At 37.9% G+C, this 71,904-nt stretch overlaps 4 protein-coding genes, 1 long non-coding RNA gene and 1 pseudogene across 9 annotated transcripts; 4 read left to right on the top strand and 2 right to left on the bottom strand.

Annotated features, from left to right (window-relative positions):
- Positions 1–11,132: 11,132 nt before the first annotated feature.
- Positions 11,133–13,823, top strand: LOC113293858. The gene is made up of 3 exons (XR_003332621.1): positions 11,133–11,183; positions 13,041–13,104; positions 13,182–13,823. It is a non-coding gene; the product is annotated as an uncharacterized LOC113293858 (long non-coding RNA).
- A 14,309-nt stretch (positions 13,824–28,132) lies between these two features.
- Positions 28,133–29,367, top strand: LOC113294172 (annotated as a pseudogene).
- Positions 29,368–29,601: 234 nt separating this feature from the next.
- Positions 29,602–36,345, bottom strand: LOC113295939 (plasma membrane ATPase 4-like). 2 transcript variants are annotated; one of them, XM_026544268.1, is made up of 15 exons: positions 36,177–36,345; positions 35,750–35,869; positions 35,417–35,659; positions 34,435–35,316; positions 33,513–33,617; positions 33,275–33,419; positions 32,288–32,449; positions 31,408–31,646; positions 31,288–31,320; positions 31,109–31,190; positions 30,860–31,020; positions 30,602–30,775; positions 30,301–30,483; positions 30,041–30,210; positions 29,602–29,928 (listed from the first exon to the last, which is right to left on the bottom strand). In XM_026544268.1, exons 1-15 carry the CDS (start codon positions 36,213–36,215, stop codon positions 29,829–29,831), a joined length of 2,838 nt encoding a protein of 945 aa, XP_026400053.1. In that variant the 5' UTR covers positions 36,216–36,345; the 3' UTR covers positions 29,602–29,828. The 2 variants fall into 2 exon arrangements, with proteins under 2 accessions (XP_026400053.1, XP_026400052.1); XM_026544267.1 differs by having other exon boundaries at positions 30,602–31,020.
- An 8,714-nt stretch (positions 36,346–45,059) lies between these two features.
- On the top strand, positions 45,060–48,404 carry LOC113295940 (vacuolar protein sorting-associated protein 32 homolog 2-like). 3 transcript variants are annotated; one of them, XM_026544270.1, is made up of 8 exons: positions 45,060–45,247; positions 45,339–45,427; positions 46,365–46,464; positions 46,655–46,740; positions 46,840–46,931; positions 47,064–47,178; positions 47,266–47,461; positions 47,932–48,404. In XM_026544270.1, exons 2-7 carry the CDS (start codon positions 45,356–45,358, stop codon positions 47,455–47,457), a joined length of 657 nt encoding a protein of 218 aa, XP_026400055.1. In that variant the 5' UTR covers positions 45,060–45,247; positions 45,339–45,355; the 3' UTR covers positions 47,458–47,461; positions 47,932–48,404. The 3 variants fall into 3 exon arrangements, with proteins under 3 accessions (XP_026400055.1, XP_026400056.1, XP_026400054.1); XM_026544271.1 differs by having other exon boundaries at positions 45,061–45,247; positions 45,342–45,427; positions 47,935–48,404; XM_026544269.1 differs by having other exon boundaries at positions 45,062–45,247; positions 47,935–48,326.
- Positions 48,405–50,136: 1,732 nt separating this feature from the next.
- Positions 50,137–51,533, top strand: LOC113300633 (transcription factor MYB87-like). Its single transcript, XM_026549838.1, has 3 exons — positions 50,137–50,334; positions 50,518–50,647; positions 50,766–51,533. Exons 1-3 carry the CDS (start codon positions 50,199–50,201, stop codon positions 51,454–51,456), a joined length of 957 nt encoding a protein of 318 aa, XP_026405623.1. The 5' UTR covers positions 50,137–50,198; the 3' UTR covers positions 51,457–51,533.
- A 2,369-nt stretch (positions 51,534–53,902) lies between these two features.
- LOC113300526 (meiotic nuclear division protein 1 homolog) lies at positions 53,903–56,773 on the bottom strand. Of its 2 annotated transcripts, XM_026549731.1 has the most exons (10): positions 56,729–56,773; positions 56,330–56,410; positions 55,988–56,104; positions 55,823–55,861; positions 55,603–55,710; positions 55,436–55,498; positions 55,289–55,340; positions 55,088–55,132; positions 54,900–54,979; positions 53,903–54,254 (listed from the first exon to the last, which is right to left on the bottom strand). In XM_026549731.1, exons 1-10 carry the CDS (start codon positions 56,729–56,731, stop codon positions 54,192–54,194), a joined length of 651 nt encoding a protein of 216 aa, XP_026405516.1. In that variant the 5' UTR covers positions 56,732–56,773; the 3' UTR covers positions 53,903–54,191. The 2 variants fall into 2 exon arrangements, with proteins under 2 accessions (XP_026405516.1, XP_026405517.1); XM_026549732.1 differs by lacking the exon at positions 55,988–56,104.
- Between the last annotated feature and the right edge of the window lie 15,131 nt (positions 56,774–71,904).

Here is a 71,904-nt window from a genome sequence, read left to right as displayed (position 1 = left end):
CCATACCCTACATACATCTCTAGCCACCTATTTTACCCATTTCCCCTCTAATTTTCCCTTGAAACCCTAGGTGGGAAATTAGTAAAATAGGTGAGGCTATAAGACTGAATTGGAGCAGGAGAAGGACTGAGAGAAGGCAAAGAAGGATGGGTCGACGTCAATTTGAAGATTAGGTGAGTAATTTTAGGATTTTCAAAACCCTAATTTCAAAATTAGGGTTCATAAAAATTGGGTAGTTTCTGCTATAAATAGAGAGTGAGGTGTGTGTATGGAGGGGGATGCTGGGTTAGCCAGCTTCACTCTTGTAGAGAACTGGACTAGACAGTTTCTCATTTGTTTTATGTTTACACTGTTGGTTCATATGTTTATCATGTTTTTGTATTTGCTCACCATATGTGTGTTGTTTGAATTGCCTTGTATGATATTTATTATTGTTTACAAGATTAGCATGAGCTAAGTTGCATTGCTGAGGCTCAGATGATGCTTTAGTGCACTGTTAGGTAGTGGAATGCTAGGTTAGAGCCTTAGGATGCATTGTTTTGATTGAGCAATGGGAGAAATTAGTGCTCATAGCAAGCTAATTCTCTTTCCATTCCATTTGTATGCTTAGGATGCATTGTTTTGATTGAGCAATGGGAGAAATTAGTGCTCATAGCAAGCTAATTCTCTTTCCATTCCTTTTGTATGCTTAAGATCCTAATGTCAACCTAGAATTGCATTGTTTGGCTAGGTCACAAGGGTGGATTCAATTGCCTTAGTAACTTCTCACATTGCTTCCTGATCAGTTATTTCCTTCACTGTTTTTGCACTTCACATCTTGCTGTGCACTGAAATCAGTGCACTGCCTTCCCTGCCCTTGGCTCATAGCCTTGGTTCCTTGTTGTTTTACCATCTCTGTTTCACTATCACTGCAACCTTGTGACCTTGCATTTAGTTTTGCATCAATTAACAGCATAGTGAAACTTCAACTATACACCCCAAGTCCCTGTGGAGATGACCTGTTCTTGCACATACACACTACAATGACAACTGTGCACTTGCAGTTTAACATGTAGGCCTTCTTATCCTCTGTCTTATTTTCTTACATTTTTAAAAGCCCACCAAAGATCGACCAATACTGCGGAATATACAAGGATTCATTTTATCTTTCATCACTATTTGCATAATGACATATAGTAGACTTCATCCTTGTGAACAAAAGTTATATCCTTTCTTTCATCAAACTAATGACATAAAAGGCTTTAATTTTTGTTTGTCAAAAGTTCATTCTATCTTTTATCAATACATTCATATCAACATAATAGAGATAACTTTTGAAAAAGTATGGGACAATCATAGTTCACGGACGTAAACACACATATCCCATAACAATTTCCAATATATAAAATTATAAATATTAAAATTGCAAACATCATCTTTCAAATAACTTAGAATTTAAATTAATAAATCTAAAAAAATGAAGATGAAAAAACGTTTGGAACTAGCTATGTGTAATAACAATAATGGCTATTCCAAACCCTAGTTATTCTTCTAAACAAAAACAAGAATAAAAATTCTCATAAGAATATTTACTAGACAAAAAAAGCAACTCTAAAAATCAAAAACACTTCTCAGGAAGAGATTAGAATTCAGGTACGGAGGCTTCACTGGTACCTAGACTTTCAAGTTTTGACGGACAGAGTTGACAGCATCTTCAGACACGGCATTGAGGCAATCCTTAAGTCGTGTCCTCATAAGAGCAATTTCAGAGTTGACATATATCAGCTCGGTTCTTAACACATCAAGATCTTTGAGAGTGTTAACAAGTAACTGCTTTGTATCATTAAACTGATCAATAAAGTTTCAAACAACTTCATTAGAAATCTCTTCATCATTCGCAAAATCAAAGAAGTTATCAGGAGATTGAGAAGATGTGTCATCAACTTCCACTAGAGAATTTTCCTTCTTGTCTTCGAGACCAAAACCCTTATCAAAAAATCCTCATGTAAAATTACAATTTCCCGACGGAGAAGCCATTCTTGATGAAAACGCATCCTAAGTATGTGTGCTTCTTAAACAGGTTTGGTATTTAAAAGGTTTCACAGGAACCAGGAGATTTGGGTTTCTAAAGTCGGTTCATAACATGTAACAAGGATACCCGTACGAACACAAACTTGGCCCATTCTCCATAAACAGCTCAAGAAGAGAAAGACTCAATTAAAAGTACCTTTCAACAAAGAATGTTTGCCTATGTGAGAAATCTCACAGGTCTTAACTCAATAAATTTTGTATACTCATATGAGAGAAAACTTAGAGCGTAAGAGTAGCAGTTTTTGATATACAACATTTCAAAAAGAAATTAAGAAATCAAAAGCTTGATAATACAAACACAAATACTGATGAAAAAATGTTTGTGATTGATAATCCAACTAAGAGCGATAAGGAAATAGCTAGATAGTCAGAAAACATTTTGCCATCAAGTATACCTGACTATATCTCACTCAACCAAGATTTTTTGTGAGTGAGATTTCAAACTTGTAATTAATTACCACAAGTATGAACCTTGAGCTCATCAAATAACCGTTGTTTACGGTTAAATCTCTTTCTTCTGATCTTTGAGGAAAAACCGGGACGATGTGAAAAGTTATCATAAAATTTTTTATCATCAAAATACGATGCATAGTTTTTATTCTTACCTGAAGAAGTTTGACAGGAGCGAGTTAACAACCTGTTAATGATCTCATTATATCCTTGAATTATCATTTTTAGATCGTCTTTCTGTTCGCCATTTTTGCTTCCTTCTTTTGGTTCCTTTTCCACATCGAGAACAATATACTCTCCCTTTTTAATCGAAGAAGATCCTTGAGAACTTTTCGAACGAAAGGTGTTGGGGAGTTTGTAAAGTTTTTGAACATTTGAAGAGCATCTTGAACTGACTTTCCTGGTAGGATACACAGGGTGAGTACTAAAACCAATTGGCTTAGACATATGAATGCCAGTTAGACCTTTGAGAATTAAATCTAAGGTGTGTTGAAGACGAATAACTTATTTGTCATTCAATCTAGATTTCTTCCTCAGTTCAACATGATCTTTTGAATTACAAAAGAGACATATATTTTGATCACCTGAGTGACTAGACAGAACAAACTCCACACCATCATTGGGAGGTTTCTTCCTTCCATGTGATGTGGACACTCCTTGATTAGAGGAACTCACAGGCACATCTTTCTCAACAGGAAGTGATTTTAATTTTGTTTCCGAACCAGAAATTTTTCGAGTTATGTCAGAAACAGTTGGTATATCGGACTCTTTGGAACATTCAGTTTCCAAATCATCCTCTATGAATTTTTCCTCACGAGAGTCCTGTGAAAGACAGACAGAGGAGTTTTCCTCACAAAGGATTTTTAGAAGAGAGTCACGCTCATTTACCATACCAACAAGGATATTGACTTTGTGTTTCAAACGATTGACATTGTCAGCTTGGATTCTAACAAGTTTCAGAATCACTGCACTCTCCTTGTCTGTATTCCTTTCAACTTCAGTTTCAGACTCGTCAGTAAGGTAGTCATGGTAACACTTGTAGATGTATGTATATTTCCTTGGAAAACAAGGTTCTTCTATATTCGAGATTGACAAATCTTTCTCTTTAATAGACTTTATGGAAACATAATTTTTCTTTCTGGCGATGCGTTTATCAGAGACAATGTCGTCCATCCTCAGATCGAACAAACACAGACTTATAAGGTCTTTAACATGTTTGTCTGGTCTGATACCAATTGAAAATGCGAGGTCTAACAACCACACCCAACAATTCGTTTGGCAATCTGAGAGGACTTACTCCAATATACTTTCTAGAGAATCAACTAGACTGTCAGACTCAATCTATAATAAAGTATATCAAAGAGTGTAATATCTCTAACTCTTAATTCAATCTGCAATCAGCAAATAGATATCTGCGATCCCGATTGGATATAAGAGGAGTTCACTTGAACGGTACCAAAGACCAATGTTCAAGTGTCAATCAATGTAAATCAACAACCAAAGTTGGATATTCTAATTGACTGATCTTAACGCACAACCTGTGATATTTCAATTATATAAAAAATATAATGCGGAAAATAAATAACACAGACACCAGAGTTTTGTTAACGGAGAAACCGCAAATGCAGAAAAACTCCGGGACCTAGTCAGGTTTGAACATCACATTATATTAAGCCGCTACAGACACTAGCCTACCAATTAACTTTGGACTGGACTGTAGTTAAACCCTAATCAACCTCACACTGATTCAAGGTATAGTTGCGCTCTTTACATCTCTGATCCCAGCAGGATACTACGCACTTGATTCCCTTATCTGATCTCACCCACAACCAAGAGTTGCTACGACCCAAAGTCGAAGACTTGATAAACAAATCTGTCTCACACAGAAAAGTCTATAGGATTGAATAAATCTGTCTCCCACAGAAATACCCAAGAGTTTTTGTTCCGTCTTTTGATAAATCAAGGTGAACAAGAACCTATTGATAAACCGGACTTATATTCCCGAAGAACAACCTAGTATTATCAATCACCTCACAATAATCTTAATCGACTAGTGAAATAAGGTATTGTGGAATCACAAATGATGAGATGAAGATGTTTGTGACTACTTTTCTATCTTGCCTATCGGAGAAATAAATCTCAAGCCAATTTTACAATTGTAATCGTACGATAGAAACAACAAGGTCAGATCACACAATTACAAGAGAAGCAGTATCGGTCTGGCTTCACAATCCCAATGAAGTCTTCAAGTTGTTAACCTACAGGGTCTCGAGAAGAAATCTAAGGTTAAAGGAGAATCGACTCTAGGAATACAACTAATATCACACAAGAGGTGTGGGGATTAGGTTTCCCAGTTTTTAGATTTCTCCTTTATATAGTTTTCAAATCAGGGTTTGCAATCCAAGTTACCTTGGAATAAAGCATTCAATAATCACTGTTAGATAAAAACGTGATTCAACTAAGCTAATATCTTTCAACCGTTAGATCGAACTTAGCTTGTTACACACAAAAAAATGTACCCTCATTTAGGTTTATGTAACCGTACCCAAACATGTACACTCATGTTGGCTCATCAAATAGTTAACCGAGGTTAGCCATATGGTTACTCTTATATGGACCTTATTCATCTTATCCATAACTAGTTTAAATGATCAAATGAAACTAGATAAATAGTTGTTCAATTGCATAGAAGACACAATTGAAATCAAATCGGTTTGATTCACTTGAATCAATCATGAACATTATAGCCACGGTTTTCAAAGATTGCATTGCTTAAGATTTAAATGTTTAATTTCATGAACAGACCGATTTAATAAAATAACCATCTTAAATATGCGTGGGGGTATGCATTCTTAAGCAACCGGATTTGAGTTTGTCAAGTTTCCAAACTCATCAGAAATTTTCGATTTGAAAACTTTCGCCAGTATGCGTACGGGTACGCATACTTAAGGTGACTAGTTTAGGAGCTTGTAATTCCCAAACTCATCCGATATTTTCGGTTCGAAGACGCCCTTCAGTATGCGTACGGGTATGCATACTTAAGGTGACTAGTTTAGGAATTTGTAATTCCTAAACACAACAGATATTTTCGGTTCGAAAACTTCTACCAGCATGCGTACGGGTACGCATACTTATGTTGTCTCTTTCACCAATTTTGTGTACATACATATGCATACACTTGGTTCCCGGTTTATGAATTTATACACTAATGTGCGAACACACTATATATGCTTATATCCAAAGATGGTTATATCATCAACTCTTAATTTAAATCATTGAAACTTTCTTAGAGGACATTATATAGTTGTTGTTCACAAACTATTTTTCGTCAAAACGATTTTCAAGTTATTTAAATTATCGTAATAAAACATTCCAAGGCTACACTAAATGATTGTATCACACAAACCATGTTGATGTAACTCGGAAATGTTCATATGATCTTTTTCGGACTTTCGTCACGAAGGTAAGATGCATATGTCTAAAGCGAAAGCTTGCCAACACATATTTAGAGAAATATATAAGCGAGATAAACTCAGCTTCAAATTTCAAATGTGTATAATAGAAAACTATATCGTAACACGACTTATGTCTCAATACAGGAGATAGAGTGGAAATAGATTTTCCAAGTGATAGATGAGTTTAAGTCTACACATACCTTTTGTTGATGAAGTTCCACAAGCTCCCCTTAGTAGTTCTTCGTCTTCAAATGATGAACGCTGAGAGATCTAATCTCAACTACACTATCTATATCCTAGTCCGATACATATATAAATAGGCTAGAAATCAAGACTTGTAGTTTTGATTACTAACATTGACAAACATGCTTGAGATAGCAGCACATGCGAGTTTGACCGATCAATGATCTAACAATTGTAACCAAGAGATGATTATTGTGATTTGAGAACCTAGGGTTTGTAATCCCATTTGAAGGTGGGTTTGACAGTTGGTTCCCTAGGATGGGACTAGGATCATGGATTATTGTCGTCATAGTTTGATATAGTGACATTGTATGTAACTGCAGTACTCTTTGACCTAGGGATAATCATTAGTCCACTTGGTAACAATCCCATAGTTAGTTCGGTTTTGAACTTTGTCTTTTCACCAAGTTATACCTTCTTTAAATAATCTTTTGACAGTTATTAATCATGTAATATTATGCAAGGTGTGTTTGTATAGGTTGATATATCGAAGAGAACATGGTGTACTCGGTACCCTCGTCATTTCATATTGGTATATGTACCTAATCAAAAATTATTAATTTATTTTTGGTTAAATTTTTTATTTTTTATTTCATAAAACTCAAATAATACGTGTAACGGAAGTTACCGGCGTTGTCTCGAAGTTTTTAGCAATATACGATTATGTTAGAGCATTGCTCGGTCGAACTCGCATGCGTTTCTATCTCAAGCATGTTTGTCAATGTTAGTGATCAAAACTATAAGTCTTGATTTCTAGCCTATTTATAGATGTCTCGGACTAGGACATAGATAGTGTAGTTGAGCTTATATCTCTCGGAGTTCATCATTTGAAGACGAAGAACTACTAAGGGGATCTTGTGGAACTTCATCAACAAAAGGTATGTGGAGACTTAAACTCATCTATCACTTGGAAAGTCTATTTCTACTCTATCTCCTATATTGAGACGTAAGTCGTGTTACGGTATAGTTTTCTATTATACACATTTGAGATTTCGAGCTGAGTTTATCTCTCTTATATATTTCTATAAATATGTGTTGGCAAGCTTTCGATTTATCCATGTTCATCTTACATTCACGAAGAAAGTCCGAATAAGATTATATGAACATTTCCGAGTTACATCTAACATGGTTTGTGTGATACAATCATTTGGTGTTGCCTTGGAATGTTTCATTATGATGATTTCAATAACTTGAAAATCGCTTTGACAAAAAATAGTTTGTGAAGAGCAACTATGTAACGTCCTCTAAGAAAGTTTCAACGGTTGAAATTAAGAGTTTATGGTATAACCATCTTTGGATATAAGCATATATAGTGTGTTCACACATTAGTGTATAAATTCATAAACCGGGAACCAAGTGTATGCATATGTGTGTATACAAAATTGGTGAAGGAGACAACATAAATATGCGTACCTGTACGCATACTGATAGAAGTTTTCGAACCGAAAGTATTTGTTGTGTTTAGGAATTACAAACTCCTAAACTAATCACCTTAAGTGTGCGTACCCGTACGCATACTAGAGGAAGTTTTCGAACCGAAAATATCTGCTGAGTTTGGGAATTACAAACTCCTAAACTGGTCACCTTAAATATGCGTACCCGTACGGGCGGAAGTTTTCGAACCGAGAATTTGTGCTAAGTTTGGAAACTTAACAAACTCAAATCTAGTTGCTTAAGTACGCATACTTAAGCTGGTTATTTTGTAAAATCGGTCTGTTCATGAACTTAAACATTTAAATCTTAAGGAATGCAATCTTTGCAAACCGTGGCTATAATGTTCATGAGTGATTCGAGCGAATCAAACCGATTTGGTTTCAATTTTGTATTCTATACAATTGAACAACTCTTTAACTAGTTTCATTTGAGTCACTTGAACTAGTTATGGTTAAGATGAATAAGGTTAATATGAGAGTAAACATATGGCTAACCTCGTTTAACTAATTGTTGAGCCAACATGAGTGTACACGTTTGGGTACGGTTACATAAACCTAAATGAAGGTACATTTCATTGTGTGTAACAAGCTAAGTTCGATCTAACGGTTGAAATATATTAGCTTGGTTGAATCAGGTTTTTCATCTAACGGTGATTATTGAATACTTTGTTACCCAGGTAACTTGGATTGCTAACCTTGATTTGAAAACTATATAAAGGAGAACTCTAACAACTGGGAAACCTAATCCCCACACCTCCTGTGTGATACTAGTTGTATTGCTAGAGTCGATTCTTCTTTAACCTTAGGTTTCTTCTCGATACCTATAGGTCAATGACTTGAAGACTTCATTGGGATTGTGAATCCATACCGATATTACTTCTCTTGTAGTTGTGTGATCTGATCTTGATGTTTCTATCGTACGAATACAATTGTCAAATTGGCTTGAGATTTATTTCTCCGATAGGAAAGATAGAAAAGTAGTCACAAACATCTTCATCTCATCGTTTGTGATTTCACAATATCTTGTTTCGCTAGTCGATTAATATTATTGTGAGGTGATTGACAATACTAGGCTATTATTCTGGAATATAAGTCAGGTTTATAAATTGGTTCATTTCACCTTGATTTATCAAAAGACGGAACAAAAACTCTTGGGTATTTCCGTGGGAGGCAGATTTAGTCAATCCTATAGACTTTTCTGTGTGAGGTCGTAGTAACTCTAGGTTGTTGGTGAGATCAACTAAGGGAATCAAGTACGTAGTATCCGGCTGGGATAAGAGAAGTAAGGAGCGCAACTATACCTTGAATCAGTGTGAGATTGATTAGGGTTCCACTACAGTCTAGTCCGAAGTTAATTGGTAGTAGGCTAGTGTCTATAGCGGCTTAATACAGTATGGTGTTCAAACTGGACTAGGTCCCGGGGATTTTTTGCATTTTCGATTTCCTCGTTAACAAAATTCTGGTGTCTATGTTATTTCTTTTCCGCATTATATTTTGTTATATAATTGAAATATCACAAGTTGTGCATTGTATCGATCAATTGGGAAATCCAACCTTTGGTTGTTGATAGAGATTGATTGATCCTTGAACATTGGTCTTTGGTACCGTTCAAGTTTACTCCTCTTATATTGATCAATCGGGCTCGCAGATTTCTATTTGCTGATTGCAGATTGAGTTAAGAGTTAGAGATATTAAACTCTTTGATATACTTTATTCTAGATTTGAGTTTGACTGTCTAGTTGATTCTATAGAAAGTATATTGGAGTAAGTCCTCTCAGATTGCCAAACGAATTGTTGGGTGTGGTTGTTAGACCCCTGCATTTTCAAATTAGGTAACCTGAAAAGAATTTTTAAACTCATATATAGATGAAAATAACATGTATTCTTAAGTCCATCATTAGTTCTCAGCATAATCCTTGCTTGATTTAATTTTTAGTTGCTGATGTTATAACTCACCATTAGTTCACTACATCACTTGGGATTTCAAAAGTTTTGCTGAGATTTCTCGAGCAAATTAAGACCTTTCAATGTACATTCTATTTCCTTCAACTTCCTTTTAAGCCCGTTAAAAGTATTCATATTCTACAACTTCATAAAGAACTTTACATTTTGAAGTTTCTTTGCAAACATGAAATTGGGACTAGCAGAGAAGTCTGACATGCTCTATCATTGTCGCATTAGTCATAAACTTCTTGTTATACATCGGAGATTTTTTTTTTTTTTGAAGTTACAGCTGATTCTTATAACACTATGTGAGTCAAAATAAAATAAAATTGTGTTTAGATTCGAGACAAAATAAAGCAGTCAGAGTAGCCCGACTACAATAATCATTAATTTGCGAACAAACTAATGGTTTATCAAACCTGTGAAGTAAAAGTGTTCGTACCCAAAATTACTTTTAGGCACTAAACACGATGATTTGATGATTATTATGTGAATTAGGGCTAGGAATTGAAGAATAAATAGAGAAAACAAAGATTTAATATGGTTCGGCAAGTGATGCCTACATCCACGGAGGAATCCCATAGGGAGAGATATTATTGAAATGAGGTTTACAATAATTGTATGGTTAGCTAACCTAGGATTCCATATCCTCTTAGGGTTTAGGATACATGTATTTACAATGTTTATATAATCCTAATTCTGATATAAACTTCATGTGCAAGCAACTTGGGCAACAAGGCATTTGGAAACTTCTGGAACCTTCCTTCACGGACTAGACGTAACGGGCTTTATTAGCGGGCCGCCATCAATTTATTGATGGTACAAACAAAAATATTTTCTCTTTTGTTAGGCTAGGTATAAAATTCAACTAGGGGAATTTCCCACATACAATAAAAAGGTAATTTAGTATTTTATCTAATATTAGGATATTCCATAAAGAGTTATCTGGGGATTAAAATAAATAACATTAGGATATCCTTTAAAGAGTTATCTGGATCAAAATAACCGGGGCAATACAACGAGTATGGGAATCCCATCCATGTGTCTTTATAAAATCCATTGTCAGTGTTAGAGAGTAAAATTCTTTCAACTCGAGAAAGAATCACTAAAATTCCTCCAAGAACCAAACAGAAATTCCCGAGAAACCCGTCTCTCTCACGCATTTAACCAAAATTCTAGTTCTTCGTTATCTCAATGGATTCATCATCATCAATATCAGATACCACCCTAGTTAGATCACCACAGATTGGCCTACCTAAATCATCTCCACTGGTAGTGCCTGAAACGATTTTTGCAAAATCTGAGTTCGCCATCGTTATATACACTCGAAAACCTAAAGATTTGTATAAGTATTTAATTTACTAGAAAGAGTTTTTCAAGGTTTTAAATCATGGTTATGGTCGAAGGAGATGATTAGTAAATCCTACAGTTAGGGATGAGTTTCAAATTGAGATCTATCAGCGTCAAGATATTGAAAGAATACTTGAAGACAAGGCTGGGTGTATATAAAAATGTGAATTTGCTGCTAGGTGGTTAGGATTTTTGATGTCTAAGAAAAATTCATCTTCACCCTAGATGCCGATATTTTGTAAGTGATTTTAACTCTTAATTTCGATTTTCAATTTTTGTTTTGGATACATTCTTTTTTTGTTGTTGGTGTTATTGTTAGTTTTACTTTAGGTTTTCTTTCATTGATGAATTTTATTTATTTTCATCCTTGTGGAGAATATCTTGTTTGTGATTTCTTGAATTATGGGTTTTGTTTGATATCCCTCATGCTGAAATTGTGGAATGTTGGAGATTGGTATTGTCATACATGATTTTGGTTTTTTTTTTTGTAATCTAGGGAATAATGAATTTTAGGCTAGGGAATTTCGATTCAAACTTTTTCTTATATCTTTGTGAATGTATGTGTTTATTTGATATTCATGATGCTGAAATTTGGGATCGTATGAGATGATATTGTCATTGATGATTTTGGTTTGTTTTGTGTAATTAATCTGGGGTATGGAATTATGGATTTTGGTTCAAAACTTTTTCGTATATCTTTGTTATTTTTTCTTGAATTATGAGTTTAATTTGTTTGATATCCCTTATGCTGAAATTGTGGATAGTCGGAGATTGGTATTGTCAGACGTGATTTTGGTTTGTTTCGGCAATACGGGGTAGTGAATTTCGATTCAAATTTTTTCTTATACCTTTGTTAACGTTTCTTAAAATATGTTTTTATTTGATATTCATGATGCTGAAATTTGAGATAACATGAGATTGATATTATCATTGATGATTTTGTTTTCTTTTGAGTAATCTGGCATAGGGAATTATGAATTTTGGAACATTTTTGTATATCTTTTTTAATGTTTCCTGAAACATGTGTTTCGTTTGGTAGTAAGAGATTGACATTGTCATAGATGATTCTGGTTTTTCTTGGGTAATCTGGGGTAGGGAGTTATGAATTTTGGTTCAAAACGTTTTCTTATATATTTGTTAATGTTTCTTGAATTATGAGTTGTTTTATATATATATATATATATGTGTGTGTGTGTGTGTGTTCTAGATGCTGAAATTGTGGATAATAAGTGGTTGGCATTGTCATCGATGATTTTTCTTTGTTTTGGGTAACCTGGGGTAGGGAATTATGAATTTGGTTCAAAACTTTTATTATGTCTTGTTAATGTTTCTTGTATTATGTGTTTTGTTTGATATTCTTGATACCGAAATTTTGGATCGTAGGAGATTGACATTGTCGTAGATGATTTTGGTTTGTTTTGGATAATCTGGGGTACGGAATTATGGATTTTGGTTCAAAACGTTTTATTCATATCTTCTTCAATGTTTCTTGAATTATATGTTTTGTTTGATAATCCTGATGCTGAATTGTGGATAGCGGGGGATTATCATTGTCATAGATGATTTTGTTTTGTTTTGTTTTGTTTTGTTTGTTTTGGATGTACGTAATTATGAATTTTGGTTCAAAAACTTTTCTTACTCTTGTGTTCTATATGTTTTGTTATATTTTTAAGAAAATAATGAACTATAGATGTTTTTGAAGAGTATGTAAGTCTTACAAAATAAAATTTGTAAGAAACATAACAAATCTGGGTCTCGATAAACCAGAGTATGAATAAACGCAATCTATTAATGTGGATGCTTCATTTCGTCATAAGTTAACGTTTTGGTTAAACAGTTATCTAGGGACCCAACAAGGACAAATATAATCACATCGTACAACACCAGAGGAATTTGGCTTATTCCTCCACCACATATATTGTTTATCCAACGTATAACCCATACAAATTCGGGAATGACTTCTCACTATATGATGTTGCGTCTCAAATTGTGAAGCCTTTGAATCAAAATGTATGTTATGTGAAGGTCGTGATTACTCCAAAAGGTTGTGTTTATCTTTCAATAGGGAACTCATAGGTCCAACTATGTACATCAGGTTTATGGGTGAGAATCAACCTTTGAGCCGCTATGGTGATGTTTGGGCTGGTTTTTGCAGCAAGGTGATTATTTATTTCTCCCTCTTAGTTATGCTATATCAACATATATTTCTAAGTGTTGTGTTTGTTTTTTTTCCCAGGTGATTTATGATCATCTTGGGTTGGGTGTAAAAATAAGCCTACCTTGTGTTTGGTATATTCGTCAAAGAGTCAATCTAGTGGGAAGATATAAGAATGAGTTGAATGGGTTGAATGGCATGAGAGGATATACTTATTCTTCCAAGATGTGAAGTTTCCGTATCAAATTCAATGACGTGTAAAAATGCTAGGAAACTTACCAACTAGGTGAAGGAGAACTTAGGACATGTAAACTTGGTGATGCAATGTTAGCTTGGGTTAAAGCCTGGTAAACACTAAATCCTCATGGAAAAGTTACAGATAACTGACTTGTTGAAAGTGCATTTTATAAATTATCGATAATGATGATAAGAGGGACCACATCGTTAGAGAGTTGTTTGCTTTTGGATTTTTGGAGGTCTATTTTATTTGACAACAAAGGGTTTATGCTAATTCCCTATATTTTACAGACTGCTATAAAGATTGTTTCAAGCTACTTTTTTTTTCCAAACTGAATTATGTTATTCGTTGTTAGTTTGAGCTTGTTTTTCCTTCCAACCTGAAATTTTTGTTGTTCTTTTTATGTTTTCCAAAACTTTACCTGTTTCTGTGGTAAATTTTTTTAAAGAGTGAATTAAGTATAATAATGTATAAATGTTATGTCTTGAAGAGTATTCCTACAAATATTTTCAACCGATATCTGCTATCGTAAAAGATAATCATTTCTTTAATAACATTTCTAAGCTCGTGTATTTATTTTTTACAGAGATAATAATTTCCCTAATAATTTTATGTACACGATAATCATGTACCATTTATGCACTTTTAGAATATTGAAAGAAGCATTCTTTTCATATAAGGGTCACATAACCATCAAGATAGGGGAAGATTTCTCTATGTGTACACCAGAATGCATCTTTCGACATCATTCAAGTGCACCTCTCAAGCTTAGGGTAAGGTGGCCTCACAAAAATAGATTAGGCAAACCTTTGGAGATATCAGTCATAAAATAGTTGAGTGAAAAATAATCCTCCTAAAACTTCAAGAGGAGGTGTCGGTCAGCGATACAAAAAGCAAGCTCCAATAATCGAAAATATTCATGATTTATCTCGACAACAACAAGAGATGAAGATATCTCGTGGAGATTGTTTCAGTTTATACAATGCCTTTAGCTGTTGATACACCTTCTTCTCCTTCTTTTTCTTACATACCCGGGAGGATGATCAATACACGTAATCTCTTGTAAGTCCCCATTTAAGAAAATTGATTTCACATCCAACTGAAATACAAGACATGACTTATGAGATCCTAATGCAATAATTAATATGATGGTTTCATGTCACACTGCTGGACTAAACATCTCGTCACAGTGTAGCTCCTTTTTTTTTGCATACCCTTGGACAACCAACCTTGCTTTGTACTTTGTTTTATAAACCCACTTAACACAAATTTGTTTACGAACATAAGGAAGGTTTTTTAACTCCACAGTATTATTCTTTTCTGTTGCTATGATTTCGTCATCCACAACTACTTAGCACTTCTCGTCTTGTACTGCATCTTTGAAGTTTACTGGATCACTATCGGCGAATAAAGAAAAGTGAAATCGAGAAGAATCATCACCAGAAGCTTGTAACTGTTAATATTCCACCCCAAGAAGGCATGTTATGCATCTAGGTCTTGATGTTTCAAGAGATAGCTAAGAATTATCCGGCTAAGGTGGAACAAGTAAGTTTTCTTTAGAACCTTGTTCTGTTGGAGAATCTGGCATCGCGATGTGTTGCGGTTCTGGTTTGCTTGGAGGTGAAGTATCAAGGAGCATTTATTTTTGGACTTGTACAACCCACAAGATCATCATATTCAAATATAATGAACTCCCCGACATCATTAGTATTCGAATTCCAGAAGCGAATCTGGTTAAGTACTGTATCTCGATTGATGAAAACTTTTTCCTGTTATAGGAATAAAAAACTTCCAATCCTTTGAAACATCACTATAACCAAGATTTTTTTTTACCCCTTTATCATCAAGATTTTTCCGATTATCATTTGGTGCATGTGAATAAGCAATACAACCAGAGACCCACAACTGCGATGCACACAAGGCTTTTCACCACTTCACACCTCCATTGGTGCCGTGTTTATAGCTGATTGTGTAGCTTCTATTCATAATATAAACAATTCATTTTATAACTGTGAAAAAGCGGGGGTCTAACAACACCACCTAATATTTCGCTTAGCAATCTGTATGGACTAACTCCGAAATACTTTCTAGAAAATCAACTAGACAGTCAAACTCAATCTGGGTAAAAGTATTTCAAGGAGTTAATATCTCTTTCTTGTTTTGATTTACTCGAGCTAATAGAAATCAGCGAGTCTTTAATCAAACACAAGGAATAACTTGGATGGTACCAAAGACTAATATCCAAGGATCAATCAATTTAAATCAACAACCAAAGGTTGGATATTCTAATTGATGATCTACAACACACAACCTGTATTATTTCAATTATGAAGATAAAAAATATAATGAGGAAATAGAAATAACACAGACACCAGAATTTTGTTAACGAGGAAACCGCAAATGCAGAAAAACCCGGGGACCTAGTCCAGATTGAACACACACTGTATCAAGCCACTACAGACACTAGCCTAGTCCAAGCTAACTTCGGACTGGACTGTAGTTGAACCCCAATCAGTCTCCCACTGATCCAAGGTACAGTTGTACTTCCTGCGTCTCTGATCCCAGCAGGATACTGCGCACGTGATTCCCTTAGCTGATCTCGCCCACAACTAAGAGTTGCTACGACCCAAAATCGCAGGATTTGACAATAAATAAATCTGTCTCCCATAGACAAGTCTATCAAAGAATCAATCTGTCTCCCACAGATAAACCCTAAAGGTTTTGTTCCGTCTTTTGATAATAATCAAGGTGAACATGAACCAATTGATAATCCGGTCTTATATTCCCGAAGAACAGCCTAGAGTTATCAATCACCTCACAACAATCTTAATTGTATGGTAGCGAAACAAGATGTTACGGAATCACAAACAATGAGACGAAGATGTTTGTGATTACTTTTTATATCTTTCCTGTCGGAGATATCAATCTCAAGCCAATCAATCTGATTGTACTCGTACGATAGAAGATGCAAGATCAGATCACACAACTACGATAAAAGTAGTATCGGTCTGGCTTCACAATCCCAATGAAGTATTTAAGTCGTTAACCTGGTTTTAGAAGAAGAAAACCAAAGGTTAAAGGAGAATCGACTCTAGCACGTAAACTAGTATCACACGTAAGGTGTGGGGATTAGTTTTGCACAATACTAGATGTCTCCTTTATATAGTCTTTCAAATCAGGATTTGCAATCAATGTTAGCTTAGTAACAAAGCATTCAATATTCACCGTTAGATGAAAACCTGATTTAGATTCAAGCTAATATTTCTAAACCGTTAGATCGAAAACTTAGATTTTTATACACACTTGACAACGCACGCTTCTAGGTTTGTTAACCGTACCCAAACGTATGCACTTGTTGTTTCAACAACAGTTAACCAAATGGTTATCCATATGAGCATTTCATATCAACCATGTTATTCTTCACCATAATTAGTTCAAATGAATTCAAATGAACTAGTTAGAGAGTTGCTCAATTGCAAGAAAATATCATGTACTACACAAGACACAATTGAAGCAAAGATGATTTCATTCACTCGAACCGGTTCATGAAATTTTATAGCCACGGTTTGCAAACTGCATTCCTTAGTCTTTTTAAGTTTAAGTTCAGAAATCATCTTCAAATATATAAACTTCTCAAGTACGCAGACTAGGTTCGAGGACTTAAGTTACCGGGCAGAGTTTACAAACTCCAGCAGAAATTCTCGGGTATGAGAACTTCGCCGGTTCGCGGACTGGGTTCACGAACTGAGTTCGCGGACTTATCTTCACGCAAGTAGTTTGTCAACTCCATAAGAAATTCTCGGGTTTGAGAACTTTGGCAGTTCGCGGACTTGGCTCACGCCATTCTTCCCGTTCTCTTGATCAACAAAGTTCGCAAACTTTGGTTCAAGGAATAGGACCTATACATAAATGTGTTTCCATAAAAATACTTATGTCCACCATTGGTTATGTAATCTAAACTCTCATTTCAATCATTGAAACATTCTTAGAGGATGTTATACAGTTGTTACTCCATTTCTCGTCAAAGAAATTTTCAATATGATAGAAACATATTATGACTTTCATCACATGGTAAAGATAAACTTGACCGAAGCGAAAAGCTTACCAACACATATTTCGAGATATATATAGGCGAGGTATACTCGGCTCGAAATACCAAATGTGTATAATCCAAGTCTATATATATAGCAAACGACTTCTTGTCTCAAAGATTAGGAGATAGAGTAGATAGATTTTTGAGTGACTGATAAGTTCAAGTCTTCACATACCTTTTTGTCGAGAAGTTCCACCAGTTCCTTGAGTAGTTCTTCTACTTGTCTGATGAATCACCATGAAGTCCTTGAGCTCAACTACACTTTCTATCCTAGTCCGAGACTTAGTTATAATAGACTAGAAATCAAGACTTATAGTTTTGATCACTAACATTGACAAACATGCTTGAGATAGCAACGCATGCGAGTTCGACCGCGCAATGCTCTAACAAACTGCAGGCCAGAACTTCTTAGGAACTCTCTCTCTATATATATATATAGTACACTCCGCACCATATTCAGAGTCGTACGGTTTTGCACTCCGCTACACCATTCTTTTGTGGGGTAAAAACTGTTGTTAATTGATGTTTAATGCCATCTTTCTTACACAAATCAGCAAATTCATCATACTTATATTCACCGTCATGATCCGACCTTAAGATATTAATAAGACACCCTGCATCTTTCTCAACAGGAACCTTAAACTCTGTGAATACAAAAAAAGTTTCATATTTCGCATTCAAAAAGTAAACCCAAGTTTTACTTTTTGGCATTCAAGAAAAAAAATCATATTTCGCATTCACCGTCATATATTCATCAATAAAGTGGCGTGATCGACCCATATATATCGGTATGATCTAACTTCAACCTCCTCTTAGCTTCCCATGTGCTTTCGTTAGGAAATGAATCCCTGTGTTGTCTTCCAATAACACAACCTTCACATAACTTTTCTTGAAAATCAATTTGAGGTAATATATTCATCATATCTCTTAGTTATAGAGGCCTTAAACCCTTGAAATTCAGACATTGATAGTGAAGATGCCATAACCGCGATGGATCTTTCACTATACTAGCTAGCTAGAAAAACAAGGAAGAACATTCTGTCTCGGAAAGGAAACATGCGATTTCGAGTCAATTGTACCTTGGAAATCAAACCTCTCTTTGGGTCTTCGGTAAGACAAACTCAATCCTTAAGGGTAAGTTCATAACCCTTTAATTCTAAGAGTTTTCCAACACTTAGTATTGCTCTTCAAAATCTCAACGAAAAACACAATTAAGGTGCTATGCTAAGTGTTTATTTTGACCTGAAATTTGATGGCTCCTATTTATTTCACGTCAATAGTAGAATTGTCTCCAAGATTCACAATACTTTGAAAATTTTCATCAAAATCATCACATAAAAAAGAAAGATTCATTTACAAATATATATATATGTCATTACTTGAACCTACATCCAAGTACCACATATCATTTTGATGATTGATCTCTTTTAGTGGAGACATGTCGATAACAAACTTATTTCTCTATCATCATCTTTTTCTGCAAACCTCGACCTTTCACCATTAGATATATTAATTCGATAATCAACTTTAAAATGATCATTTGCCTCTTACGTCGAAGACATTACATTTTTTATTTGTCGAAAAGTTGATATTCTTTATTTCCTTTCTCCTCATGTTTGTTGTCACTGTGTTTCTTGCTTTTATCATTCTTCTTTGAAGGACATGACAGCCCTTGTTGGAGTGTTGCGGCTGCAATGCTCATTTGACCACTTCATATTTATTGATTCTTTGTCTGTGAATCATCAACGAACTTGTTAGCTGATCAACTGAAATAATATCAATATCTTGTGACTCTTCAGTTTAACATACAATATAATCGAACTTCGATATCATGGATCTCAAAACCTTCGCGATGATAACACACGTCATCCATCTTTTCGCCATGGCTTCACATCTTATTTGCAATTGACATCGTCCTATCCAAGTAGTCGGATATAGATTCACCTACTTGCATTGGCAGAACTTTTCGGTCCAACGCTTGTAATCTATTTGGATGAAACATCAAAAGTAGCTTTTCGTCAAAAAGTCAGAAATCAGTATGGCTGTCAAATTTCAAAACGACTTCTAAAAGTCGAAATTTTTTCTTTTTATGAAGCAGAATAGTTCTGCTTCTGACTTCTGTTTCTGACTTTGACTTCTAGAAAAACAAATTTATATCCAAACATACTGTAAGCTCTCTTAACTTTTCCTGTTCCTTAATACCTTATTTTCATCGATTCCCAATTTGACTCTGAAGAACTCTTGTCCAGGATAGTTTCCAAGATTGACCTATCAATAACAATTCTTCCCCTTGAGATCCTCTAACCTTTCTCAACATCGGTTCCAGGTAAGGCCAGAAAACTTAACAACTTTTTGTTACACCCCTCTTACATCTCCTTCTCTAATGGACAGGGTCCTCTTCACTTCACTTCACTTCATATACTTCGGTCTTCAGCTAGAGCTCTTTCTTCTTACTTCCTTTCTGTTCCTTTTCTTGTTCTTCTTCATCAACTTTTTTACTTCTTCCTCTTCTTCCTCCACTTTACTTCTTCATCTTGTTCTTGGTCCTGTTCTTGTTCTCCATGTTCTCAATGTGGTGCCACCGCCAACGCCATCGAATCTAGGGATCATATTGAAAGCATCATATAGAGTTTGTTCATGTGAGTTTCTCCAACTCGTATTCATCTCCTCTATCAGGTTTAATTTTGTTCAATTTCAGTAGTTAGGGTTTTTATAAACAAGTTAGTATATACTGAGGTTTTTCAAATCTGAAGTTCATTAAGTAAATTTACATAGAAAATCGATTTGGGTTATCTTTAATTTTGCATTTTGATAACATTATTTGTGGGAATTATTCGTCTTATCTGATTTTAGGACTTTTGGGTAGAAATTGTGAGTTTATAGCTTTTTAATGCTTTTGAATTAGGACGAAATTTTAATTGCGATGTTGAATGGATGAAAAGTTTGTTATATGAACAATGTTCGGCAGTAAGAATGAAAATCCAATAAAAATAAAAACTGAACAGGTTATTATTGTATGGTTTTAACATTTTAACTAGAGAAGTTGTACCTTTTGTTATGTGAGCTCCATAAAACATCATGCCCAATCCTTTGGGTCTGAGCAATCCTTTGTTAACATCTCTGTCAGTTTTCCTTGGTTGTATACCTTTTCCAGTTTATATAAATAGCTCCATATGTCTCTGTCACGTTTCCTTGAATATATTGGTTAAGCTATTTTTGCTAGGTGAAGGTCAATCATGTAGATCCTAAGTTTTGTTGTTGTTTGGGATTAGGCTGCGTTACCTTAGAATTTTAGCGGTGGCATATGAGAAAATACGAGAGCTTGCCAGAGACCTACAAGTTGTGGGGTGTGTTGACTTGGATATAAAGGGTTATGCAATTTTCACTCAATTTTTGAATCTGTTAGTGCTCCTTCATTTAGCCAATATTTCTGTAACTTACCACAATCAATATAATAAAATGCTTGGTAGGTTAAGTGTAAGGTGTCATGTTAAGCAACAAATCATGTAGTTCATTGATTTATTAACTTGTTGGTTCGGATGGCGAATGGTGCCGTATGTGTGATTTTTGGGGTTTGGTTAGGGGTGGTTCCATTCTGACATGCTTGGGCTAAAGACGGCCTTCTTTAGGGGGAAAACAAAGGGTTGCCATCCATGCTGTCTGTTCTTCTAGAAAATTCCTTGTTTTACTCGCAATCACAATTTACTATTACTGGGTTAATCTGAAAATGCCATTTCAGTTTCTTGTTAACTGAGGTTTAGCAAGATCAACTAAATGAATGAGTTTTTTTCCTGTATTTTGTTATAAAATATGATGTGTAATCTGCCAGATGCAAATCCCACCTTCAGTTGGGAGTTTATCTTTAATTGAGCATTATCATTCGGCTATAATTGGCTAAATTCTGTTTTCATTCTTTCGATGAGTTAGTTTGAGAGCTTTTACTTGAAACACTAAGTTGAAATGTATCTTTTCAGGTGCCAGCAGATCATTGTGGGTAACTGCTGATGCAACTTGTTTCAAAAGCAGAGCATTTTGATGTAATGGTATGCAGCTTCACAATTTATCTTATGTTTCAGTTTATGTGTTCACTTCCTTGGTTGTTTGATCTGTTGTGAATAGTTAGAAGGATATCTCAGTTCCTAAAGTATGTCAAAATGAGCTGCTGTCTTGTACCTATATACTATAAATGTGATTTCTAAGAGAATTGCTAGCCGCTGGATAAATAAATCTGTACCGCGACATTCTGAGTTGCCGTTGTTCTCGTTGTTGTTGTTGCTATATACTAGGATGGTTTTTAATACTTAATATTCAAAATTTCGTGATTAAGAGAAATTGCTTTAAGGGGAAAATCACTTTAGTCCACCTACGTTTAGATGCACATATATACATGACTACTTACCTCAGAGAGTCGTATATGATTCCAGATTCCTATAGTTGTCGTCTACTCTCTTTAAAACCTGTATATACATGTTGTGAGGGTAGTCAAAGTGTATCTTTTTGTGTATATATGCAGGAAATGTAGGTGCTGATCATGCTGTGTTTGAACAAGGCTCTTCAGCAGGAAATGTTGGTAATGGTGGAGCAACAGAAATCGAACCCAGTAGCCCTATTGTTGTCATCTTCAATGATGCTGAGACATCTATAGTTCCCGTCTTTTGGTGGTCGATCGGTGACTGCTGTTAAACGTGTCATCTTAGAGAGAAAATACCGAACCAAAAATCTAGCTGAGTACCTAAGGTTAAGATTAGTGTTTATTTGAACGGCTTGTTACATTTATTTGAGGTCAGACTAATTCAGTTTACGGTTGAATTTCATGGTTCTGTAGGTGATTTTGATTGATCAAGTTAAGATGGTTGAGTTTACTTGTATTCTGCTGACAGATACGATGTCAAGTTGGTCAATGCCATTCTTGCAGAGGATAAACACCTACCCATGTAAGTTACCTATTTCTGATCTTAGAACTCAGTGTTCTTCTAATTTGCTCTTTTTCTAATTGTCAACGTGTCAGCTGACTAAGCAAAAAAAAAAGAAACAAATCGTATTACCCTAATTTAGTGACATTTGCCATAAATCTGTTAAAAATTTAAAATTTTAGGACCTTTCGGACCCGATTGACCATATTTGGGAATACTAGTTTTCAGTTTGTTGAAGTCGATAACCACATGTCCAGTGGCTACATGTCCTTATTGACAGTGGTATTGGTATGACCAAGTTAGATTAGTACTTCTAACTGCAACTATATTATATTCTTCTGTCTGTTTTCTTAACCTAAGTAGTCACATTGCTAATTTGGTGTGTACTATGGCTGTTTAAGATTTGGTGAACAACTTTGGTACCATTTCAAGGTCTGGATTTGGAACCAAAGAATTCATGGAAGCTTTGGCTGCTGGTGCTGATGTTAGTATGATTCGACAGTTTGGTGTTGGTTTTTACTCTGCATGCCAAGCTTGTAGCCTGATTTTTTGTTACCACCAAGCACAATGATGATGACTGATGAGCAGTATGTCAGGGAATCCCAGGCTGGAGGATCGTTCACTGTTACCAGGGATATATATCTCTGGTGAAGTTCTTGGTAGGGGTACTTGTTGGCGCAATGCGGAAGTGTGATGGGATTTATGGAAATGATTTGAGAAATGGGTATAGGAAAAGAGGTTGGTTAATTGAAAATTATTGGTTTAAGAAAAGTGAGGCTTTGATTAATTTTTGAAATGGAAAATGTTTACAAGGAAATTTAGTGTAGCTCTTTGGCTCACTATGTTTACAAAAGGCTCTTTGGCTCTTACTAACTCTAGCTCTCACTCTACTCACTTCTTCACTCACTTGAGTTTTTGATTGTTGTTGGATGATCAAAATGAACCCATTGATTGCCTATTTATAGGATCAATGGAACACTCTAGAAATAAAACATTCTAGAGAACACTTGATCAATCTAAGATTAGTCTAGAGATTGAATATTCTAGACCATGACCAAGGGACCTATAGACATGGAATATTCTAGAGTCTACATTTGAATTTCTAACTAAAAAAGAGAAGAGTCTAGATATCTCTAGACTGGGCCCAATCAATGGAGATAAGCCCATGGGTGTTTTAGCTAATCTAGACCATCACAAATTATCTAATATCTTTAATACCCCCTCTTAACTTGTGATGTTAAGCTTTTCTCTAAAATGGTTGAACTTATCCGCCGTGACTGCTTTTGTGAATATGTCCGCATTTTGTTCTTGTGTTGGACAAAATTGGAGCTCAATTTCCTTGTTTTCTACCATCCCTCTGATGAAGTGGTGTCGTAGCTCTATATGCTTCGTTCGTCCGTGGAAGACTGGATTTTTTGTCATAGCAATTGTAGACATATTGTCACAGTAGATAGTCGTCGGCTGATTTTGCCTTTGTTGTATGTCGGCCATTAATCTTCTCAACCATACTGCTTCACATGCTGCACTTGTTGATGCTATGTACTCTGCTTCGGCTGACGATAGTGCCACCGTACTTTGTTTTTTGGAACTCCAAGAGATAACTTTTGTTCCCATACAGAAAACATAGCCTGATGTGCTCTTTCGGTCTTCAATAGAACCTGCCCAATCGCTATCTGTGAAGCCAATTAAATCATTATCTTTTTCTCTTGTATACTTGATGCCAAAATTCTTTGTTCCCTTGATATATTGAAGAATTCTTTTTGCGGCGGCGTAGTGTAACTTGCTTGGCTCGCTCATAAACCGAGAAACAATGCTGGTTGCATTGACGATGTCTGGCCTTGTATTTGTTAAGTAGATCAGTGAGCCGACTAGACTTCTGAATAAGGTTGGATCTACTTTTGGCGCTCCATCATTTTTTATCAACTTCTCATTAGTACCCATTGGAGTTGAAATTGGTTTGCAATCCATCATGTTGAACCTTTTCAGTAAGTCTTCCGCATATTTTTCTTGAGAAATGAATATTTCTTCTGGAGATTGTTTTACTTGAATCCCAAGAAAATATCGCATAAGTCCTAAGTCTGTCATCTCATATTCTTTCATCATCTCCTTCTTAAAATTTTCTGCCATCTCTTGTTTTGTGCTGGCGTAAATTAAATCATCAACGTAGAGACAGACAATTAGGAAATCCGTACCTTGTTTTTTAATGTAGAGGGATGGCTCACTTGGACTTTTCTGAAATCCATTATCTCGGAAATACTTGTCGATTTTGCTGTTCCATGCACGCGATGCTTGCTTCAGGCCATATAGTGCTTTCCGTAGACGATAAACCATTTTTTCTTTTCCTTTTCGGACATATCCTTGTGGTTGTTCAACGTACACCTCTTCTTCAAGTTCTCCGTTCAGGAACGCTGACTTTACGTCCAATTGGTGGACTTTCATTTTGAGTTGAGCTGCCAAGGCTAACACCATTCGGATTGTTTCCATGCGAGCGACTGGGGCGAATGTCTCGTTGTAGTCGATTCCTGGTTGCTGGGAATATCCTTTTGCAACTAGCCTTGCCTTGTGCTTCTGAATCGAACCATCTTCGTTGTATTTTGTCTTGTAGACCCATTTCAGACCAATTATTTCTTTGTCAATTGGCTGATTAACAAGCTCCCATGTCTTATTTTTCTCGATTACTCGCATTTCTTCGTCCATGGCGTCTCTCCATTTTTTTCTTTTGCCGCTTCCTCATATCTTTGAGGCTCTAGTGCTATAAATGCACAATTAGATATTTCATAAATATCTCTTAGGGAACGCACCTTTCTAGGTGGGGCACTTGCTTCCGATGAACTTGGACTTTGTTGTGTTGGACTAGGAGACCTCGGGCTTGCTGGTGGAGTACTTTCTTCCTGACGTGGCTGATCTGGCTCTTCTTCGATGACTAGTGGAGACTCGTGGTTATCTGGTTCATCATTCCAATCCCAAGCTTTGAATTCATCAAAGATAACGTCTCTTGATATTACCAGTTCATTTGTATCGGCTTTAGAAGTCTATAGGCTTTAGACTTCGCTATATCCGATGAATATTAGCTTTTCTCCTTTTTCATCAAACTTTTCTCTGTGTTGAGATGGAATATGTGAATATGCAACGCAACCAAAAATTCTGAAAGAAGTTACCTCGGGCTTTTTCTTATGCCAAGCTTCATATGGAGTCTTGTTGAGAACTGCCTTTGTTGGAGAACGGTTAAGGATGTAAACCGCCGTGTTGACTGCTTCTGCCCAGTAGCTATTAGGTAGCTTCCTTGCTTTTAGCATACTCCGAGCCATTTCCACGATCGTACGATTTTTTCTTTCCGCGACGCCGTTTTGTTGTGGAGTGTATCGAACGGTTAGCTCCTTCTTAATTCCATTTTCTTGCAGTAGTTGATAAACTCTTTTGAAGTAAATTCTCCACCACGGTCTGTACGGAAAATCTTCAATTGATGGCCACTTTGCTTCTCTGCCAGCGCCTTGAATTCTCGGAATTTAGTGAATGCCTCGGACTTTTGCTCGAGAATATACACCCACATCATCCTGGTATAATCATCCACGAATAAAAGAAAATATCTTCTGTTGTTGAGTGAGGTTGTTCTTGTCGGACCGCAAATATCGGCGTGCACCAATTCGAGGGGCTTCTTGCTCTCCACGATTTGTTTGTAAATGGAAGTCTATGAAACTTCCCAAGAATACAGCCTTCACATATTTTATCTCCACCGATGATATTGGGAAGACCAATTACCATGTTATTTGATTTAAGAACCTTCAAGGATCTGTAGTTTAGATGCCCGTATCTCAAATGCCATAGCTTTCCTTCGTCAATATGGTTGGTACTCATTGCACAATTTTCAATTGATGACATAGATAGGGGAAAGACAAAATTTCCTGACATTTTTACTTTTGCCACCAATTGATTATTAATTTTATCATAAATTGTGCATTCTCCGTCTTCGAAATGTAGTGAGTACCCTTTTCTTATAAGTTGTCCAACACTTAATAAATTTTGAGCTAGGCCAGGAACATAAAGAACATCAGATATGTATCGAGTTTTACCTGACCTTGTACGTACGGATATGACTCCTCTTCCTTCAACATTCTGGAACTTTCCATCTCCAAGTTTGACTGGCGGAATCTCTTGTTCCTCCAATTTTACGAAATATTCTTTGTTTCCTGTCATATGGCTGCTGCATCCGCTGTCGACGTACCATATACCTTGCGATTCTTGTTGCGAGGTGAGGCAGGAATAGAATATTGATTCTGAGAATTGTTTTTCTCGGAATAGTTTGCTTCATTAAGCCAACAATCTTTCTCCATGTGATTTAATTTATCACACTTGGTGCACTTATACTTGCAATCTTCAGTTGCATGTCCAAACTTTTTGCAAACATTGCATCGGAGATTTGAGGAGTTATTTTTTCCGTACCTTTGATTGTTGTTTCTATAACCTCCTTTTCCTTTTCCACGTCCGCGGTAGAAATTTCTGGGTCCTTGATTTGACGTCGACCCTTTCTCGTACTGCGAGTTGGATGACGATCCCCCTCTGAGCTTTTTTTTGGCTTCTGTATTTTTCTTCTCACTAAATTTATTTTTGATTGAAATGCCTGCTCCAATGGTTGCTCCGCGAACCTATTTATTCTTTTCTCGTGCGCCTCGAGTGAACCCATTAATTCATGTACCGAGAGAGTCGATAAATTTTTTGATTCTTCAATGGCAGCGACGATATGATCAAATTTGAATGGTAAGCTTCTTAATATCTTTTCTACCACTCTTTTATTTTCAATGGTATCTCCATAACTACTGATTTGATTTACTATGCCAGTAACTCTTGAGAAGAAATTCTGGATAGTTTCATTTTCTTTCATAAGTAAATTATCAAAATCTCGCCATAAATTTTGTAGTTTAATGGAGATTACCTTTTCTGATCCTTGGAATGCTACTTTGAGAATATTCCAGGCCTCCTGTGAAGTTTTCGCCACCGAAATTCGAGGAAAAATAGCTTTGGTTACGCCCTGTTGTAGAAACAGTAATGCTTTAGCATCTTTCTTCTTATTTTCCTTATACTCCTTTTTCTCTGCGTCCGTCCATGACGACAGAGTTTCTACCGACTCTGGTACTTTATAACCTTCTTCTATAAAATCCCATAGGTCTTGTGAAATGAATAGTGTCTTCATTTGTAGACTCCAATAATCGTAACTCTCACCATCAAAAATTGGAATTAGACTTTGGGCATAGTTGAAACCTTGAATATTTTGGTTAATTGCCATGAGTAGAGTTTTAGGATTACTGGGTTAGGTTTGCTCTGATACCAAATTTGTTGGCGCAATGCGGAAGTGTGATGGGATTTATGGAAATGATTTGAGAAATGGGTATAGGAAAAGAGGTTGGTTAATTGAAAATTATTGGTTTAAGAAAAGTGAGGCTTTGATTAATTTTTGAAATGGAAAATGTTTACAAGGAAATTTAGTGTAGCTCTTTGGCTCACTATGTTTACAAAAGGCTCTTTGGCTCTTACTAACTCTAGCTCTCACTCTACTCACTTCTTCACTCACTTGAGTTTTTGATTGTTGTTGGATGATCAAAATGAACCCATTGATTGCCTATTTATAGGATCAATGGAACACTCTATAAATAAAACATTCTAGAGAACACTTGATCAATCTAAGATTAGTCTAGAGATTGAATATTCTAGACCATGACCAAGGGACCTAGAGACATGGAATATTCTAGAGTCTACAATTGAATTTCTAACTAAAAAAGAGAAGAGTCTAGATATGTCTAGACTGGGCCCAATCAATGGAGATAAGCCCATGGGTGTTTTAGCTAATCTAGACCATCACAAATTATCTAATATCTTTAACAGTACTAAGATTACTCTTGTTCTCAAGGATGATCAGCGTGAGTACCTTGAGGAGCGCAGATTGAAGGATTTGGTGAAAAGGCATTCTGAGTTCATCAGCTATCCAATCTCTTTGTGGACAGAGAAGACTACTGAGAAGGTGATCTGAGATGAGGAAGATGAGGAAGAGAGGAAGGATGAAGAAGGAAAGGTAGAGAATGTTGACGAAGAAAAGGAGGAGGAGAAGAAAAAGAAGACTATCAAGGAAGTTCCCCATGAATGGGCTGTGATGAACAAGCAAATAGCCAGACAAGGAAGCCAGATGAAATCACAAAGGAAGAGTATGCTGCCTTCTACGAGAGTCTCACCAATGGTTGGGAGGAGCATTTGGCTGTCAAGCACTTTGAAGTTGAAGAATTTAAGGCTGTTCTCTTTGTTCCCAACAGAGCCCCTTTCAATATCTTTTGACACAAAGAAGAAGCCCAACAACATTAAGTTGTACGTTCATCGTATGCTCATCATGGGTAACTGTGAGGATATCATTCCTGAGTACCTTAGCTTTGTTAAGGGTATTGTTGACTCCGAGGACCTTCCCCTTAACATTTCTAGGGAGATGTTGCAGCAGAACAAGATCCTTAAGATCAGCCACAAGAACTTGGTGAAGAAGCGCATTGAGCTCTTCTTTGAGATTGCTGATGAGAACAAAGCAACAAGTTCTACGAAGCCTTCTCCAAGAACCTGAAGCTTGGAATCCATGAGGATACTACCAACAAGTCAAAGATTGCTCCTATACCACTCAACCAAGAGTGGTGATGAGATGACCAGTTTGAAAGACTACGTGACCAGAATGAAGTAGGGTCAGAATGACGTCTTCTACATCACTGGTGAGAGCACGAAAGCAGTTTGAGAAGTCTCCTTTCCTTGAGAAGTTGAAGAAGAAGGGTTATGAAGTTCTTTACATGGTTGATGCCATTGGTAAATATGCATTTGGTCATCAGTTGAAGAAGGATTACGAGGGAAAACAACTTGTGTCTGCCACCAAGGAGTGTTTGAGGTTGGAGAAAAGTTGTGTATAATTTCAATATCCAATAATTCCAAATATAATGTTATGTTTCTTGGTTTGCGAACATATCCATGGGACCTATGAAATGTGTGTATCATGCAGTTTCATCACGGCTTTTGTCATTCAACAGTAAAGTGAATATTAGTATATAACCAAAAGGAATCATGAAGCTATATCTTGAGGTTAATTACTACTAGTTATAGCAAAGCCGAGAGAAATGATGAAATATTTGTTATATATGCTATACAGATCATCTTTAGTTTCACAATCTTGACCAACCTTTTGCGTTCTGGGGTTTAACGTTGGACCTGTAAGCTAAATTAAAAACTTTCTACGTATTGTATTGTGAGAAGACATTAAATCCCTTTTTTATGAAGCGAAAAACGGTGAAGCAATTTTATGACACTAGCCACGGGGCATTGCCAGGGCAGAACAAACCTTCCAAAATAGTGACTAAAGCAAAGGAAACCAGTCTACCATTACATCTACTGCCTAAAAACTAGTGACTAAAGCAATGGAAACCAGTCTACATAAAACTGTACGCGCATGTGTTTCTATCCAAACAAAATTACACAGTGTAATGGCGGCAATCATACTCATTCGCATCAAGCCCTTTCAATTTGGCCACGGATTCGACATGTCCCTTTAATGTGTGCATGGTTGTAAGCCTGCACAAAAGCAGTATACAACAAATACTCAGCGCATAATTATCCCACTACGAAAGAATATTAAAGTATTTCAATCAACAGAAACATAATGGTGAAGAACATATAAAAATACCTAGAGAGCTCCGCACGTCTCATAGCTTGGTCAGACAAAGATTCATAGTTGTTGTCACTAAATTGGTTCACCGAGCTAGGCGATGTCAGTCCGTGACGTGTTCTCTCACCTCGTACCCATTGGGCTTCTCTATCTTCTTTACCATAACCCTTCTTGGTAGTGAAGGCAGTCTAATAATCAAACACAATTAAAACTATTTGTCAACAATGCATAATATTTTAACACAACAATGAATGGATAAAAGAAAAATTAGACTATACCTTGTTATCAAGATAGTTACCCCAAGCTTTTCCACTAAGAATATATCTAGTTAAGAATTTGAGAATGTCAAGAGGAACATAAGTGATAATGCTAAAAAGCCAGATGACTCCAGCCCATCCCCAACCAATACCCTGGACCCTTGCGTCCTCCCAGGAGAAAAATACAGCAATCAAAGTTGCAATCTGTAAAAACAAACATCAAATGCAATAATGCCAATAGTCATTCTATATATGAATCTCAATAAATAAATTAACATGTATATTCATAGTTAATAACACAAGATAGAAAATGTCTTGTTACCAGCTGAGCGACTATGAAAGCAAAGACTAGCAAGAATCCCGGACGTTCGATATACGACCAGCTGCGAGACCGGGTGACGAAGATGAGGGCTTGGCTCACAATGCTCACTTGCAGGTACAAGGCAGAAGTCATTTCATGGGGACTTTCCCTAATAGATCTAACGTGGAATGTTTTCTGCATCGCCAACATGCGAGAAAAATTTAAGCACATGATATTAATAGAAATGCCAACCGAGAGATAGAAAATATTAAGTCCTACCGAAAAGAAATCAGTTTTGTATGCTGCCCAAAAGAATAAGACCGTCATTAAAGCCTGATAACTACCAAGCACTACACCAGTAGCAAAAATATCTTTTAGTTTCCAGCTATCAGGTGTTGGCGAAGGCTTTACTCTATCCTTTGAGATGGTCATAATCGTTCCTGCAGATTTATTATGATATCGAGTAAGGTTAGGTTCTCAAAGTTATTTTGTAAAATATAGGATAGAAAACAAGAATCACATACTTACCATCATTTAAGACGGCAATAACCAAAACCATGAAAGGAGAAAAGTCGAACTTCCATATCAAAGCGATCAACATGAAACCCAACTACAAATTTAAGCAGCAAGTAAGAGAAGAACATATAAACCATAAATTGATGATTCGGTAAAGCCAATTTTAAAACTATTCACTATCTTTAACTTACGACTATACGGATTGTGATTGAGATAGCGTATATCTGCGACAGAAAGGTAAAATAAAATGTTAGTTATACACTAATCAGAATAAGGGGTGCAAGGAAAAAATACCAAGGTTAGGTACTCACTGTGTAGTTTTTCATCCTTTGGAAAATAGCTCTGCTTGTAAGCACTGCACTGATAATAACACTTAGACCTGGTTCAGTGAGAACAATATCTGCAGCGCCTCTAGCAGCATCAGTCGAATCGTCAACAGCAATTCCAATATCTGCTCTCTTCAATGCAGGTGCATCATTTACACCATCCCCCGTCATACCAACAATATGCTTACTATCTTGCAACTTCTTCACAATATTGTATTTATGCTCTATTTCACAAAAAATCAATTAAATAATACATCATTAGATATGAAAATGCAATTTCACTATTTATATATAAGAAAATAAAGTAAATCTAACAAGTGCTTTAAACTCCATAATACATGACACGAGCAATTCTTAATGCACAGCCAAGGAATTCGAAAAGATCAGATGCACTTCCTCTACCATATATGGCAGTTGTTGGAATTATTATTTTCACATTACAATTAACACAATAATGGAATTATATCTAATAAGGAACTCTTTCATAAATACAAGGACGTGTTCGAATTTAATTTCGTGTACGAGAAAATCAGCCTTCTTTTTCATTCCTAGAATATTTTGAGATGACGTTTCTATTACAAGTTTATTAATTACCATACTTCTATATTCAAATGAAACATGGCTTTTCTTTACTATTTTCACACAGTACAGAAAGGATTTGAGGGTCCAAGTTACATCTACTACGGACATAATACCCAAAATAAACACATATTTGATCTTCAAAAGCATACGGACATAATACCGAAAATAAACAAATTGATATCCCAGAGCTGCAAATCACTAATCCAGATTTATTTTAATCTGTAAGATTGCTTAAAATTAATTTTTCTAATAAGATCACGAGAACCTAATTTATATACGGTACCTGGAAATACTCCTGCAAAGCCATCAGCTTCCTCAATTAGCTTATCTATCGGGATAGATTCACTGGTTGAATCCGACTGGCTAATCAATGAAGCAGATGGATACATATTTGTTCCCATTCCTAGTCTCCGCCCGGTTTCCTTGGCAATCGCGAGCTGGTCTCCTAATGACAGGCAAAGTAGAGCATAATTAACAAGGGGTTTATAATCCAGTGTCATGTCATGTATTTCTAATGTGTAAACTCATGGAAGTTTTACATAACACAAGATGTACAAAATAGAAGCGAGTAGGATACACAACACAAACATTAAGCTTTTACTTAAAACTTTTAATTCTTTTAAAGTTTCACATGTCAAGAGAGATTTAAACTCTTTAGCTGATTCTATTTCAAAAGTAGTTAGGAAAGACAAGCTTTCTGTAGAAGAATTCAGTCATGATGTTGCACATCTTGACACCGTTCTAACCAGGTTTTTAGACCCCGGTATTTCTTAATAAAATCTCTAAACTTTCATCCAAAAAAAAAGGACGTCTCGCTTCCTAGATTTAGCCATGACATACTACAGACACTGTGTTTGGCAATTCACCTACATGCACATATCGTCTTTGAACGTAATATTAAATCACATGTAACCATATGCAACAATTTCAAATTTATGTGTCCGAACTATAGAAAAAATAAATAAAAAAACAAACAAAATAGACGTTTAATTAGACCAGTAAATATGTGTGAGATGAAATCTCAATGACGACATTCTATGTGACAACTGACGAGTAGAACACCTATACAGTAGTGACAATATCAAATAAGCGGTGCCATATTAAACATGAGCACATGATCATAACCACTTAGTAGAATAAAGTGCATCCAACTTTTTCTAAAACCAGTTTTTAACAAGACATGTTTACCATTTCCCAAAAGAAATACTTCTTCAAGGAAGACATTTACTCCCTGAGATAAGTAAATTCATATACAATTTGGTTTTCTTACCTGTAATCATCTTCACATTAACACCAAGGTTGAGGGCCCTTCTAATGGTTTCCGCACTATCAATTCTCGGAGGATCAAAGAGAGGCAACAAACCAACAAACTCCCAAGGTTCCCCGGGGCTCTCCGTTGTCCTTTCAGGTACAATCTGATAACAAAAAATAGCAAATATAACAAAACGAGGAGAAGAGAGGAGAGCGGGAGCAGCCATTAACACTAAACACAGAAGCAACATCAATACCTGTACTGCAACGGCTAGTGAGCGAAGCCCGCGCGCCGCGTAATTATCAATGATCAAGTTAATCTTATTCTCTACAGCCTCCGTACAGTTGCAAAGCGAGATTATCTGCTCAAACAAAAAATGGTAATAAATAAATAATACTGTGACCAAGTATCCACAAGAAAATACATTCACCGCCCTTCGGACAAAAATTAGAACACATTAAGAAAGTAATTAAGTTCTTACATTAAAAATTAAAAATCAAGGGGCAAAAAAACCCTCAAACAGGGTATGGATAAAAAGGATAGAAGGAAGAATTACTAGCAACACATCGGAGCAGTTCAACTGTTTAATATATTCCAACAGTTACTATAGTTGGAATCTAACCATGGAATGCACCCACATGTTTCAGTCTGGGTATCTAGGTTTTGAAAATCTGAGATCACCTTGCAAACCAACTCAATGAGGTAAGTGATACATATTCGAACCATGTGTAACGAAACTGTGGTGTACAAGATGGACATAAAAAAGGAGCGAGTAACCATATCGCCTACCAAAGGTATCTGTGGTGTACAGGATGGACATAAAAAAGATGAGTACCTGGCAAGCACTCAAAATGGAATTCCTATGTTCAGTAAATGATTACTAAATTACTAAATTTAGCTTGATGGACGGGGAGCAATGTAAGATTCCACCTTCTTACATAGGGTTCATGAGCGGTACATTCACTCATAGAGCCTATGCATGTAGCAGCACACTAATAAGCTAGATATGTATTATTTCATTACTTTTATTTGAACCAAGCTTCGGAACTGGATTGCACTGCCTACACAAACTTCCACTTAAATAAAGAAGAAGGTGATCAAAATCACCAGAAATATACTAGTCATAGTTATATCGAGTACCAAAAAGTACATAACAAATTAGCAACAACAATGTTTACCTGTTCAGGTGCACCTTTGCTAGCTCTATGCCAGCTGCCGTCAGCTTCAACGTAAGTGAGAGCAGTCCTCTTGTCCACAGGGTTGAAAGGAAAAAAGTGGACCTCTTGAATACCAGCTCTAGCCTCTTTTGGATCAGCAAGCATTCCAACCATGCAGGTATCTATAGCATCTTGGTTTTCGATCCTGGAAGCTCTTGCAGCTAGAAGGATCACATCCTCCTTGCTAACATCCTTCTTGAACACTTCCACCAATGTTTTGTCAACACTAAGCTTATTAAGTGTTAGGGTTCCTGTTTTATCACTGCAAAGGACATCCATGCCGGCCAGCTCTTCTATGGCAGTCATTCGCTTAGTAATGGCACCTTGCTTAGAAAGCTTGCCAGATCCGATAGCCATGGTAACTGACAAAACAGTAGGCATCGCAATGGGGATACCTCCAATCAACAGAACCAAGATATTATCAATTACATCTGTGGCTTTGCGCTTTTGAATGATCATGCCTACAACTTCTATGGCCATTCCGACCCCAATCGAGCAAATACAGAAATTACCGATCGACTTAAGGACTTTTTGGAAATGCCCCACTTGTTTAGTGCTGTCAACTAAATGTGCTGCCTTCCCAAAAAAGGTGCGGACTCCAGTAGCGATAACAACAGCATTTATCTCTCCTTGTTTGCAAGTTGAGCCAGAGTAGACTTCTTCAGATGGTTTCTTCGTAACAGGTAAGCATTCTCCAGTAAGGGCACTCTGATCAATCTTCAATGGATCGCCCTGAAGAAGCCGGGCGTCAGCAGGGATAACGTCACCCAATTTGATGCTGATAATGTCCCCTGGTACAAGAATAGCTGCATCCTGCACCTTCCATTGCCCGTCTCTAAGGACCTACAGAAAATTATACACACGAAATTAAAGGGAGAGTTAAAAATATTTAATCCGGAAATCATCGTAAAACCAAATTCATACAAAGGCGTATTTGTATTACCTTAGTTTTTGGTGCAAGACCAGCCATGAGAGCTGCGGCAGCATTCCCGGCGCTGTTTTCCTCCAAAAAGCTAATAACAGAATTGATTATGAGCAACACGACTATCCCTATGAAGTCTGGGAAATCTGGAATTTTCCCTTTCCCAAAAATAGGTGGACAAGCAATTGCAATTATGGCAGCGAATTCCATGACCCATGACAAAGGATTCCACATAAAACCCAGGAACTTTAGTATCTTACTTTCCTGTTCACAAGAGTATGCACGCATGATTAGACTGAATAATTAAAAACCGAAACATATTTAACATTAAAAAAACGGAGGCAATGAACTGACCTTCTTCTCTTCAAGCTTATTTGGTCCGCAAAGTTGAAGCCGCGCCATTCCCACATCGGTGGTAAGACCTTCTTCGGTACACTTAAGCTGCTTAAACAACTCATCCATTGGAATTCCTTCCTGCGAATAAAGATACAAGAAAAGCATAAACCATTCCCATCCGCCAGACCATAAATATAAACTGTAAAAGCATTGGAATCGCTTTTACTGAGTTATTAGTTAATGGTAGTGAAGATGTTGTTTCTGTTGCCCTGCGGTTTTAGTTAGAGATATTATTTCTTGATAACTCTCTATCATTGCATAGAAAGTGCCGCAACTTGATTTTTTACTTTAATAGTATTAAACAATAACTTAGATCTTGATCACAAAACTAAAATATCCAAGGGAAAAAAAAAACGAAAAGATAGATGAGATGGTTTTTTCTTACCCAATCAACACCATCAATCTTGATCTCATGCGAAGACATCTTAACTTGCACCGAGCAAGAGCTCTCAATAGAACTAAAACCCCAGAGTAGTCGTGTGGATGCAGAAGAGAAACAGCATAACCCAAGCAATATATATTTGGTAACAAAACTGAGGAATTCTATATCTATTAGGTTTTCAGTGTTCAAGTTTTTCAGTTTTTGGATTACTCTGAAGAGTCTAATGTATTTCAAAAGTCTTGGGAGTCCCAGAAAAATAGGAAACCCTGGCGACTTGGTTTAAGATTAGTTGAAAACTATGCAGAAGACTAGTTCAAAATTCAAATTAAGAAGTAATCCCGTGCAACGCACAGGGCTTTAACTAAGAAATTAACAGCCGTAGTTTTAGTATCTTACTAGATTTGTGCGCCGGGCTATGTAAAAACGTTGATATATGGTTTTTTACGCCTGTACATGGAGAGAAGAATGAGCATCAGAAAAATGATGGATGCGTAGAAAAATATGGTTTCAAGCGGTAGCTAATAAGAATACTGTTAACCCACCTTGTAACCTTGGGGATTCTGTGAGATATCCATTACTTAATCCTAAATAGAAACATGGGATGACCTTTTTTGATTTTAATATAGCAGTAGCTGTTAGAACCACGCACAGGAAAATAAACAATCGGGAGTACTCTCGCCGAATGGTAATCCTACATCAATGGAAGAGTTGAGTAGCTAGTTAATCTGTTTCCTCCGGTAGCTTTAATCCTATGCGGCATACCTCCAAAGCACAGGCATTTTTTGGTTCTTTAACTTTTTCATCGATGTCATGTAAGCGTTAAAATATTGTGTACGTATTTTGAGCATCGAAATTCAGGAGAGATTTTATAGAAATTGGACCTCGACTTATTTTATTTTACTCCGGTTGTAAATTTTTCGCTGTCACTATAAATTGGAACCTTGGTTTGCCAAAATAAATTGAATCCTAATTAATTTTATGCAATGGTGGAGAATTAGATTCTGTCCACTGTAGTTACTTTGAATATACTGATAGATTTGCTGTGAAAAGAAGGGAATATAGAAGCAGCTAATGGAATATATAATGAGATGCTCAAGTTACGCAAAAAAAAAAACCTGATGTATTTACCTATAGTTCGCTGATGGGTGGTCTGCGTTTGATTCAATGGTGGCTAAGGGCCTTGAACAAGATGTTGGGTATTGCAAGGGATCTAGCTAGGTTGGATGAAGCTATGCACCTCTACAAGGAAATGCAAAAGAAGGGATTGAAACCCGGCCTGGCCATTTACGCTGCAGCTAATAGCCGGACTATGCCAGGTTGGAAAAGTTAGTAGTGCACAGAGCTTGTTAATTGATGCGATGTAGTGGTATAGCTCCAAATATAGTTACATATAACACTTTGATCAGCGCTACGTGCCAAGGAAGGATGTTTTTTTGAGGCTGAAAATTTGATCAGGTACGTGATAGTCACGTACGACTCCATTATTAAGGGTAAACGTTAGTGATTAGATGTATTATAGCTATAGGAGTATTTCATGTAATTTTGTGAGGTTGTTCTCCCTACACACATATAGATTACTGGGACGCCACCGGTTAACCATACCTGTATCCTCAAGGAGGCGGTGACTTTACCTGGGGTGGGAAGTCAGCGTTGACAGTATTTTTTTCTTAAAAAAGGGAAGTTCGCAAGTGAAGGGTCAACGTTTACCTCTTTGTTCTTTTTGCCTTAGGAAATGAGTCGGCAGGTCTACCCCTATATAAGCAGGGTCATACCTCCACCTCTAATATATTTTATTAAGCTAGACAAAGAGCAGTAAACAAATCTTGCTTCTTTTGTTGTAGCAAAACATAGTAGCGATAGATGGCAAGCAGCAGCAACAACAGCATGATGCAAGACATAGTCGTGATTCGGCGTCCATGTAATGTTCCTCCAGGTTTCCTGTTTAAACCTTCGGACGAAGACTTAGTGTTACGAACAAGATTGAAAATCCACAAGGATTTCACGTTGAGTTTATGCCTGATGCCAAAATCTACGACTGTCATCCCGAACATCTGTTATATACGTCTGGATTTGCTGCACAAGGAAACAAGGATGCATATTTCTTTTCTCGCTGAGGGAAGAAATTTGGACATGGGGATAGAGCTAACCGGGTTGTAAAAGATGCCTCTGGACTCTGGAGTAAGTCGATACCAAAGAGACCTGTCAACGGAGTCGATGGTAGGGTAATCGGTCATAAGAGTGACCTTGTTTTCTATAATGGTAAGAAGAAAAGTAAGGATGGGAAATCTAACTGGCTTATGAAAGAATTTGAAATATCTGATGAACGACAAGAAGAAGCTAAGTCGTATGATTTGGTATTATGTCACATATATGAGAATGTGGAAGACAAGAAATAAGAAACAGGTGATAGACGGAAAGACTGGAAGCTGCTACAAAGAAATAGCAGTGCTACTTCAAGACGTTCGGCTGCAACAAGATTATTGTGAATATTTAAAACTTTAGTAGTATATAGTTAGACATCTCGTCTGCTATTTGCTTTTCTGAACTTTAAGTTTGTTGGTTTTGTTTATAATTGGGACTTGTTTGGAGATAGTAGTGAAGGTGTCCTCTTTTATAGTGTATTATAGTCTTTTTCTGAACATTAATGTTTTTTTTCACAAGAGTAATCTACTAATACATTCTATTTGGATTTGATTTAAAGTTTGCTATGGGCTTTCGTGACCATGAGGATTCCTAGATGAGTATTTTTTTTAAGACTCTGAACTGAACCCTGAATAACCAAGATGTTCTTCATTACTGGTTCACGATAATATAGGTTAACTCTAATTTTACAGCAATGAGTTGCACTTCAAAAATCACGCATAAATGACCATTAGTGGACTGCAGCGCTTATGCAGTAGTTTCTTCTCTACGAAAAGGACTTCACTTCACATTTTCAATTTAATTGTTTCATGAATCTTTGAATTCTACCAAGTGAATAGCAGTTATGAATTTGAGCTTTATACAGTAGTCAAAGTACTTAAGCTTCTGTGTGAAACATGTCTTGCATTTGTAATATTCAAACAAGTTAAATGAGCTACTATTTAAGTTAATCGAGTTAATTGATTTCAGAACCTCTATGAATTTTATTTTGTAGGAGGAAAAACGTTTCAGTTCTAATTTTTGTAATTTTTTGGTTTTCATTTTGACAGTTCGGTAGTACTTGTTTGTGTTTTAACTGTTGCTTTGAGCTGAAAGGAAAGAATTTGTAAATAAAATAAAAATGGGGTTGCATTGTGTAATTGATTATTGAATGTCCCATACTTACGAACCAATCAAATCCGACTTTATGCACCGATAGACTATCCAAATCCACTTCTCAAACATTGGCGGTGCATCCAAACTTGCAGCCTCATGGCTATGGTATTCCCTGATGAAAGTGGTTGGAGTGGACAGAAAGAAGAAGCCATAGATAGCATTCACTAAAGATAACCATGGCTGGCATAATGGCCAAACCAGAGTTACGAGGACGGATCATGGCAAATATAGTATGCTGGCTTCTAGGAATTTGGTGCCTTCTTTCTTGGAACAGTATTGTGACAATACAAGATTACTATCAATACTTGTTCCCGGTATGTGTACTATCATCGTCTACCTTTTTTTTTACTTGTATGTCTTCTTTTAAAGAACCCAAATATGCCTATGTGCTTTGGGGGGTATGCAACATAGAAATAAAGCTAAAGGAGGAGGCAGATCAACTATCTACTGAACTTGCATTGTTTTCTTTTGTTGATGCAGGATTATTATTCGGCTAGAGTGCTCCCAATTGTTTATGAACCTGTTGTACTAACAATTACTGCTATACTAGCATATTATTTGAGGATTTCTACTTGTATTTATGAGTAATGCAGCAATTATAGTTGTAAGACTTGTAAGTAATCATATGCTTAAGTAATTACAATTCCTTTTTTGTTAGAATGCCGTTTCTGTGCTCATCGTTCTCTCCATTTACAGGGTCCAGAGCAAAGCGCGCTGGGGGAATTTGTTTGCACTTCTTCTGCTAATAGGTGTTTAAATTGGATGTGGCTCATTGGTAAAGGCTGGTGATTTTTTCTTTGAATCCTCAAATGCCTTGTTGTTTCTACTTATGACTAAGAAGATAGTCCCTGTAACCTACTTGACATGTACTGAGATTTTCTTCTTCCGGCTGATAAAAGAATTGGCTTGAGAGTTGAATTTTGATTTTTTTTCTTTTCTGAACGTACCATCCAACTGGTTCACAGTTCCTTTCTGGCTATGTTTACTGCTAAAATTAATTGTCTCCAATCTGAGGTATCCGAACATATCTCATTCTTACTTTCACAAACCTCAAACCAATAGCATTAGTTGTCAGCATGACCTACAAATGGCATCCGAACATTGGTTTACTTGAACGTGCATAGAAATGTAATTCAATTTTCAACAAATTCACTACATGTTACACAACAACGTACCTGATACGCGATCCCACTTTCACTATGGCACATGATGGGCAGTGGGAGTGGGAGTGGACTTTCAAAAATGGCATCTTCACCTGAGAAACCTGTCCCTCAATTCAGAAAAGAAAAGTTTGTATTCGAATCATCAGAATCTTTCATAACCTCCACCTTGGATTTCCCATTTCAAAGATTGTATAAAATAAAATTTAAACGGAAAACCAATGCAACATAATGCGTTTGATATTGATATATGTTGTTGCTTACTTGGGTGGCGGTTAAATTCTAGGTAGAATTCACGGTTCACCCAAAAGACTGCATAAACCCATTGTCATAGAGAAAAATCAGAATCTTGCACCCCTACTAAAAGCCCAAGCAGTTTTTGCACTCTTATTAAAAAAGCCCAAGAAAGTTTTGCACCCTATTAAAAGCCCAAGTGGATTAAACTTGTTTTTGCCCAATAGAAGAAAAAAATGTGCCACATACTCCGATAGTCGAAAAAAATCGATTTATCTACCACAGTTGTGGATACGAGGGTTTCTGCACTCAAACGTTTGATGAAGTGAACACGCCCTAACCGTTGATGTGCAATGATTTTCTTTATTGGTCTCTTCCATGTGGGGTGTACTTTTTTCTTTTTTTAACCCCTCTAAGTTATACTAGATTTTGTGCCCGGTTTTAACCATATTTTTGATTTAATAAAGCTCGGTTTCGGCTTCGTCTAGCCCCGATTTGAGAAGAAAAGATGAATATCACTCACATGCCAGTAATAGCTGTCGTCATCTTTTCCTACACATTGAAATCAGAAAGAACTTGGTAGTGAATCATTTTATTAGGGTTGACTAAGAACTAAAACTTCATTCCATAGTAGTTCATTCTCAAAATCATCAACACTTGGATATGAAAATTTCATATTAATTTGCTTTGTCAGATGTATCAACATCCACTGATGCATCAATTTAAGGGCAACCTAACTAACTACAGTCAATCATCCTAAAGTTGATTAGCTGACTTCTTTGTTTCTTAAACCTTTATGCACATTATTTACCATTCACCATCATGCGATTGAAATTATTTCCTAAAGTCAAAAATCTACATGCACACACATTTCTCTTCTATTATTTCCTAAACAACTAATTTGTTAGGCACCGGTCTCCTCCTTTAAGGGGAAGACTGAAAATTAATATAGATGCTTCAGTTTTGCCTGGTAACCATTATGCTGGAATTGCTTTAATAATAAGAGATTTTACAGGTCAATTGGTGGAGGCATGGACACTGGTAAAGAGAGTCAGGGATATAACTCAGGCTGAAGCTGTCGCTGCGCTAAAAGCTCTGCAATGGATTATTCAACTACAAATCCAGAATGTAATCGTGGAAGGTGATAACAAGAAGGTTATGGACAGCATCAATGGCCGGTGCAATATCTCTCCCTGGGAAGATGGTAACATTATTGAAGAGTGTCAGCACCTTGTTAGTTGTTTAGGAAATGTTGTTGTTTCCTTTAGAAATAGGAAGTGTAATCAAGTGGAAGATCTTCTGGCCAGGTTTTCTAGGACAAACAATTGTAGTAGGAATGGAGTATGAATCTCCCTGAGTCTGTTAGAGTCAAGCTCGAAGCTGAAAAAGTTATGATGTAACTCTTTGCCGTTTCTGGCTTTTAATGATCATATGTGTGTTTTTCTTTCAAAAAAGTTATGATAGAAAACAACAAGATCAGAACACGCAACTACATAGAAAATAGTTGGGTCTGGCTTCACAATCCCAATGAAGTCTTTAATTCATTAACCTACAGGGTTTCGTGAAAAACCTAAGGTTAAAGTAGAATCGACTCTAGTCGCAACTAGTATCACACAAGAGGTGTGAGGATTAGCTTTCCCAGTTGCTAAAGTTCTTCTTTATATAATCAGGATTTGCAACCTAAGTTACCTTGGTAACAAAGCATTCAATATTCACCGTTGGATAAAAACCTAATTAGATAAAAGCTAATATCTTTCAACCGTTAGATCGAACTTAGATTGCTACACACAACTGAAATGTGCTTCCGTTTAGATAAGGGTAACTATACCCAAACATGTGCACAGGGTTGGTTCAACAGTCGTTAACCGAAGTTAGCCATATGAGCACTTTCATATTAACCATATTCATCTTGATCACAACTAGTTTGAATGACTCAAATGAAACTTGTTATGGAGTTGTTCAATTGTTTATATTGTTGTAGAAGTATACAAGACACAATTGAAGCAAAATAGATTTTGATCCACTTGAATCAATTCATGAACATTGTAGCCACGGTTTGCAAAAGATTGTATTCCTTAATTTATAAATGTATTAGTTTATCAACAACTAATTTTAGAACTTAACCAGCTCAGGTACGTATACCGGTTTGCATACCTAAGTGGCCGGACTGAGTTTGGTTCGCCAGTACGCATACCACCAACCTCAGTAGAATTCTGGAACTTGAACTTTACGCCAGTACGCATACCGGTATACATACTTAAGTTCTCGGACTTCACTTAACTAATGAGTACGCATACGGGTATGCATACCATGGTTCCCAGACTATCACTAAACCAAGTAGTACGCGTACGAGTATGTATACCATGGTTTCGGATATGGACAACATATATGCAAGTAGGCATACTATGTTATATCTAATCATGGTTAGTCGTTCTAAACTCCATTTTTAATCATTAAAACTTTCTTGGAGGATGACAATAGTTGTTGTCCACAAACTATTAGCATCAAAACGATTTTCAAGTTATTGAAAAATAATCAGTACGAAACAATTCCATATTTACATCAAATGATTGTATCACATAAATCATGTAAGATGTTACCCAGCCATTTTCACGTGATCATCTTTTGACTTGCGTCAAGATAAGATGAACTTGATTAAAGCGAAAGTTTACCAACACATATTTCGAGAAATATGTAAGCGAGTTAAACTCATCTCGAAATGTCTAATGTACATAATCGAATACTATATAGTAATATGACCTTTATCTCAAGAAGGGAGATAAAGTAGAAATAGACTTTCTGAGTGATACATGAGTTTCAGTCTCCACATACATTTTGTTGATGAAGTTCCACAATCTCTCCTTAGTAGTTCTTCGTCTTCAATGGATGAACGCCGTGAAGTCTAAAGCTCAACTACACAATCTATCCTAGTCCAATACATTACTATAAGTAGACTAGAAATCAATACTTATAGTTTTGATCACTAAACTTGACAATCAAGCTTGAGATAGCAACGCTTGCGAGTTCGACCAAGCAATGCTCTAACACGAAGGAAATGTGGTTTAACCAGTCAATCGCATCGGAGTAAGATTTTTGAAGAATTTTGTACTCAAACATGTAACACTAATAATCATGATAGAGTTGAATTGTTTTCAGACATACGCAAAAAAAGTGGAAGAATATATGGCTTTACTTCAATTTACAAGCAATTTCGAGTGAGAGGTGAGACTAATGATGAAGTCGTAGATCAAGCTAAGAAGGAATAGGGAAATTGAAAGGTTATAGTTTCAACTACGAAGCTGAATTCACCATCACCAAACACTTCTTGATGCCATCGTAAGGGATGTTACTAAAACCAACTTTGTAATGCGGATCTAGTAAGTATGTAATGGGTCGTATTATAGTCTAATTAATAAAAGTATTACTACCTTTCTATCGTAGTATGTATTCATGATGAAACTCTAAATTTCTCCACGTACATATTAGATTATGAAAGGAAAATTGACTTATAAACATCTAAACCCAGCTGTAAAACAGAATTAGGTGATTTCGGATCAAATAACGGTCAAAAGTTCTTCACTTCCTATCCGTTATGCTTGTATATGCTGGGAGTTCCTCAGTTAACACCTGTATTTCCCTTTTTAGCTGGTTCGACACATTATCCCGGCCATAAAGAGTAAAAAGCACATATTTTCCTTGGATTTTAACGGATTTGAATCGATAAAATTGCTATTGGGTATTGATTATAAGATTATCCTGAGTATCATGATGAAGTGTTTCATCATTTTTCTTCAAAAGTTTTTTCAAAAGGATTTCACTATAAATCATCTTTTTCCATCTTAAAAATCCCGGATAAAGTTAATTCTCAAAAAATTAATCATTTGATTAGTCTAATTCATTCACTAATTGATTACTCAATTTAATCATTTTAATTAATACTAATAAATTTTTTTTTTAGTTTAGTCCAGATATCACAAAAAATTTCATGTCGTGTACAGTCCCAAAAAAAGCCAGCCTTTTACAGGGAAAAGAAAATAAAAAATTAAAATAATGTATTCATATCTGGCTTTTCCCTGACCGGCAGGCGGTTGCATATTTGCCCGACAAAGCATAGATTACTTTCAAAGTGGATTTCGTGAGCTACGTGTAAATACAAATCACAATAATAAAACTCTAATAAAATCGTCACGGCTTCTTTCGGGACTTCTCTCTATCCATTATCTCTCTCAAGTGATTCCAACGCGTTTCTCCTTCGTCTGTCCCTCGTTTCCGACACCCAAAGAAAATCAAAATTTGGGCGAAACTCGATTTCTGGATCATCAGATCGCTTAGATCCAAAACCCTAATTCATCCAATTTATTCAATTATCTTCTTAGAATCTCGGTATTTACCTAATTTCTTTCTTATTTGATTTCTCAGATTTTGGTTTCTAGGGTTTTTATTTGCTCCGTTCTGAATCTTTGTGTATTCACAGAAGGAGGTGTAATCATCATGTTTTCCAGGATGTTTGGTAAACCTAAAGAGGAAACTAATGCCTTAACAACGTTAGATAAATTGAATGAGGTAATAATACTTACTTCCCTTTGATTCAATTTTTTTTTCTTAGTAATTCATTAGATTTTTGTTGTTTGACTGTGATTTTAACTTAATCTTGATGTGGGTTTTTTAAGGAATCATGTTTTTGAGGAAGATTTTTGTTCATTATGTTGTGATCTGTACTAGGTATTATTGGTTTTCTTTAGGCACTTAATGATACTAAGTCACTAATTTGTATCGAAGATTATGTGTATCAATGATCTATTATGCAGCTGTTTAGAAGCCGGTAGCTAGTTTTGGTTTTATTGTCTTGTAGTCCTGTGATGGTTTTTCTGAAACTAGTAACTAGTACCTTCAATCCGGTTGATAATTACTTCATTGTTGGTAAGTTGATGATCAAAAATTCTATTGCGGTTATGGCAAACAGGCAAAGAGGTTTAAATTTCATTAACAAGTATTAGTAACTGATGGTGACTCAGGGTACCACTTATGTGGTTGAATTTACTTCTTTTGGTGGTAGTTGGAAAGATTGAAAACTTGTGTTGCCTTTTTAGAGACAAGGTTGTGGCGAAGAGGTTGAAATTTTCATCAACAACTATTTGGGATGATATATTATGGTGCTTTGTGCATTGCACGTGTAGTGGTTGTCTAGTTGGTATTCAAGATTTCACTTGTGCCTAGTAAAACTTTGAGACCGAGTAACATGACATATGAATTTGCTTTGTTTGGTATGTATCTTCTAATATGTGTTTCACTTTTCAGTTAAGATCTTATGAGCAATTCATGTCATCACCCCAATGTCTCATTTTGTGAGGCAGAGGTTTGTTGGGTTAAACTGACTTGTTGTCATCATCTCATAATTTTCTTCCTGCTGTTTCCGTTGTTTGTGATCTACTCTATATTCGTATTTCGGCATTTAGTTGGCATTTCAAATAACAACTGACACATGTGTGGATTTATGTAGACACTTGAGATGTTAGAGAAAAAAGAGAATGTCCTTTTGAGAAAGGCTGGACAAGAGGTCGAGAAGGCCAAGGAATACACGAGAGCTAAGAACAAAAGAGGTACACAATTTACTTTGTTACTGTTTTTTACTTTTTCTTTTAAGCTTCAGATAACTTGAGACTTATCATGTTCATATGGTACAACAGTACAAGTATATGCTGGTTTTGGAACACAACTTTTTTTTTTTTTTGCGTAAGTCAGTTATTGCGAGTAAATTTATTCTTCATGGGTTCTGATTTTATTTTGTAGCTGCAATACAATGTTTGAAGAGGAAGAGATTGTACGAACAGCAAGTTGAACAACTTGGAAATTTCCAACTGCGAATTCATGATCAGGTACATATGGTTTTCTATTAGCGAATTTCAAATACTGGCCATAGTGAACCCATTTTTTATAAAGATTCTAATCTTGCTTTACCCTTGTCCTAAATTTAGATGATCATGTTGGAAGGAGCAAAAGCTACAACAGAGACTGTTGATGCGTTAAGAAGTGGAGCTGCTGCAATGAAGGCTATGCAAAAAGCAACGTAAGTAGATTTTCTCTCTCTCTCTCAATGTCGTTGCACGAAGGTGGATGTCACAACTCTCTCATTCCACATATATATGCCAATATCGTTACCCACGAAAGGTGTTTTACTGAAATCGTAACTGTATTACAGAAACATCGATGATGTAGACAAGACGATGGATGAGATTAATGAGCAGACCGAGAACATGAAGCAGATTCAGGAAGCGTTGTCAATGCCCATTGGAGCTGCGGCCGACTTTGATGAGGTAACCTTTGACATTTTATTTGTATTTGTTCAGACTTAAATTAACCTTAACCAGAGAGTGATAGTCAATTATCTTTGTTGGTTGCAGGATGAGTTGGAAGCTGAACTTGAGGAGTTGGAAGGAGCAGAGTTGGAGGCACAACTTCTAGAACCCGCAACCCAAACTCCTGCAGCTCCAGTATATGTACCGGCAGGAAGGCAACCAACACGGCCTGCTCCTCAGAAGAGCAAAGCTGAGGAAGATGAGTTGGCTGCACTAGAGGCAGAGATGGCTCTCTGAACAGGTACTTATCTCCTAGTCTTTTGTTCTCATCTTTTCATCTTCACTAATTATAGGAAAATCAGTTATGGAAAGAAGTAGAGCTACAAAAAAGGTTCAGTGTTCCTTGAAGTGTTTTGTTTTTTTCATGATCCTGATATATTTAGTGCTTCAAGTTACTAGGAATACCCAAATATAGGGTTCATAGGCTTTTCTAGAAATGAATTATCTGCGGGTATTCTTGGAAAAGTACAAATGTTAAGAAATGTTAGTATATTTCAGGGCTGTTAAGCCTGTAATTATGTCTTTGAGTTTTGGAACCCAATTTTTTCTATGTAACTTTCACCTTTAATTCCTTTACGGACATAGAAAACCTTGTATAAGAATGCTTTTCGAACAAGCGTTTAATCAAAAATTGTAGTTTAATCAAAAATAGTAGTATATCATGTAAGATAGCTGATTTAGGTTGTTTTCTTTTTTTTTGTTGGTATATAGCAGGTCCTAAATCAGGCCTAGAGTTACATAAGAATCATCAATCATGTAAAGATTGGTTGGTGGGAAGATGTCGGTCGGACAGTTACCACTCCATTCACATTCACATAAACATTGGGTGTTAAATGTGCATTTAAATGCGAAGGAAGACAATATTGTACAAAGAGCTTTATATAAGTAACAGACAAAATTTATCTCTTTAATTTCTGAATTCTGGTCACAGGATCCAGTTGTTTTCTCTTCTTTATCCTCTGTATAATTGTTTGGTAATTGTTTTTACCCTGTTTTGCGTATTTGATTTTGTATCTATGGAGTCGTATATGGTAGACCTTATAGCAGGTTAGGAAGAAGAAAACTTTGTTCTCTTCAACGAAGTTAACACAGTTTTGTAGCCCCCACAGTATTGTGTCCGCCACTGTGGATCTCCTTGCTGTCTCTATTTGGTCATAAATGAACAGCTTCTTAGCCTTGCAATATGATGGCTGCTCTTGCGTTCGCCTTCTTTTTTCTGTACTTTTATGTGTGCAGAGTCTTTAGCTTACACTTTCAGTATATTAAGAATCATTTATTTATCATCAATAGAACTGGAAGCTTCAAAAACTCGAATATCGGCAGAGAAAAGAAGAAAAGAGAAATACCCCGAAGAGCCTGAATTAGTCCTAGTGCTATGTGCTAAGCTGTATTTAATTGGCCATGTTTTCCTTGCCAGAGAAACAGAGAATGCCTAGAATGGAGATTTATCCCATCAATTCACAATCCTCACTTTTGTAATCCAAAAAAGGATTCTGTAACTTTTAACTGTTTCCTTATTCTGTATTCTTTTGTTTTTATCTCGTATAAAAAGCATGTGAAAAGGCATCCACATGATAAACGATGTGAAAAGGCATCCAATACTCCCAGGTCTAGATGAAAATCGATCCTAGTGGACGCATGACTTCCACGTCCACCTTATTGACACGTGACTTTCACAGTTAACTTAGAACACTGTATCCCGAAAAATTCCCTGTGAGTAAAGTTTCGGGCTTATTCTGGGTGGGTGCTCTTGGTTCATGCCCATTTCCACACCTACCTATGTACGGATGTAGTCCACCAAATAGGAATATTAAGATGTTAACTACGAACAATGAAAATTAAAGAAAATCAATGTTGTTTTGGGTTTTTTCTCTTGTAGTATTCATTATTCTCCGTTTATAGACATTATCAATGGGTCCATGGCTGATACAGTAGCATCAACCACCAGGAATTAGGGTTCATTGTTTTTAATGAAGGCGGCTTAAGAGAGAATTTAGCATTTTCTAATCGTTTTTTTTTTTTTTTTTTGGAAACAATAATGTACCTTACAGGATCCATTTTTTCTGTTAAACAATGGTTTTACCTTGACAACTTGGAATGTCAATTACAAGCACATTGATTTCATTTTGCTTAAAGTAAGTTAGCTTGGAACTTAAGCCAAAACACAATTACAGCCAAGAAGACTTCATAATGTTAACTAGAGATTGATTTTGTGAGGATTAAAAAAGATACAATTTTTAATGATGTCTACTTTTCTTGTTGAGCAAATTTTGATATTCAGCAAGATTGTTACAAGGGTCACCGAGACTGCGAGACTTCCTGGGGGTGTACTAAAATCCATACCAGTTACGCATTCGGTCGAAAACTTAAGCAGGGACAAAATTGAAGGCATGAAGGGGAAAAGAAAAGCAAAAATCCTATTACGTAGAAGACGAACAAATACAAGCTTAAGATAATTCTACAAAATTTGGATAACTGTAAAGCGGTAAACCGGACAACTGACCCACTTGCCCATAATTGCCTCCACCCCTATTTAAGGATCCAAGGTAATAGACAAATAGTACACTAGTACTTGTAGATCTGTCTCATGCAAAGCCCACTATACTGCTAAGGATTTCACTTGTCTGTTTCTTGGTAACTTCATTGTGTTTTGGGTAATTTGTCTCAATTTGGAAAATAACGTGTTTCATCAAGAGTAACTTTGCTAGGGAAAGAAAAAACCCTTGCCGTAGTAACTTTACTAACTTGCTTACTTGTCTAAACTTTGACTGAGCCTCTCTCTCTTATTTCTCTCATCATCAAAAATGAAGAAGAAAAAGGTGATGGAAAATATTATATTACATAGTCAAGCTTAGTTTCTGTTGATAAAAAAAGCTTTTTTCATCTTTTTCTCACCCCTTTAAAACAGAAGCTGCCCAAACTTCATTTCAAAGAAAGACAGACATCTGAAAAAATTTGTTTTAGGCTCCGAGAGAAAGATGGGAAGAGCACCTTGTTGTGACAAAGCTAATGTGAAAAGAGGTCCATGGTCACCTGAAGAAGATGCTACTCTCATAAACTACCTTGAGAAAAATGGCACTGGTGGAAATTGGATTTCTTTACCTCAAAAAGCAGGTGCAAATTCAAAAACCCTTTGGCTGACTACATTTCTTGATCTTTTCCTCATGCTTCTCTTAAGATATGATCAGATTATGCAACTTAATTTTCTGGCTCTCAGTTTCGCAGTTCTTGATCATTTTTTGATTATCTTTTTCTCTCTAAATTCTCTGAACTAATAGTCCAACTTTGTGTAATTAGGCCTAAAGAGGTGTGGCAAAAGTTGTCGTCTAAGATGGCTTAATTATCTTAGACCAGACATAAAACATGGAGGGTTTACTGAAGAAGAAGATAAAATCATATTTTCTCTCTACAAAAGCCTAGGAAGCAGGTACTGGTCATACTTTTTTGTCGAGTTCTGTACACATTGAATTTTCTTGTTAACTATTCCTTGAGTAGTAATAATAATCTATGGTTTGTGGGGTTTTTGTAAAATGTATTATTATTAGGTGGTCGGTCATTGCATCAAAACTACAAGGAAGAACAGACAATGATGTGAAGAACTATTGGAATACAAAATTGAAGAAGAAGTTCTTTGGAAAACCCATTCATCAGAGTGCAATCAACAACAGTAACATGGCCACCACAAGCAACAGCACTCAACATATTCAACTTAGTTCATTGTCGGATCATGTCAATAACAGTAGTTACGGGCTCTCAAATCAGAATTACTCTTCAACGTTACCGTTTGCCCAAGTTCATGGCCAAGATGAAGGTATTGTTAAGACAGAACAACCAATTCATCATTTTCCGTTACCAAGACTCATGGAACCATCTGAATTTGATTACAACATTGTTTCATCATCGGCAACATCTCATCAACAAGAAGTTTCGGGTTCGGGGGTGGTTCCTTTACTTACTACATCTTCAACATCATCAATAGGGTTTAGTGACAACTATATGTCATACTCCGGTGGTAATAATAATGATCTTAGTGCCACCACCACTACTGTTGAAAGTTATGATGATGGGTTCCTAATGGGGTTTGGCTTAAACTATCCTTATTCCTCCTATGATTTTCTTCAAGATTTCAGCAGTAACTTTCATGAGAAAACTAGTGAAGAAGAAGTAGTTGCTTCAAATTCTACTAATGGTAATAGTGCTTTTTATGCTAGTTTCACTTCTAGCGTTACAAACTAATTTAAGGAATTTTCAATGTAATGGTTTTCAAGATTATGATGAATATAATTATTAGAATTTGGTTTTTAGTTTTTGGACATTAATATTCTAGTCTAGTCTTGTTATTATTCTTTTGAATAGTATTTTCATGGAAATTATGATGGAAGCCATAATAATAGTTCAAGGAAGGGGATTTGGTCTTTATCATGTGTTGTTATGTGTGTGTGTATGTGATCATCATGATCAGCAAAAGAAGATTCTGCAATGTTGTGTGATGACTAGTCAGTAGTCATGAAAGTTGCATGGATGGCTAATTCAAAGCTTAAGAAAATGTCTACCTCAAAAGAAAAACACTTTCAAACATCATATAAAGTATTCTATGTTACTATAATTATGTAATGTTTTTCTTTCTTTTTCTCACTTTTATTTTTCATTTCATTACATTTTAAAAATTGGAGTCACTTTTGTTAGACTCTACTGCAAAAGAAAGAAACCTGATACCCTGCATTATCATTCAGAGCCTTTGACCATAGTCAACACGGTTGACTCCCCAAAGACCAATATAACATGACTCATCAAACACCATCATCCATTCGTCAATTTCGACGGATGCCCCACCAAATGAGAAAAACAGAAGATGGATATGTTCAGTAATTCTTTATGAGCCGCCATATTAAATTAGATGAAAGCCGCTTAGAGACACAAACAGTGGGCCCCAGCCGCAAGAGAAAAACAGGGGATCCGGTTGTAGGTATGGTGTGAGTATGTTGTTTTTCGTGTAGTCCATTTACACGGTTTGTAAATAATTTTTGATTCTCAAAATTGACATGGAGTCTAAAGTCTGACATTTATCTCACTTGGGTACCCTATGGCCTATATAGGTTTGTACCATATATGACCCAAACACAAAACAAATTACAAAGATGGGTGTAAAAGCCACCGTAGATAAAAGGGCTGCCTACCCTATAGGTACAAGTTAGAAAGCTTTTTTGATATTGATATGACTCTCACAAGTAAATGGTTTTTAAATTGGTTCAAGAAAGTGTGTTATGAGGAGACGTAATTGACGAATAGCTCCTAAAAAGATTTTGATTAAAATTTTCTAATAGTAGTATAAACCATAAAGTGCTAGGTCTGATTTTATAAGTAATAAGCTAGATAATCAAGGTAGTGTTTGGAAGAACACTCTTTGGAGTGATAACAGAGAGACATTTAATACTACGTAAAATGAATCGCTTCGGAATGAAAACAAACAAGGGTTTAATAAAAAGAAATCAAACAAGTCATTAAGGTCAATAATCCTAGTGAAATTCCAATCAACATTAAAAAGCTAGAGATTAACTTTCACCTATGAAAAAGATATCAATGTTAGTCTTTAAGGTCAAAAACCCTATCAAAATTTTAGCTGACAAAGAGTGTTTATTCTTCTTGAATTTTGCTTGAAATTCTAAGATTCTTCTATTATTGGTTATATCTAGGAGATAATAAACAAGGGAAAAAAGGAAATGCACTGCTCTATCCGATTATACCAGTTTTCGGCATCTGTTGTTGCCTACTAGTAGGCGCCTAAATATGGGCTTATTGTCATCACTTAGCGGCTTGACTTTGATGCCATCAACATAATTCATTCTTGAATCTTTATCCTGATTCTTAGAACTTCAATCAAATCAAGGCTAGCGAACTATGGTTAGAGTTTCTAAATGTATACAGTCACTAGGAAAAATGAAGCTTCTCTATTCTGACTTAGTTAAGTTGTTTACTCATCATCCACTTAGAACTACATCAAAGATTAAAAGATTAAAACTTAGTTGTGTGCAGCTAATTAACGACTAATTATGATTTGCGACATTAAGTCGTGATGTAAACGATCTAAACTCTTATCCATACAATTATATAAAGGTTTACCCGTTAAGCAACGTAGACTCACTGTAGCGCCTGAAAAATATAAAACGTTTCCCAGCTGCAACTTGCATTATCTTATACAGGTAAAAGTAAAACCGGGGCTCGATCAAAAAAGCAAGAGACAAAATAATCAACAAGGAATATTTCAGATTTTATAATAGAACAGAACAATTTAAAACATGTTTTGGAATTTAGAATGCATCATCTCACCGCCCAATTGTAGCATTATAGTCAACAAACATAAGTAAACATTTTCCTTAGAATTTGTGATATTATTTCTTCGTACATGTATAGATACAAAGATAGATTCTCAAAAGCACAAGGTTAATTCCAAGTCAATGAATAGACATTACAATTTATCAAATGAAACCAATAAGATTACTCAAGCAGCAATAATCAAGATTATATTTGGACTATTAGCCTGGCCATATGACTCAAGCTGGTAGTAGTGGATAATCCAATAGCAGACAATTCATTATTTTATCTTTGGATGTGCACAGACATACAAAAGTTTCGGATGTAGCTGATTTGTTTAGAAGCAAAAGTTCATCTATATGGAATATACTTTACTTGATTTTAACTGTATCGGGTGAAACTATTTCATGAAACCAACAATTTCACTAGTGACTTCAGAGAACAACATTTCTAAAGCAAAGTTGCAATTTGAATACCACAAGAACACATTCAATTACAGATACCAGAAAAGGGAAGTTTCAGGTTCAAAAGGATTAAACATTCTGGATATGCATCGAGATGGATTCCAGCAGTCAAGCGCTAACCCATTTTTTCACAGTGAAACGTTAAATAATCACATATATTCTTCTAAACATACTAAATTACCTATGTATCACATTCTAGATCTGAGCAATAACCGGGTTGACAAGCTCCAAATAATCGAAATCCTCTGTTATACCGATCTGTATGTATGAGTAGATGCGTTAATTAGTGGATGCAGATGTAAAATGGGTACACACGAAGACAAAAATTCTCTAAACATTAGCATAAAATGGACGAGGCTGGAGCAAACAATCTGGAAAAAAAATGATCAATGTGACATGGGACAAAACTGACTTATTCCGCGTATTTAAAGGTGGCAGCTATTATGTTTTTGTACAACCTGAAATTCAGGTTTCTTTCATTTTTCTATCATGCAAGGGAATATCACTAGTTTCCAATGGTTTTTGTTTGCTCAGCATCAAGTAGATCTAAGTTCTCAGATCAATATTTTTGTTTGATACAGGAAAAAGTTGGGCCTTGCCCCGTAGTTAGACCACGCCAGCCCAGTCTGCCATCCCCAACTCTACCAATCCCACCCCTCCACCTGTACATAGTGGAAGGGGGTGGATATTGAACCCCTGAACTTCCTTAAAGTGATGTGGCATCAACCCTACTAGAGGGGGATTCTCAAAAGTTCTCAGATACATACATTAAGTAGGTTCATATCAATCAAGAGTAAAAATCTAGCAAACAGCGTTACCTTGACTGGTACAAGATAGTTCCAATGCAATGTGATAGAGTATCTCGTTGAGGGAGTAAAATAATATTCTAGGAAAAAAAAATACCTCTGTATAAAGGTTTTCGAGCTGCTCTTTGGCCTGAGGAAAATTTTTGGAACACCACTGCCGAATTGTGAAGATGTTGTCTGGGACATAGTTAACCAAAGCAAATGGTTCATGTGCATTCATATCTAGATAACCCCAAACTTGGGTGATAGGAAAAGAAAACCAAATAGAAAAGTAGAATATAAAACCTGTCCATCTGTTTGCTGCTGCATGGGAGACCTCAATTGCATTTTCTGCCAATGTTAACATACACAAAGGAATCAGTATCCTACTGCTAGAAAATGAATTAGAACGACATGTAAAGGAAATACAAACAGTATGCCCAGAAAATATATAGAAGGCTTCGACTCTTAAGCAATAGCAAATAGGAAAAGTAAGAGAGTATTAACTCATTGCTTCAAGAGTCGCTGGATCATTGTCTGCAAATTGCCCCATCTCACTCTATGTAATCAACCACAAGTTCCTGTTAGTAGTTGCAAAAACTATGCTTCTCCATAGAGGAAAACAAAAACTAGTGTACCAAGGGCTAGAACTACCTTCAGCTCGTTATACTTGGTCTCGACCGTTTTCAGCTCAGCCAAGGCCTCCTCTCGTTCATCCTGTAATCAAGGCACAAAAGTTAAATTAACGAAGGCCCAACCAGTTTGCCAATATGAAGTTTATGGCGCTGAACATTGCCTAACTAAGACCTTTAAACACTTACGGAATCCTCTCTTCCCTTCTTTAAATTATCTCTCTGTACAATAAGTTCAGCTAGCCGTTTTTTGCTGCTCTTTAGATCAGATCCTAATTTGTTGGACACATTCCTCAGCTTTTCACCAAAAACATCACCACGATTACAATGAAGACAGAATTAACCAAATTTAGTATCAGTTATGCTCAAGCTAACATATGAAGCTAACATAAGTGGGTAAAATTTTCACCTGATTTCCAGCACAGCTTGGAAGACTCCAAAAGTAAATCTAGAAATGCAAAAATCCGTGCAAATGAGTACAAAATGTCATCAATAATAAGTTTCGAAGCAGATATCCATTAGAAAAATAAGTTACAAGTAACAATCATATTCCCCGAAAACATCATGTACTCACAGAACTTCCAATTTTATCCTTCAACACAAGGTCATCATCAACTAAACTTTGTATAACATCTTTAACAGATTGGCTGATAACTCCCTTCTTAGGACCCAACTTCTCAAGTTCTTTAAGCTGAAAATCAGTACACACCCAGAACAAGACACACATTCAGAGCATCATACACACTTTAAGTGTCTCCACCGTGAGACAACCCCAAAAAACAAAGAAACTCGACAGAATATAGACATAACCTAACAATGCCCATGGTCCCCGCATCGAAATTCAAACAAACAGTTCATATACGCTATGAAAAACGTATCCAGTTATCCAATTTAAACTATTGTATCGATTACTCACAAGATAGAAGTCCTGGGAGTCATAAAAGATTTCTAACATCTTCTCACGCTTCTCTTCCAACGATAACCCTCTTTTCTTCGACTGTACACAGACATAAAATAGAATAAAAAACATCAGAAATCCCCAAATTAGTAATCAAATCCCTAAATTATTTACAATTAACATGAAAATTAAACCATAATACACACCCTATCAAACATAATCACATCAAAGAGTTCAAAATCATGACTGAAAAATCTGAGAAGTTGTAAAACCCTAGTTAAAAGAAATCACACTAAAACGACAACAAAATCTCGGTCTAGATCTAGGAATTTCATGCTTTACACTTATATTTGCTGAAATTCTAGAATGAGCAAGGTAAATTAGGGTTTCTGAAGAAGAAGAAGATTTTACTCCTACCATTATTTTGCTAGAGGAAGGAGAAAGTGGAGCGTAAATGTGCTTCTGTTTGGCGGGATATTTCCACCAGACCCATTTTACGTGTGTTGAATCGGATTGTGAAAGTGGTATTGGACTCGGGTATTGGACCCAACCATCAATTCTTTGACCGAGTGGATCATGGGCTTACAACAGGACTACCCTTTATGCAAGAGACTGTTTGGTAACTTTTCCTGGAAGACTAGAAATACAAGTGGTCTGAACTCTCAAATGGTCAGAAGGAAAAAAGAAAAAATTCTTCACAAAAAAGATACTGTTGTCTTCTAAAATTCATTGTAATCGGTTGCAAACTAACTTTTAACTTTCCGAACATCTGGATTATTCTAAATGCCTTAAGAGTTAAGAGTATGCTGGGGAGGTCCCGTTGAGGGGCGGAGGCATGTGCAATTGTCCACCCAACCCAACTGCCTCCCAAGCCCAATAATGATCATCTAAGCCGAATTTTAGGCATTCAAGCACATTTGCACCCCTTGAAATATGTGTTAATTGATAATTTGCCCACCCATTTCTTAAAACCCGGCTCCGCCCGTTGGTGAGTCCTATTTGCATACAAAACGATCAACCGTGTTAGAGTATCCGTTCTTTTAGTTCAGAATTGTGAATATTCTCCGGTATTCCGCAAGAAAGTCATTTTTTAAAATCTATGGCAAATGTAGCAAATATGATAGAAGTGTGTGGGCTTCCAACTCAAAACCAATTGCCTTTGAGTGGAGTGGGGCCACTCATTACGGGCCCTAGCTCTGATACTCTACTTAACATTACCCACTCATTATCGGGTCTAGCTCTCCACTCCACTCCACTCCACTCATAGCCCACTCATTATGGGGCCTAGCTCTGATACTCTAAATCCAATTGGCAATGAGTGAAGTGGCTCCACACCTTATTTATTAATATCTAGGCTAAGGAGTTAGCTACGTGGAACTATCTTATAGTTTCTCCAACATGCTCCCCCTCCACGTGTAGGGCGGAGATTAAACCACTACAACGTGGACCTTTGTACAGGTGGACGGGAAATCCTTTGGGTCTACTTCTCATTCCACTCTCATACGGGCCTAGCTCTGATACCATGTTTGAAGTGTGTGGGCTTCCGACTCAAAACCAATTCGCAATGACTGGAGTGACTCGACACCTTATTTATTAATATCTAGGCTAAGAAGTTAGTTATGTGGGACTATCTTATAGTTTCTCCAACATGCTCTCCCTCCATGTGTAGGGAGGAGATTAAACCACTACAACGTGGACCTCTGTACGGGTGGACGGGAAATCCTTTGGGTCTACTTCTCATTCCACTCTCATACGGGCCTAGCTCTGATACCATATTTGAAGTGTGTGGGTTTCCGACTCAAAGCCAATTGGTTTTGAGTTGGAAGCCCACACACTTCAAACAAAATATTTAGCACGTAAGTAATTTATAGAAGTGTAACTTATAAAGGGACACGTCTATTTTTTTTGAAACGTAGGTAATAATAACATATAGAAGCAAAAAATTCAGAACACGTTAAAACTTTGGATACACATATTCAGAGTGACTTGTGGATTAAAAAAATGTACTTTTCCAGAAGTGAATTACTTTTTATGGGTTTTTTACTTCTTGAAAACTCGCATCCAAACACGCTCATTACTTTGGAGAGGAATTCCACTAGCTCATGGAATTTGCAGCCAATTTGAAAGCTACTCTTCAAAAATAATTTTTGTTTGTGAGGGTACAACTAGTCATTTCTACATTTGAGAGATGAGGCATAGTGAGCCAAACACGGCGTTGATAACTCATAACTATGTCCACTTGAAAATGCACATTTAAAAAAAATAAAACAAATTAGCCTGACAGAAGGAATAATCATCAATCATCTCATCTAATCATGGATACATGTGAATAAAAGTTTAGTTAGTTATCTATTCATCAATAAAAATAATATAGATTACCTAAAACAACAAACCAGTTATCACTAAGAACATGCTTCGAATCGCAACCGTACACGTTACGTAAACCCATTCGTCGATCAAAGGGGTTGGGAGAGGGTGGGTTACTTTTGTAGTCTGTATACAGTTGTGTTACAGTCTGGATGAATATATCCAGACAATTGTGTAATCTGTACTGCACTGACTGAGATAATAAGGTGAGGATGATTGGATTCTTTAATTCTCAAGTGTCCATCTCTTTATAAACTCAAACTCATGTCTTAAGTTTCATTCATCCAATATCATTCTGTAGTGCAACATTAAGGGGAAGACAGAAAGCAGCAACAAATAACAACAATGGAGTTGAATAGAGTTGCATCCACAGCTACCATGGCGGTTTTAGCTCTAATTGTTGTTTTGGTTTTCCCAGCTATTGTAAATGCTCAAAGTACTCCTGAACCTGCCATGGCTCCTACTAGTGATGGTTTGTTTACTTCCCCCTTTTTTATTCTTCTTCCGTTTTATTTTGTTGATTTCTTTTTTCTTCTCTTTGGATTGAAAATATCATTTAAAGAGCCTTGTGTCCATTGTTGAACTACAAGTATTAAGATTAAACAAACGAAATTGCAAGCACTAGACGCATCTTTTCAACTGCACACTGCTTAACGTAAAATACACTGCTAGACTTATTTTATGGCCACCCCAAGAATGGATCATTATGTTGATCTTAGCCTTTGTCAATTCTCTGATGAATTTTTTTGTTTTTTATGGTTTGCAGGGGTAGCAATTGATCAAGGGATCGCATACGTGTTGATGTTTGCTGCTTTGCTCGTCACTTACATCATTCACTAATTTATGACCAAAACAAGAAATGAGATGTAGAAACGATTTTAGTTAGGTGTATGGGACGATTTTAATTCTTTTTTTTTTGATGTTGTCAACCCAATGTTTGTATGATATTTCCGATGTTGTTTTTCTTTCTATTCATTTCATTCTTATTTCCCTTTCTATGTTGTCGCTTTTTTCACTTCAAAAATGAAATGAATTTTTTTTATCAAATTACTACTATTGTATCAAAATACAATATCATCATTTGAAAATTTACATAGTTCCGCTCTTATACTGGACATCAGAGCCGTCACTAACATTTTGCTGCCCCAAAAATACCCAGAAAATGTTGTCCCCTTACGCAAAAGAATCTATAGTCAGGAGCATAAGATGGTGTATAAACTATGTTAGCATCGTTTTCTGTCATAAGCCTAAATACCTATATTAAGTTGTCAAATATTTCTACAAGCTTATCAAATATCTCCATTGTAAATATACCAAATATTTCCACAAACTTATCAGATATCTCAATTGTAAATATACCTAAGTATTGTTGAAAAAGCAATAATAAAATCAACTTTAGCTTAGAAAAACTTCTTTCGCCGAGGCAATTGTGACTGGAATCATAAGCAATCCATGCATTTGGGTAACAACCATCCATTCTTAGTAAAAATTGTAAGACTTCAATTGGCTTACTATACGCATTAGGTAGTACAATTCACATGACGATTAATTCCATGTATAGTTCCCTGCCATCAATATCACTAGATGTACCATGCTTCATATAACCTTCAAATGCAACACATGCACTCATCAATTCATCATCACTCATAGATTTCAACTTGTTCAAGTTAAACAAAAATCCAAATATTTCTTCGTACATTTGAAATTGTTCAAATCTGGTCCGAAACGAAGATATAGCATTGTCAACTATATATAAAATGTAATTTCTTATAAAAAGTTCCTCACCTGATGTTGGTTGGGTAGTACGAGTTATACGAACTTCAAGAAATGTAGGTTCAGTGCCCATTGCACTTTCAATCTCCTTAGCTTCATCCAATGCTTTTTGAAATCCACTTGCTCTAAACTCTTTAAAAAAATCAAGAAGACCTTTAATTTGTTGTACAACAACACCAATGTCCATATCTTTAGATTGCAACGACTTACTCACAGTGTTAACAGCAAACAAAAGTCTATACCAAAGAGTCAAGCTAAGATAAAATTCAAAATTATGCAAGTCAAAACTTACTAAGCTATTGGCAGTGCTGACTTCTTGAGAAATAGGGGATGAATCTCGTAATCTCTCTAAAGAATTTCGTATTTTTGGATCTTGGTATCTTATTGCTTTGACACCTGCGATGCGACTTTCCCACTGGGTATCTGACAATGGTTTAAATGTTCATCCTTTCTTTCCAATCTCCGCTTTAAAAACATCCTACCAATTCGTAGAAGCTGAAAAAAAGTGTATAAATACGTTGTATGGATCCAAAAAAGTAACTTTCTTTAAGACAATACTTAGCCATATCCTGAAATATGAGATTAAGAATATGACAAGCACATGGTGTATAAAAGGCTATTGAATTGATCTCGAGCAATCTTTCCTGCACACCTTTATTTTTTCCTTTCATGTTTGCTCCATTGTCATACCCTTGTCCTCTGATATCATCGATGTTTAACCCAAACTTGACTAATGCATCTTCAAGTTCAAAAAATAAACCTTCTCATGTTTTATCTTCCACTTGAAAAAACCCAAGAAAACAATCGTCGATTCTTGCTGCTGAAATATCTATGCATCGGATGATAACTGACATTTGTTCCCTGCGAGAAACATTAGGTGTAATCAAAAATAACCGAAACGTATTTGGCTTCATGAATTTTGTTGACAATAAGCTTTATCTCCGCATTGGAAATCATTGAAATCAGTTCATTTTGAATCTTATGGATGAGATAACGAGTACAGATTTTATTCTTTTCAATGCTCTCCAGATGATATTTTAACACGGGATCATATTTTCCAAGTGTCTCTATGAAGCTTAAGAAGTTACCGTTATTTTTTGTATAAACTTTCTCACTATCTATATGAAATGCTAAACCATTCTTCGCTAAAAACAACATGCCATCCTTCATCCTCTCCAAAAAAATCTTTATAATGTGTTTTCTCTATCCTCATTTGTTCTTGTATTTTTTGTCAACGGTCTTTTCCTTTCTCAATCTTAATTCCAAAACAAGACTCTTATTCATACAGTTGATATGCTCTGTAAAGTTTTCATGAACTCCAATTCTTCCAATTTATTTGGCCAATCGTGGAACCCGGTACTACACAACTGAAAATTAGTTTCTTTTTTCTTGAAAAATTTACAACAAAAACAAAATACTTTGTCCAAAGAGTTCGAGTACACTAACCACCTCCTATCTTGTTTATCAGGATTACTGATTTTGTGTGATTAATGATAGCTAGAGAAATAATTTTTATTGTCCTATAGGGAATTCAGTATTATCAACTCTTACCGGGCCCTTTTCTACCAAAAAAATCAATAAGTTTCTGATCTATTGCCTTCCAAATTACCCAGATCAAACTTGTCTACAATCTATTACTTCACATTCATTCTCGTTACGGAAAGAATCATTCTTACTGCTGTTGATGGTGGTTTTTAGCTTAGGGTTAAAATCGTAAAACCTTACATCTGACATGACGTCACTAGGAATACTAGCGCATTTATTGAATCATTCAACACGCCTACCTAAGAATTACCAGGGTACCTTTTTTTTACATATATATGTGTCATGTTCCACGGTAGAACCCTTAGTATTGACCGACATCACCTTCGTCCACCAAACCCTATATTCTTACACCACAGTGCCAATGGCAAACCATGCCAGCCACGTCTCCGCGCTAAGGCATGCCAACCATGCCAGCCGCATGTGCCAATGGCATGCCGTGCCAGCCACATCTCCGCGCCAAGTCATGCCAACCATGCCAGCCGCACCACCATGCCAATGGCAAACCATGCCATCCACGTCTCCGCGACAAAGCATGTCAACCATGCCAGCCGCGCCACTGTGCCAATGGAAAGCCGTGCCAGCCACATCTCCGCGCCGAGGCATGTCAACCATGACAGCCACGTCTCCGCGCCAAGGCATGCCAACAAGGCCAGCCGCACCACCGTGCCAATAGAAAACCATGCCGGCCACGTCTCCGCACCAAAGCATGCCAACCATGCTAGCCGCTCCACCGTGCCAAGGCATGCCAGCCATGTCTCCGTGCAAAGGCATGCCAGCCGCACCACATGTGCCAATGGCATGCCGTGCCAGCCACACCTCCGTGCCAATGGCAAACCATGTCATCCACGATTCCATGCCAAAGCCATGGCGGCCCCGCTACATGCCGTTGGCTGCCAAAACGAAGGGTTGCAACAATTAACAGCCACCCTTAAGATGCAGATCTTAGCCGTCCAAGGTCGCCAGCCAACGCATGGTAACCTTTGTCCCAACACCAAAACCGCGCCAAGGCATCCGACCATACCACATGTGCCAGTGGAATGCCGTGCTAGCCACCTTGCCGCGCCTAAACCATACCATGTCGGCCTTCCCTTTATGTCTGCAAAAACGAAGACGTGCGACAATCAACGACCACCCTTCCATCTTAGATGCAAATCTTAGCCGTCTAAGGTCGCCAGCCAACGCATGATAACCTTTGGCCCAACGCCAAAACCCTAGTTTTGGCCACGCCTAAACCGCGCCAAGGCATGTCGACCATGACACATGTGCCAATGGCATGTCGTGTCAGCCAACTTGTCGCGCCTAAACCATACCATGCCGGACTTCCCCTCACGGCTGCCAAAACGGAGGCATGCGACATTCAACAACCACCCTTCCATCTTAGATGCAAATCTTAACCGTCTAAGGTCACCAACCAACGCATGGTAACCTTTGCCCCGACGCCAAAACCCTAGTTTTAGCCACGCATAAACCACGCCAAGGCATGCCGACCATGCCAAATGTGCCAATGGCATGCCGTGCCAGCCACCTTGCCGCACCTAAAACATATCATGCCGGCCTTCCCCTCACGGCTGCCAAAACGAGGGCGTGCGACAATCAACGACCACCCTTCCATCTTAGATGAAAATCTTAACCGTCCAAGGTCACCAACCAACACATGGTAACATTTGGACCAACGCCAAAACCCTAGTTTTGGTCATACCCAAACCACGACAAGGCATGCCGGCGATGCCACATGTGCCAATGGCATGCCAGCTACCTTGCCGCGCCATACCATGCCGGCCTTCCCTATGCGGTTACCAAAACAAAGGCTTGCGACGATCAACGACCATCTTTCCATCTAAGATGCAAATCTTATCCGTCCAAGGTCGCAAATCAACGCATGGTAACCTTTGGCCCAAAACCCTAGTTTTTGTCACGCCCAAACCGCACCAAGGCATGCCGGCCATGCCACATGTGTCAATGGCATGCCAACCACCTTTCCGCGCAATAACATGCCGGCCTTCCCTATGCGGTTACCAAAACAAGGGATGTCGACGATCAACGACCATCCTTCCATCTAAGATGCAAATCTTAGCCGTCCAAGGTCGCCAACCAACGCATGGTAACCTTTGGCCCAATGCCAAAACCTTTGTTTTGGCCACGCCCAAATCGCGCCAAGGCATGCGAGCCATGCCACATGTGCCAATGGCATGCCAACCACCTTGGGGCGCCATACCATGCCGGCCTTCCCTATGAGGTTACCAAAACAAAGGCTGGCGACGATCAACAACCATCCTTCCTTATAAGATGCAAATCTTAGCCGTCCAAGGTCGTCAACCAACGCATGGTCACCTTTGGCCCAACGCCAAAACCTTTGTTTTTGCCATGCCCAAACCGCGCCAAGGCATGCCAGCCATGCAACATGTGCCAATGGCATGCCAACCACCTTGGGGCGCCATACCATGCCGTCCATCCCTATGCGGCTACCAAAACAAAGGCTTGCGAAGATCAACGGCCACTTTTCCATCTAAGATGCAGATCTTAGCTGTCCAAGGTTACCAGCTAACGCATGGCAACCTTTGGCCCGACGCCAAGCCCTAGTTTGGTCGCGCCCAAAAAAATCCAAAACCCTAACTTTTGGCCGCGCCTAAACTAGGCCATATTAAAGCCGTACCGGCCATGCTTTCATGCCACTGGCTACCATACGAAGGGTTGCAATAATCAACGACTACCCTTCCTCTCAAGATGCAAAATCTTGACCGTCGAAGGTCACCACCAAGCCGAAAAGTCTCCCAATCTCAACTTTCCGAAAAACAACAGGCTACATGCTTTCCACGAAAACACTCGAGACATCAACACATGTCACAAACTGGGAGATGCTCATTGGGTATTGATTTGGCGATTTATAGCGTGCGGCGTACACTACGCCCGTAATAAGACAGTGTCATAACGATGAGGCGGTTAGTAAATACGGGGAGTAATGGTGAAACGCTTTCTTTTATGGAACATCAATTCCAGGCGTTACCGGTTACCATTTACTCATCCGTTTTCCATTTCTTACGAGACCAGAGTACATTTCACTTCGACTTGTATAAATAGGTCTTACCTATTTCCACCGAACAACAAGTTCAAGTCAGGAGGATGTAACACTCAGAAAATATTTTCTAGATTTCCATCTGTTAGCTTCCCACTTTCTGATACAAGTCTTGAAACAACTACTCTTCCAGAATCAACTATTCTGTTCTCAACACTCTCTTCGCTTCCCTCCCCAAAACCAACCCTTTTCCTTCACTTTGTGACCGAAGCAAGTCTGCAACGACCATTTATTGGTTTAGGCCGGATTTGTACAGATTGATCTCTCGAATCTAACTTGTAGTACATTGTTTAGGGTTTAAACTCGTTTCTCACCCACACACCCGAAATTACCAAAATTAGCAGAAATCGTTTTCACCCTCAAACAATTGGCGACCACAGTGGAAGATTGATCTTTCGGTTACAATGTCTACTTTCAATCCTCGATCTCATATTTCGACCAAGGTCAGGACAGTAAAATCCAGATGACCCACCCAGGGATCGACGGCTCAGTTACCAGACGGTCTGGTTACTAGTCATGACACGACAAGGGATGACTGGGGACTTTCCACAGTCACGGCGGTGCTTCCCACAAAACTCGGTCTTACACCCGGGAGATTCCTTTTCATCAAGAGATCTGAAAAACCGAGTTAGTCTTGCTAGACAAAATACATGGTCTACTACTTCAAATCTTCACAGGGGAGATAAACAACTGATATCCATATTTTTTTCCGTGTTTCATGCTTTCTACTATCGCACAACATTCACAATTCCATATTTTTCTGGGGTACACATGCCACTTATATTCATAACCAAGTACATCAATATTCTAAAAAAGTTCATTCCAAATAATAATCCAAAACCCTCAGGGGTAATACTTGTTCAACCCAAAAATCCAGAAAATCAAAACCATAAACCAAGCGTTTTGTTTGCCTTTCAAAAAAAAAAAAAAACAGTCACCTACCCGTACGTGCCTAATTTTCATAATAATGATTACCCGTCACTATTCATGAGGTAGCGGACGTTACTACGGTGATATTCGAAGAGGAATTGTTTATGACGAAGTGTTTCTACAAGTTTATGAAAGGAATACCCACGGCTAGGGTTTACAACAGTTTAGAAGAACAATATTTCTACAGATTTATGAAAGTCATACCTATGGCTAGGGTTCGCACCAACACAAGAAAACAAGAAAACAAATTGAAAGAGAAACGATGTAGTACATAGCTGGAATATTCTTGCCCACTTTATTGCTACCGCTAACACTAGGACGTGAGAACAAAGATACGAGATAAAATGGAGAGCCAACCCCTTTCATACGCATAACACTTTTGGAATTTGAATAAGGAAATGATTTCCTATTTGAGTTTCGTATGGAAAGAGGCAACTGGGCCCGCAAGAACAAGTCCGTGCCACGCCAAGATAGCGTCGTGCCAAACCAACAGTCCGCACCATGCCCGGCCGACAGTCCGCGCCATACCAAATCCAAGCCAGCATCCATTCCAAGCCAGCGTCCACGGCAAGCCAGCGCCCATTCCAAGCTGATCCAGCGCTAACAACTTGCATCTTTCCAGCGCCAGCAGCTTGCATCCTTCCAGCGCTAAAAACTTGCATTTACAGCATCTTGCATCTTTCCATCACCAGCAACTTACATACTTTCCAGCGCTAACAACTTGCATCTTTACAGCAGCTTGCATCTTCCGTGCGCCAGGATCTTGCATCCTTCCAGCGTTGCTCTTGAACGCCCAGTAGAAGGGAATCAGCAATCTAATTTCATTACACGAAAAGATCAGGAACGACTTCTCCAAAATCGAAGCAAAGAAAAATCAACAACGCACCTGAGTTCACAAAGACTCTTTTTCCTGTCAGGAGATGCATGATTTCTGGGGACTTCGCCCGCAAAATCGTGAAGTTTATGATGAAACATTTATGTGAGATTCTATATTTCCCCAAGGCGCAACGTCAAGGCATATTTGCAGCCATTAACCGCACTGCATCAGGGAAGCAGCTGTTTCCAACTAGAGAAGTCGTTCCCAAACCCCAACCTCTCTTGAAAAGCACGATTGATAGATGGAACTGGGGACTCCTAACCATTGTTTGCTTTAAGGGTGTCCAGTTTGACATCACACTGATTAACGCAGCCGTTCTGCTTCAACATCCTCCAGCAGTGACTCCACTTCAACGATCACTCCGATAGCCGCTCCGCTACAACGCTCGCTCCAGCAGCCGCTCCGTTTCAGCGTTCTCTCCGGCAGCTTCTCCAGGATCCGAATACGAGGTTTCAGCGTTCGACTTCTTATGTTTCAACATCTTCTCCAAGAGCCGAAGCTGCTTCAACGAATCTTCTTCTTGCAAAGGGTCGTACCACCACGCTCCCCATGTCAAGGATCATGATCACATCTAACTAATCTTTGTAGTCATGGACAGTTTGCTCGCTTACATATCCAGCCAATCCTTTTACTTCCACGGATTCCCGTACAACTCCAGCCAATCCTTTTACTTCCACGACAATGTAGTCTCTTCTGATTACATCTGCTACCAAGAATTGTTACCGCTCATTTGTTGATACCAGCCAGAGTTTCACCACAACAGCAATCACTACAAATATGGAAACATGTAAACCATACTTGAGGACTGAGGATATACACGGAATCCCTTCACTGTCAAAGCTCAGAAAACGCAGTCAACCAAAAGGCCATAGCCGTAACAAGGTCATCTACTCTTCAAGGGTGTAGTGCAAGAATATTATCACCTCTCTGTCTAGAAGACGCCTCCAACACTTTACGAGGCCGCGGAGGATCCCAAGCCTACTCAGAGGAAAACAAGAGAAACTGAAGAAAAATGCGACTGGGGACTTCTCTTCGTAGTTCATCGACGACCATCAAAGACTCATGAGATAACTCCAGAGACACGGATGAAACATTTTCTTGAAGAAACAGAGGGAGCCATGATAAACAACATAACTCTCTCATTCCTACATATTTGCTATCCAGAATATTTCGTCCATGCGATATCCTGAGCATCCCAGCGTCACATTCAGAAGAGTACGATAAGCTTGTACCAAATCACGTGGAAGTGGATTCAAGGCGATGCAATGAAAATAGGATACACATGGGGACTATCAGCATGAAACGCTTTCACTCCCCTCAATTAGGTTATTTCTGATTTCAACATCATCACTGTCGACGTTTTACGAGCCGCAGGAATTTCTCAACACGAAGCCGTACATGTACACCGAAGACTTCAAGAGCACGCCACAAAGATACATTCACATATTCATCCATGCCATCGAATCAAACCGAGGTATAACTGGGGACTTCTTACCACATCTCATTCCATACGATAGTCCAAGATTCAGAAGATGGTTCGAAGGATGTCGCTTGGAACAAAGTCCTGGAAGACTTGATAGCATCACATCGGAAACGGAACGTCTCCCTATTTCATCTGGGGGCGCCAGAAGTTTTCGATAATACAAACATTCACATCACATCATCATCATGATCAGAAGGTCCAGGCACTGAAAAACCTAAATCCGAGGATGAACCGACACCGCAACCACAATCTCCAAGATTAACCCTAACATGATCGTTGTCGAGCATATATTCCATCCATCCGTACCAAGAATGCAATGGAGTTTGGTAAATTTTGGAATCCGTTGGCGAGACACTGCACACGAAAGCGCGGATACAAACGAGCAACAAAAAACAAAAGAAGGTCAATACCTCTTTTCATCAGACGGATTTTCTATAGTTTTGCACAGAATAAAGTTCCCTTCTTGCTCCATGAACGAGAACAGATGACTCGGTGGGACTATGCTACCCCGGGCCCGCAACAACTGTCGGGCCGTTTTCACCTCCTAAACGAGCTCAATACCTAAATATTCCCGCGTACAGAGATAGAAAATTCTTTTCTGGTCATATGGAGGGGAGGAACGTCAAAATACGAGTTCGTACGAATTTCTACAACGATTTTAGTAAGGAGCGCTAATTAGGGTTTCGACATCCCAAACCCTGATTTCAACAAAGTTGCCAGGCGCCATCACTACCATTTGATAACCGAAGTTCGAGCATCATCACCATCGTTTGGTAGCTGAAGTTCTGAAACCAGTTTACAGCATTCTGCGGACTGAAGAAAATTTCTACCATTCCGCTGACCGAAGCCAGTTTCCTCCCACTCCAAGCCGACCAACGCCTGCGGCTCCCATTCTAATCCGACCATTCATGCGGCTCCCATTCCAAGCCGACAATCTACATCTCACCACTTCACGGTCTAGCCATCAACACCACAAGTAGAATCCATGCAAGGCCGCCAACACGAGAATCACGAACTCTCCTTACCTCTCGAAAAAGGTTAGTCGGGTCTTCTTGACCATATTTTCACGACTTGTCATTTCGATTTCGTCCTCGCATGTCACCATCTTATGCTTACCTTGCAACAATGCTCCTGTTTCGATCTAAGCAGGGGACTTAATGTTGATGGTGGTTTTTAGCTTAGGGTTAAAATCGTAAAACCTTACATATGACATGACGTCACTAGGACCACTAACGCATTTATTGAATCATTCAACACGCCTACGTAAAAATTACCAGGGTACCTTTTTTTTTTACATATATATGTGTCATGTTCCACGGTAGAATCCTTAATATTGACCGACATCACCTTCGTACACCAAACCCTAAATTCTTACACCACCGTGCCAATGGAAAACCATGCCAGCCACGTCTCCGCGCCAAGGCATGCAACCATGCCAGCCGCATGTGCCAATGGCATGCCGTGCCAGCCACATCTCCGCGCCAAGGAATGCCAACCATGCCAGCTGCACCACCGTGCCAATGGCGAACCATGCCAGCCACGTATCCATGCCAAAGCATTCCAACCATGCCAGCCGCGCCGCCGTGCCAATGGCAAGACGTGCCAGCCACATCTCCACGCCAAGGCATGTTAAACATGCCAGCCACGTCTCCGCGCCAAGGCATGCCAGCCGCACCACGGTGCCAATGGTAAACCATGCCAGCCACGTATCCGCGCCAAAGCATGCCAACCATGCCAGCCGCACCACCGTGCCAATGGAAAACCATGCCAGCCACGTCTCCGCGCCAAGGCATGCCATCCGTGCGAGCCGCACCACCTGTGCCAATGGCATGCCGTGCCAGCTACACCTCCGCGCCAAGGCATGCCAACCAAGCCAGCAGCGCCACCATGCCAATGGAAAACCATGCCAGCCTCGATTCCATGCCAAAGCCATGCCGTCCCTCCTACATGCCGCTGGGTGCCAAAACGAAGGGTTGCAACAATCAACGACCACCCTTCCATCTGAGGTGCAGATCTTAGCCGTCCAAGGTCGCCAGCAAACGCATGTTAACCTTTGGACCAACGCCAAAACCTTAGTTTTGGACACGCCTAAACCGCGCCAAGGTATGCCGACCATGCCACATGTGCCAGTGGCATGTCGTGCCATCCACCTTGCCGCGCCTAAACCATACCATGCCGTCCTTCCCTTTACGGCTGCCATAACATAGGCGTGCGAAAATCAACGGCCAACCTTCCATCTTAGATGCAAATCTTAGCCGTCCAAGGTCGCCAGCGAACGCATGGTAACCTTTGGCCCAACTCCAAAACCCTAGTTTTGGACACACCTAAACCGCGCCAAGGCATGCCGACCATGCCACATGTGCCAATGACATGCCGTGCCATCCACCTTGATGCACCTAAACCATACCATGACGGCCTTCCCCTCACGGCTTACAAAACGAAGGCGTGCGACAATCAACGGCCACCCTTCCATCTTAGATGCAAATCTTAACCGTCCAAGGTCTCCAACCAACGCATGGTAACCTTTGGCTCAATGCCAAAACCCTAGTTTTGGCCACGCCTAAACCGCGCCAAGGCATGCCGACCATGCCACATGTGCCAATGGCATGCCGTGCTAGCCACCTTGTCGTGCCTAAACAATACCACGTCGGCCTTCCCCTCACGGCTGCCAAAACGAAGGCGTGCGACAATCAACAACCACCCTTCTATTTTAGATGCATATCTTAACCGTCTAAAGTCACCAACCAACACATGGTAACCTTTGTCCCAACGCCAAAACCCTAGTTTTGGTCACACCCAAACCGCGCCAAGGCATGCCGGCCATGCCACATGTGCCAATGGCATGCCAAACACCTTGTCGCGCCATACCATGCCGGCCTTCCCTATGCGGTTACCAAAACAAAGGCTTGTGACGATCAACGACCATCCTTCCATCTAAGATGCAAATCTTAGCCGTCCAAGGTCGCCAACCTACGCATGGTAACCTTTGGCCCAAAATCCTAGTTTTGGTCACGCCCAAACCGCGCCAAGGCATGTCGGTCATGCCACATGTGTCAATGGCATGCCAGCCACCTTTCCGCGCCATATCATGCCGGCCTTCCCTATGCGGTTACCAAAACAAATGCTGGCGACGATCAACGACAATCCTTCCATCTAAGATGCAAATCTTAGCGGTCCAAGGTCGCCAACCAACACATGGTAACCTTTGGCCCAACGCCAAAACCTTTGTTTCGGCCACGCCCAAACCGCGCCAAGGCATGCCATCCATGCCACATGTGCAACTGGCATGCCAACTACCTTGTCGCGCCATACCATGTCGGCCTTCCCTATGCGGCTACCAAAATAAAGGCTTGTGAAGATCAACGACCACTTTTCCATCTAAGATGCAGATCTTAGCCGTCCAAGGTTACCAGCTAACGCATGGCAACCTTTGGTCCGATGCCAAGCCCTAGTTTGGTCGCGCCCAAACAAAGCCAAAACCCTAACTTTTGGCCGCGCCTAAACTAGGCCATATTAAAGCCGTACCGGCCATGCTTTCATGCAAC

The sequence above is a fragment of the Papaver somniferum genome, chromosome 7 (assembly GCF_003573695.1).
Source record: "Papaver somniferum cultivar HN1 chromosome 7, ASM357369v1, whole genome shotgun sequence".
In the NCBI taxonomy this organism is placed as follows: Eukaryota; Viridiplantae; Streptophyta; class Magnoliopsida; order Ranunculales; family Papaveraceae; genus Papaver; species Papaver somniferum.
Note: the sequence above shows the minus strand (reverse complement) of the source record. Positions and strands in the feature narration are given on the sequence as shown.

What these genes read in the sequence shown, in the direction of transcription:
- LOC113300526 (XM_026549731.1), bottom strand. An exon ending in ACTCCCAGGACTTCTATCTT is followed by an intron (nt 56,105 to 56,329) that starts GTGAGTAATCGA and finishes ACTGATTTTCAG; the next exon opens with CTTAAAGAACTTGAGAAGTT. An exon ending in AGCAGCAAACAGATGGACAG is followed by an intron (nt 54,980 to 55,087) that starts GTTTTATATTCT and finishes ACTATGTCCCAG; the next exon opens with ACAACATCTTCACAATTCGG.
- LOC113295939 (XM_026544267.1), bottom strand. Translation starts at nt 36,215, where the DNA reads ATGTCTTCGCATGAGATCAAGATTGATGGTGTTGATTGG. An exon ending in TAATGTGAAGATGATTACAG is followed by an intron (nt 32,450 to 33,274) that starts GTAAGAAAACCA and finishes GCCTGTCATTAG; the next exon opens with GAGACCAGCTCGCGATTGCC. An exon ending in TATTGCCGTCTTAAATGATG is followed by an intron (nt 31,021 to 31,108) that starts GTAAGTATGTGA and finishes ATAAATCTGCAG; the next exon opens with GAACGATTATGACCATCTCA.
- LOC113295940 (XM_026544270.1), top strand. Translation starts at nt 45,356, where the DNA reads ATGTTTTCCAGGATGTTTGGTAAACCTAAAGAGGAAACTAATGCCTTA. An exon ending in AACTGCGAATTCATGATCAG is followed by an intron (nt 46,741 to 46,839) that starts GTACATATGGTT and finishes TCCTAAATTTAG; the next exon opens with ATGATCATGTTGGAAGGAGC. An exon ending in AAGGCTATGCAAAAAGCAAC is followed by an intron (nt 46,932 to 47,063) that starts GTAAGTAGATTT and finishes ACTGTATTACAG; the next exon opens with AAACATCGATGATGTAGACA.
- LOC113300633 (XM_026549838.1), top strand. Translation starts at nt 50,199, where the DNA reads ATGGGAAGAGCACCTTGTTGTGACAAAGCTAATGTGAAAAGAGGTCCA. An exon ending in TTCTTTACCTCAAAAAGCAG is followed by an intron (nt 50,335 to 50,517) that starts GTGCAAATTCAA and finishes TTGTGTAATTAG; the next exon opens with GCCTAAAGAGGTGTGGCAAA. An exon ending in TACAAAAGCCTAGGAAGCAG is followed by an intron (nt 50,648 to 50,765) that starts GTACTGGTCATA and finishes TATTATTATTAG; the next exon opens with GTGGTCGGTCATTGCATCAA.